The sequence below is a fragment of the Emys orbicularis genome, chromosome 1, assembly GCF_028017835.1.
Source record: "Emys orbicularis isolate rEmyOrb1 chromosome 1, rEmyOrb1.hap1, whole genome shotgun sequence".
Lineage (NCBI taxonomy): Eukaryota > Metazoa > Chordata > Testudines > Emydidae > Emys > Emys orbicularis.
Window position 1 is genome coordinate 109,936,887 of NC_088683.1, and position 72,089 is coordinate 110,008,975.

The 72,089-nt window shown below is 43.8% G+C and overlaps 1 protein-coding gene across 1 annotated transcript; it reads left to right on the forward strand.

Annotated features, from left to right (window-relative positions):
- Window positions 1-6,654: 6,654 nt before the first annotated feature.
- Window positions 6,655-33,045, forward strand: PTN (pleiotrophin). The gene is made up of 5 exons (XM_065406760.1): window positions 6,655-6,763; window positions 11,559-11,732; window positions 14,766-14,927; window positions 23,590-23,633; window positions 32,959-33,045. Exons 1-5 carry the CDS (start codon window positions 6,655-6,657, stop codon window positions 33,043-33,045), a joined length of 576 nt encoding a protein of 191 aa, XP_065262832.1.
- The last annotated feature ends 39,044 nt before the right edge of the window (window positions 33,046-72,089 follow it).

Consider the following 72,089-nt stretch of genomic DNA (forward strand, 5'->3'; position numbering starts at 1 on the left):
TCAACCCAAACTATGAATTATGCCCAAGGAACTGGAAGTGTTAATGTCTGCTGCATATCTACATGCTTTAGCTTGATTCTGAAGGCAAACATGCAATCAACTATGCAAATATCACAGGCAAGGAGAACTGTGATCCACAACTAAACTAATTACTCTGGTTTATTTACTTGAACAAAGCCAGATTGGGCATGTTAATTGGGTATTATTTAAGGAAATTTGATTCTTTTCTTTTTCTTTTCATATTAATCACTTTTTCCCTAGGTTCTCCTTGTCATGTAGTTCTCAGTTCCCTTGTTCATTTTATATCAGTGTTGTTCAGCCTGCTGGCCTCAGGTCTCTAAATTGTGGCCCTCCAAGGTGATTGCATTAAGAAGCAAATGTGTATTTGATTGCAAGTTGAAAATGTGTTCCCTAAACTGCAACCTTGGATTTTAAAATGGAAGTGTTTGAATCAGCATTGTCACCAGGGGGCACTGCCTCTCACCATTCCCCTGCAGACCCAGAAGCTGTTCTAGTCTGAGCTCTGGGCAGCTGCTGTCAGCTGCTCAGCAGCTCCCCTGGTGATTGCCTGCTGCATCATAGGAGAGTAGCTCTAGCTGCTCCATTGCCTCTTATCTGCAAGGCTGTGGGAGCCCAAGAAAGAGTAGGACAGGAGCTCAGCTGGCTCTGTCAGAGCCTAGGGGACTAGTGCCTAGCAAAGGATGGTTCACCTTCCCCGCACGCGTCCACCCAGAACAGCCCAGGAGAGGTGGGGGGGGAATAAGAGAAATTGAAAATAACCACTGTTTAAAGCTCCCTGAATCTCTACCTTAGTGCAGGTTAGAGCAACCTGAGGGAGCTCTGACTTGCACCAGCTGGCAGTGGTCCTTGAAGGACTATAGCCTGGGTGGGGAAAGCTGTAACATAGCACTCTCTAGCCATTCCCCTTCCCTGCTCTTGACATGTCCCTGCATCAAGGCTAGTGGGATGGAGGTGTAGGTGCTGACTATAATGACTTTATGCATGCTAGGGACCAGGACCAGCCCTAGACCAAATGGTGCCCCAGGTGAGGAGCGTCTTTGGTGCCCCCACTTCATTTGTTAAACTTTTGAATACCTTACAGCACCCCAAGCCTGGCACCCCCCAAGCATGGCACCCCAAGCGGTTGCTTGCCCCTAAATCCAGCCCTGGTAGGGTCTCCCTCACACCAGGTGCAGCCTCCCTCAGGGGAGGCATGTATGGTTTCCCCTCCCTTTATGCCACCTGAGAAGAACAAGACAGAGAATCTGCACCAAAGTATTGATTGTGACCCCTTGACCTCTGTTCAACTCTTGGACTGAAGAAGTTGGACACCACTGTGTCATAAATCAATGTTTCAGAATTGCAGGATTGTCTCACGAGATAGAACCGATACCACAGGAAGGGTGAGTACTGGGGGATGCATAAACAGATTTGTCCAATATCCTTCCTTTGCACATGCTATTCTTGCTGGGGTCACACTTGCGATGCTTGTTAAAGGGGTGCAGTATGGCACTTGTTCTCCTCTGTGGTGACACCATGTCACAGTTTACATCCCGAATTGTCTCCAAGCAATAAAGACCCGTGGACATGGAGTGAGAAAGTAAAGGGAGGACGGGTGGGGGGATGTGAGTGAGATGGTAAATGGGAGTTATTTTGGGGGCAAGGGGGAGTAAGGCTTCCATCTTGATATGGTGGCATTGAAGAGCAGCTCTTGCCCACCATCTCCAGGGAGTTCTGGCCCTGAAAATTAAGTGAGTGTCTGGTCCAAGCACTGAACCCCTTCAGTTCTTTTTGCCTTGACCACTTCTTTCTGTTCTTCTCAAGGTTCTTTCATCAGTCCTTTGGCTTCCCATTTGTCCCTTGGGTGCTTATACAGCCTTTCTACTTTTCTGTCTTTCCAGGCAGATTAAGCCACTTCTCCACAGGATACTGTTCCTGTGACCAACCCCAAGCTAACTCTTCCTGCTTAACTATATGCTCTGATGGGCCTGGGTGCAAACACTCCCTCTAACTGACAGGCCATGCACATTTGGGGTGAGCAGGCCGCTGCAGGCCCCTCCCCTGCTTGAACTAGTGTGGGCTGTGCCCATCACAGGCGGCAATGTGCCAAGATGGTGAAGAAAGTCAGGGGAGACAAGTGTGATGGTAAAAATGGGTTGGGGACTAACAGGAGTTGGTAAAGGAGGTGGCTGGGGTGCACCCAGAACCAGAAGGCCTTTAAGAAACTGCAGAATCTCTGGCTGGCTTTCTTATTTTCTGACCACCTGATATGGGGCTGAACTCATGAAATGGGATCCATCTTCTGATTGCCACCCTCTTTTCTGTTTTGCTTTTACTTTTCTCTTCCCACCAGAGTTGATCGTGAAATGAACCATTACATCACAGTAATTCATGTACCTCATCTTCCTCAGGAGAAGCCACTTGCTACAATGAACTTCAGCAAAGCTGCATCTCTCTTCTCATTATCCACTTCATGTTTTCACTGCACTCTCTCGCTCTTACTAACTCTAATTAGTTATTTGTTTCTCCTCTCAGTTTATTTTACTCCTTTCTTCGTCTTTTAGCTGTGTCTGTGATTTTTCTGTCTTATGCTTTCTATTCCTTTTATCAATCTCAGTCCAACTCACCATTTAAACTGTCCTAATTGCTTTCGCCTTTTATCTGTTTCTCTCATGCATTCACTGCTTCATCTCGTCCCTTCTTAAAACCACCTTTTTCCAAAGTCTTTTTCTTTCTCCCATTTTGTCTGCATCTTTCTACTGGTTGTGAATGTGGCTGCCAATCATTCAGGGGGTGCTGTTCCTGCTTTCACACAGGGTTCTACAAAAAGCTTTTCCTTCAGCACATTTAGCCCTATTTATGAGAGTTGGTTGAAATAAAAAAAACAATAAAAAATGTGTGAAAGATTTCATAACTATCAAAGTTCTTTCTATTTTACAAGGTTCAAAATGGTTAATTGCTACATTTTTTGGCAGTATCTTTAAATCAAAAATTTATTTGGAAACATTATCAAAAGTATCGAAGGGGGGAGAGATAGTTCAGTGGTTTGAGCATTGGCCTGCTAAACCCAGGGTTGTGAGCTCAATCCTCGAGGGAGCCATTTAGGGATCTGGGGCAAAAATCTGTCTGGGGATTGGTCCTGCTTTAAGCAGGGGGTTGGACTAGATGATCTCCTGAGGTCTCTTCCAACCCTGATATTCTATGAAAAAGTCAAAAAAAATTTGCAAAAAAACCCCAAAACCCTCCATTTTTTCAAGAAATTTTATTTTCAAAATAAGTCATTTTTACTACCAACCCCCTCCTTTTTTGTTTAGGAAACAACCCCCTGTCCCGAAGACAGATTTAATAGTTGCAAGAAAAATTGAAGGAGTTAGTATGAAAATACCCATGTATGCTTTTGACAACAGATGGTTGCAGCCTGGTTTGGGATTTCCCACCTTCCTGAGAAACTTTTACATCTGGTACCAGCTCCTCCAGACAGGGGATACTGTGATGCCTATAGCCTGTTTGTAGCACTATCCCTGCCAGCCTATAGAGTACAACAGAGCTTCTGTAACTTTGTAGTTGCAACCAGTGACATCAGATTACAGATATTTGTGTGATGCAATGAAAAGCATTGTGCATTATGGCACATTATTCCCGTCTGTTGCATATCATTGAGGAGGCACTGTCGGTATCAGGTTGCCAGCCTTTACTACAAGCAAATGTATGCCCTCAGGTTCAGACTTTGCTTCAGCAGCTTGGAAAAACTTCCAAGTTCGTCCTGTGCTGTCACGGACAGATTTGAGGTACCAGGCACGTCCTCTGCATCAAGCATCTGTGGGGTTTCAGTTTGTAGAGAAAGAATTTCAGACTCCAAACGTATGTAAAAATAAATCACCTGATGTGACTTTGGTTATTGAATAGATTTCCAATGCATTCCGGTTTGCCCATATTTTGTTTTACTATATTTACTGCCAGAAATAGTATAGTATTTCTGGCAGTAAATATTTAGAAGTATAAGCTTCTAAACTGAAGCTTACAGATACTACTTGGAGACCTAGACCCCTCTCTCAAGTGTAAACTTCTATTGTTTGTTAGTTATTGTTGTCTTTTGGAATGGGGAACATAAGAACTTACAGTAATATAAATGAACCCGTTAGGGTTCTTTAATAGGGTTGAGTTTATGGAGATTACTCTAACAACCTATATAACGGAATAGAGAATGATTGCCTTGCTATAGGGTTTTGACCTATCCTATAGAATTCTACAGTAGGAATATAGGATGGCTCCAGAAAATCAGGTCAGTATTTGTATTCTTCCATTTAAAAACGCTTTAAGGGCTGGATTCAGTGCTCGCTGAAGTCAGTGCGAGTCTTTACAGGTGAAAGGCCCCAAATGAAAGCAGTACCCGTGAATGCTGCCAGATTGTTAGCCCAGAGAGGGAAATGCTCTATATATCTGGACAACAGACTGCGCACAGGCAGCCACAGTGTGAGCGTTCCCCACATATAACATGTCCCGCTACTAATGTGCTTCAGTCTTGAACTGTAAGGACTATGTAGAGGTAATTCAGCCTCCATGCCCATTTATTCCTTGGCTACTCTGCTGAAAATGCCACAAGGTATCAAGGGCACCCATTAGTGCCACCTGTCTTGTTGGTGTTTGTGTTAGGGACACCACTCCATCAAGAACTGGACTGACACTAATAGATCACTGATTCATTGCTAGATCAAAATTTGTCTCCCTTGGAATATGTTGCTGTTTCATTTAAAAGAAAATAATCCCTCCAAACCCAAAAACTTTAAAAATGTTGCCTGATAACTTCTGAAACTAAAAAAAGTCAGTTTTCAGATGGAAAAATAAAAAATTTTCATGGAGGCAGACACTTTCCATGAAATTGTTCATGTAGTCAAAACCCCCGTTTTCTACTGAAATTTTTTTTATCCTTATCACAGAAATGATTTACCTGACTCATTTTTTTGGGAAACAGAAACAAATTTCATTTCATGTTGACTTAAAAGAATATTTTTTTTGTTTCTTCTTACTGAAACAAAATGAAAAAAAAAAAACCAGAACATTTTGGGTTGAAAGAAACATTTTGTTTGACCTGAAATGAAACAGTTAGTATTTTTTACTCCCTTAAAAAAAAAAACTGACTACATTTTGAAATGCAATGTCATTTTGAAACAAAAAGCCAAAATGTTTCATTGTGAAAATGTCAAAATGAAACATTTTGACTTTTTTGAATCCCCCCCCATTTTTTTCCAGGTGAAGCGTTTTGCTGAATTCAACCCAAATTCATGAATAGTTTCAGTCAACTTGAAACTGCATTTTTCAGCGAATAAATGGTTTATCCCCAAAATTTCATGCAACTCTATTTGTAATATAAATTTGATTGCATTTTAAGGCTATCTTGGTAGCTGGACCTTCTAGTCACTTCCTCCTAGGCAGCAAATGCCTAAACCGCAGCACAAAACGCAGCAAGGCAGGGTGAAAGAGGAAATGGCTCTTGCCTGAAAAGCTTTGCAGAAGCTTTGTTTGGAACATCAGACCTGCACAGTCAACCAGTCCTGGTCGTTGTGCAGTGATTCAGCTGGGTGGCTAGGAAGTGAGATTTCACCACTGAGCAAATACATTTTTATTCATATTTGTATTTTGCCCCTCAAGTCCAGAGCTGAGCATCACTTAGCATGGCTAGTTGTGTGGTCTAGTCCAGGGGAAAACACTTTCTGTTTGTGCTTTGCCCATTCTGGGCATGTTAGTTCAACCCATTTTATACATAGATATTAATTTGAGGAGAAGGAAAAGTGTAAGTATGACCTGGGAGCTCTAACGAGGTATGGTCAATGATGATTCATATATCACTTTTCATCTATATAATCTTCATCAAAGAAACCTAAAGCACTTTGACATAATTTATATGTTCAAACACCCTCTTGAACCTTGGCTAGACAGTTAAGTAGCATTGTCCTCCTTTTACAGATGGGTAAATTGAGGCACACGTTAAGTACTTTGCTCATCTGAGAATAGAATCCAGGAATCCTTACTCTGTGTCCTACTTTAATCATTAGTCTATAATTTCTCCCAAATTTCTGCCACTTGTGCAATTATAAAATAATTACTGTATTATCTATGAGAGACAAGGTGGGTGAGCTAATCTCTTTTATTGGACCAACTTCTGTTGGTGAGAGAGACAAGCTTTTGAGCCACACAGAGCTCTTCTTCAGGTCTCTTTCACCAACAGAAGTCGATCCAATAAAATATGTGACCTCACCCATCTTGTCTCTCTCATATCCTGGGAATGACACGGCTACAACTACACTTCATATACATCTACGCTACATGGTAAAACAGAAGTGCTGCATTGGGAATGCAGTGGATTTGGGATGAAAATGGTAAATAGGGTATTTCAGCTATAAAGAAGATTTGAAAGACTTTGTCTTCTGTGCAGGACGTGGAAAACTCTGTACACATTTGGCCAACGGTTAATCCTATGCTTTATCTGTTTGAGCTCCTCTTGTCCCTAAGTATAGCTGCACAGAAATGCATAGTCTCACCATTTGGTAGTACCCCTCTATTAGAATGTTTGATTGGAGTTTTTCTCCCAAGCAGTCTGACATACCTTTCCCTATGTACCCTTCCCGAATCTGACCATACTTCTTTTTTTTCAGAATGCAGCAACAACAACAACAGCGCCGAATGTTCACAGCCGCCCTCTTGGCGTTCATTTTCATTCTGGCAGCCATGGGTACTACTGAGGCTGGCAAAAAAGAAAAACCAGGTAAGGTACAATGTAATCAACTGTGCAGTAGATATGGGGGTGGGGGGTAGCAGAGAGGGCCTAGGACCAGATCTTGCACTACTTAAGTCAATGATAGTTTTGCTATTGACTTCGGTGGGGTTAGGATCAAGCTCCTAGTGTCTAAGGCCTAGATCCTCAAAGGTATTTAGGAATCAAATGCCCACTAAAATCTATTTTGGAATTCAATGGGAATTAGATGCCTAAATATATTTGAGGATTTAGGCCAAAATGTCTTCTTGTATTTATCAGTATGTTTCACATACTTTTTTTCCTCTGTATTTTACATTTGGGATGCATGGACTTGTTTCTCCCCATCAACTAATTAAAAGAAAATAATTTGTTACATGTGAGGGGGTTTCTTGAGTACCATTTGCTTCTTCTCCATTGGATAGGTATGACATTCCATTCCACCTCAGAGTCCAAACCTGGCTGGCACAAACCCGAGTTACAGATCCATCCATGACTGAAAAAAATATTTGCCAACAGAACAAGACCTTAGCGATAGTTAGGGAGAAGATTCCCTGAATTATTCATTTCCTTTTGATACAAAGATGGAAAAACAAAAAAGAGAATCTAACCTGGATTTGGTGCCCAGCTGGAATGGATTTTTGGATTTGCCTCTTATTTTATGTCGGCCTTTTCCTTGCTTCAGAATTTCTGTCACCTAGCCTGAGAACATATGTCCGTATTGTAAACCTGCGCACTGTTTGACAAAAGTGACAGACTGTGCTCATGAAAGAGCCAGTGTTAGGAGGGGATAACGCACATTGCTGTTAAGGTGCATTGGCAGAACTGTATAGATGGGTAGGTCTAGAATAGCAAGGAATTCTGCAGCTCAAGACTGAGGTGTATTGCCAGGAATGTCCATGAAGACACAAGATTTAGAAAGCAGGGATTATTACAGATTAAGTCTGAAATCCATTGGTGATTTGTGAGTGTGAGATTGAGTCTGGAATAACAGGGTGCTGCATATGAGGACTGAGATACATTTCCGTAATGTGGGGGACCCAGAACTAAAATGAATAGCAGGAGTCACTGCAAAGCTGGACTGAAGTACAGTTGGGGAACTGTGTGTGTGGTTGGACTGGGGCAGGGACCAGGACTGGAAAAGCAGGAATGCTGCAGGTCAGGAATATAGTAGGTTGGGAGAGCTGTGTGTGGTGCCCAGAAATGGAATAGCTGAACAGAGTGGCATTTGGATTAAGGTACATTAGGAAGTCTATGTATTACATACTATTTCCTAGTACAGAATGTCTGGGGTATTGCATGCCAAGACTTAATTCACTCTCTCTTTTCCCTGAGGTAGATTCCACCGATAGAAGAATGTCAAAGTCTTTCAGTTTTGTTATGAAATTCAGGATAATCATTAACTTTTTGACACACAGAGTAGGGATTTGCTGCAGTGACATGTTTTCATTTAAATGGGAGTACAGAAATTAGTTTCTGTGAAAGCTGCCAGTTTGACAGCTGTGAGGACTGAAGTTCTCTTTTTAATCAAGGGACAGGTATGGCATGGCAGCACCAGTACAGCCTTCCTCAGCACTGCCCTGGACTCAAGCTCTCTTGGGCTATTGGAGAGAGGTTCCCAGTAGGGTTGAGTGTGTGGTTCACTCACCTTGCTCTTTTGTTGGCCTCTCTGAATTAGAGTGGCCACTCTCACATTCCCAGAACATCAGACATTCTGGCACTTCTGGGAATGGTGTGGGCCCGCCCCTGCCGATGTGACCCTGCCCACGCTGGCATGACCTCACACACATGGTGCGTGTGTGTGGTCATTCTGGCAGGGGCAGAGTGGCACATTCTTCAAAATGGCGTCCTCTGTCCGATCCCGGATAAAATCATGTCTGGTTTTGTCTCAGTACTGGATGAGGGACAACTTGGACAAGCCACACATAAAGAGGACTGTCTGGTTTAAAACCGCATGAATGCCTTACCTACTCTGATTATACTAACAACAAAGATCCCGCTTATGTGAAATGGAAACCCATCCATTAGGAATTGGACTAAGACTTTGTTTCACGTAGAACCTTACAAACACACATCTGGTGTAACTGCTTTCCATCAGCAGTGACCCAGTCCTCATTTTAAATAGAGACAGTCCTGAGCTGGAAAACTCAGACCTAGATTTCAAATCTGGATGTTTCCAACTCTTATGCTTTTTATCATGAGAGTCATGATTTTTGGCAGTTTTCTTTAAGCCCTACGGCTGTGAGACCTGTGAATATTTCAGAATCTGAGCTTTCATTTCAAAACAGACAGTACATTTGTAGCCATTGTGGATATGGCGAAATAATGGAAAATATGAACCATAAAGGTGCAAAAACTGGAAGGCAAATAAAAGAGCTCAAATATATTATTTAAAACATCTTATGATATTTTGAGGCCTGACTCATGATTTTTGAATACTAGGAGTTGGCAGTTGGGCTAATCTCTCTCAGTGGACTAAGATCATGCAACATGAATTGAAGACCAGTTTCTTATCAGCACTCTTGTGCACTGGATCTTTATAACACCTATTTTTGGAGGTGTTTGGATATGTTTTGGGCCATTATAAAAGTAGGAGGATAGCCATCAGTAATGAAATTTGTATCCATGTTCAGATATACTGACACATCCTTCCGCTGCTAGCTTATGTCTCTGCCTCCAAAATTCAGAGTGTGTTCCGACATGAAGTATAGTATACAACAAAGATAAAAGGCCTGTACCCCATTACCTGTCCTTTGAGTTTGGGTGAACACTTTTAACAAATCGCTCAGTCCTTATCCACAAAGGAAACCTGCACAACACCTTCAAAAGTTGAGCCTGGGAGCTTACATTCATAGCTTTGTTAGACACTAAAAATCATGGACTAAATAGAGACACTGGATTTATGACCTTTTATAACAACTATAATCCACTAAGCCCCACTCTCCCCAGCTTGTTTTTATTTTTATTTTTATTTATTGCCCCTCATTTCCCACCTATGACTGGGGAGGTGTTAACTGGCCACTTCACCCTGAATGGTCCTTGGAAATACGTGTTTACTACTTATGCTAAACAATCTGCTCCACCTTGTATTTAGCTGTGCCACTGAGTACATTTCCCAGACCTGAAGAAGAGCGCTGTGTAAACTGGAAAGCTTGTATCTCTCACTAACAGAAGTTGGTCCAATAAAAGATATTACCTCACCCACGTTGTCACTCTAATATCCTGGAACCAGCATGGCTACAACAACACTGCATACACCAAATCCCCCTTGAAACACCATATTAATGCATAAACTCCTGGCCCATGTGGTACTTGGTATTTAATCTGAAAATGTTGATATGCCACCAGCAGGGGGCAGAACGTCCTCTTTTGTGAGTGTGTGTGTACGTAGATCAGTGATCCCTGATAGCTTCTAGAACAGGGGTTCTCAAACTGGGGGTTGGGACCCCTCAAGGGGTCGCGAGCAGTGGTGAGCTGGAGCCGGTTCGCAAGAACCGGTTGTTAAATTTAGAAGCCGGTGTAGAACCGGTTGTTAAAGGGGCTGGTGGGTGGGCAAACTCCGGTCCGCGGGCCACATCCGGACTGCGGGACCGTCCTGTCCGGCCCGCCTGAGCTCCCAGCTGGGGAGGCTCCCCCAGCCCCTCCCCCGCTTCCTCCCCCCTCGCAGAGCCCCAGCGCGCCGCGCCACCGGCGCCAGCACTCTGGGCAGCTCCTGCCGCTTGGAGCAGCATGGTAAGGGGGCCAGGGCTGGGAGGAGGGGTTGGATAAGGGGCAGGGAGCAGTTGGAGGGGGCGGAGGTTCTGGGGGGGCAGTCAGGGGATGGGGAACGGGGGGCGGGGGTTGGATAGGCGTGGGAGTTCCGGGGGTCTGTCGGGGTGGTGGTGGATGGGGTCGGGGCAGTCAGGGGACAGGGAGTGGGGAGAGTTGGGTAGGGGATGGAGTCCTGGGGGGCAGTTAGGGTGGGGGGTCTTGGGTGTTGGTGATCAGGGGACAAGGAGCGGGGGGGGGCGTTGATGGGTTGCGGGTTCTGAGGGGGGCAGTCGGGGGCAGGAAGTGGGTTGGGGTCGGATGGGGGGGGGAGACAAGCACGTGGGGCTTGTACTCACCGCGCGGTTCCCTACCGGGACTTCAGCGGCGGTGTGTGTGTGTGTGTGTCTTCACTCGCTCCGGGTAAAGGACCCGCTGCTGAAATGCAGCCGAAAACCCGGAGCGAGTGAAGGCCCCCCCCCCCGCCGCCAAAGTGCTGCCAAGGACCCCGTAGGGAACCGGTTATTAGGATTTTGGGAGCTCATCACTCGTCGTGAGGTTACTACATGGGGGGGTCATGAGCCGTCAGCCTCCACCCCAAACCCTGCTTTGCATCCGGTATTTTTAATGGTGTTAAATATATTAAAAAGTGTTTTTAATTTATAAGGGGGGGGTTGCACTAAAAGGCTTGCTATGTGAAAGGGGTCACCAATACAAAAGTTTGAGAACCATTGTTCTAGAAGACTCCCTTTTCTGGAGAGGCGAATCCTGCCTGCAATGACTCAGAGGCATCACACCCACTGGGAAATTGTCCTGGCCTCAGTGATCCACCCTGGTCTGGAGTCAGTTCGAAGTCAGCCTCTAGAAAGGCAGTCAACATACAACCTGCAGCACCTTGTGAGGAGAACTTCAGTTTTGATCGATTTAAGGCAGTTATGTTATGAGAGTCTCTTGTTTACTGGTTTACCCGGTGTGATTGTTTAGAGTGGCTTTTTTTTTTTTTTTGGCTGGGTACTGACCACTTTTCTTGGTTTGGTTCGGTTTCCTTGGCTCCATCCAGAGAAGAAAGTGAAGAAGTCCGACTGTGGCGAGTGGCAGTGGAGCGTGTGTGTACCCACCAGTGGAGATTGTGGCCTAGGGACCCGCGAGGGCACTCGCACTGGAGCCGAGTGCAAGCAAACTATGAAGACCCAAAGGTGTAAGATCCCCTGCAACTGGAAGAAGCAGTTTGGAGGTAAGAGTTGCCCTGTCTTGAGTGATTCACTTTATCTCCAACTTGAGTATTGGGAAGTGACCCTTTGTGTGTGCTCAGCCTGGGCCAAGGGCCAGTGTGCATGCTCTGCCTTTCTCTGCAGTGCTTCATGTTCAGTACAACTAGAGCTGGTTGGAAATTTTTCACTAACTTTTTTTTTTTTAATGAAAAATGGCTTTTAAAATGGAAATGTGTGTGATTTTTTTTTAAATTCTATTTTATTTTTGTTGAGTTTTGGGGATTGGACAAAGGAGGGAGGATCATTTCTTCACTAACTCTGATTACAGCCCATTCAGGAAGTGCTGCACTGATAGGGTTACCATACATCCGGATTTTCCCGGACATGTCCGGATTTTTGGTCCTCAAATCCCCGTCTGGGAGGAATTTCCAAAAAGCAGGACATGTCCGGGAAAATAGGGAGGCATGGTAAGGGGACCGCCTCCTCCCCGGGGTCCAACTTTCCGGGGCCAGGCGGTGGCTGTTCGTTCTCCCCACCTGGGCAGCCGGACTCAGGAGCAGCCGCTGCTGCAGCTCCCCCTGCCGCGGGGGGAAGCGGCCAAGCATGTGGCGCCCAGCGGCTGCGGCTCTGGCACCCGGGGCGTGAACCCCCTGAGCACAGGCCTGCTGCGGGGACCTAGCTGGTGCAATCCTGCGGGCGGCCCCGGAGTGAGGGCAGCAGGCCCCAGCCCCCCCCCGTCCCACACGGGTCCCGCAGAGGAATGAACAGGGCTGCCGATGCCTCCGCCCCGGGGCCGCCCGCGGGATTGCACCAGCTGGGCAGCCGGCCCAGATGTGACTGGACAGGGGCTGGGCACAGCGTGCGTGCTGCTGGTCCCCGCAGCAGGCCCGGGTTCGGGCCCGGGCGCCAGAGCCGCAGCCGCCGAGCGCCACGTGCTTGGCCGCTTCCTCCCACCGTGGCAGTGGGAGCTGCAGCAGCGGCTGCTCCCAAGTCCAGCCACCCAGGTGGGGAGAACGAACAGCCGCCGCCTGACCCGCGGGTCGCCCCCCTACTCTCCCTCCAGGTACCGCCCGAGTCCTGCCTGCGCTCGGGGCCAGGCCGGACTCACTCACCACGGCCCTGCGCTCCCCCTGCGTCTCCCGGGCCTCCCTCCAGCGCTTGCGGAGGGAGGAGGAATGGTGGTGGTGGGGGTTGTTGGTTTTTTTTTTGCTCTGCTGCCGTTTTTTTTTTTTGCTCTGCCGCCCCCCGCGTCCCGATATTTGACCTGGGTGATCTGGTCACCTTAGGGGGTGGAGTTGGGGCGGGAACGTTGGGAAATGGGGCGGAGTTGGGGCGGGACCGGGGCCCCGTGGAGTGTCCTTTTTTGCAGTATTGAAATATGGTAACCCTATGCACTGAGATATACTCTGTAGGAGAAGGCAGATTTTACAGGCCTTCAAGGACAGGGCTTGAGTCACCCTGGGTTTAGGCCAGCAGAAGGCAGGATATTCATGGTAGAGGGTAGAACTGAGCAAATAACTGATTTTTCGATGTGGTGGCCAAGCTGAAAAACGTGGAAAAAAAAATTGGTTAGTTTTGAACTGAAACTGATTTTTTTTTATTTTTGCCAAAATGAAAATGTTTATTAAAAAAAGTTGTTCAGGTCAATTCAAATAAACATTTCAAAACAAAATGGTTTGTTTCAAAAATGTCAAAACTACCATTTTTTGACTTTTTTTGAATTTTTTCCCCTCATTCTTTGAGTGTGACTGAAACTATTTGCCATATTTGTCCCTAATTCACAAATGGTTTTGGTCACTATGAAACTGTATTTTTCTGAGAATTTGCTATTTGAATAATAATTAATTAATAATATTCATCGAGCTCTACTAGAGGGATCCTATTGGCAGGATATCCACGCAGCCAATACAGCCCCCAGAGGCCCAGCAGCATGTTAAAGTTGCTCTCTATTGCCTTTCCACAGTTGTGAATACTGCCCCTCCCCCCCATGGCTACTGCAGCCTCCACACTGGAACATGATATAAAATTTGCAGCCTCTCGCACTAGTGGCTGAGACTTGTTGGGGGGTGGATAAAGGCCATAGCATTTAATCCATGAAAGACCATTTTCCTTCCATCCTGGACAAGCTATGTAACCAGGATTCAGGTATATGGTTGCCCTTGTAGACTCAGCTTTTCTCTACTAAACAGCTTGGATGACTTGAACTGATAATGGCACTACAATGAATGCTGCAGGCTGTCAGTGCAGAGGTTCTGGATTTGGCAGGTCCAGTGCTGCACCTGGGCACTTGCAGTTTTTCTGGCCCTATTTTGCAAATTCAAGATGTTTGGATAGTTCATTTTCAGAAAAATAACCATACAAATGTTTGGATACACATCTGAACTGGATAGTACCCTCTGAACTTTTTGCTCCAACTCTTCACTAGTGAGAACTATTTTGCGGAAAAAAATCTTGTTAGTTAACTTGTAATCAGCTGTCTGGCCACCTCTGCAGTGATAGAGCCATAACACTTTATACAGTGAGTCATGGATAAACAGTGGCATAATCTTTTGGTTTAATATATTTTAATTTCTTGATGAGAAAAAATAGATATTAAAGGGTCTGATTCTCCCCGGCCTCACACCTTGTGTAGTCATTTATACCTGCGCAAGAGTGCTTACTATTCTGGTTTGCTAGTTTTCATACCTCATTTGTAAATGATGCCGCAAGACAGTGGAGAATCATGCCTTTCGAATCTGGAGGATGTTTTCCACTAAATTGTCTCTCTTTTGTAGTTTCAGTATTAAAATGTAGTTTCCTTTTTATAACATTAATCCTGTACCCATGCAAGAGCAAGATAATTATGCTTTTACATTGGGTCATATTTGGGGGCAAAATTACCTCCCAAAATGCCCCTTGAATTTTTGCTGCCCCCCACATTCCATTTCTTTGGATGTGTGATCCACCTGCCTGAAATCACTGGCAGTATGTGCCCACCTGGTTAGACTTGGGTAATGTTTTATTCATGCTCCATGATTCTTTTTAAAAAATTCTTTGTGTTCCCACACTCTTTGCAGCGGAGTGTAAATACCAGTTCCAGGCCTGGGGAGAATGCGACCTGAATACCGCCTTGAAGACTCGAACTGGGAACCTGAAGAGAGCCCTTCACAATGCTGACTGCCAGAAAATTGTCACCATCTCAAAGCCCTGTGGGAAGCTTACCAAACCCAAACCTCAAGGTACAACCCATTTGCTGCCAGTAATGTGCTACCCCATTTAAATCCAGTCACTGCTGGAATCCCAAGTGCCTTAATGGGAAGTCAAGAGTAGAAGAAGGATTGTAATTTCTTGTTCTTTCCCAGCCACAACACTGCTTCTGCATCTGATCTCCCAGCCAGGAGTATGTATCCAAGCCATGCACCCATGGGGCCTTGACAGATAGAATCCCTAACTGAACCCCACTGAAAATGTACTGTTACCAGTTTGTTTTAACTATGGGTGTTTATGCTCTCATGGCTTCAGGGTACAGGTGCTCTTCCCACAACCCCTACTGATGGGAATACACCAATAGCAGGAAGAGAAAATGTTTCTAACAATACTAATAACTTTTTAATATCTCCTTTTTGTTAGACTTTTAACTGCCTGCTGACAAGCCAAGGCTTTCCCTTGGGATGGGAATAGCTTAAGGAATATTGTTTGCACAAGTCATGGAGAGAAGAGGTTATTCTCCCTGCTGCTCAGTGTGTCTAGAATAACATTGCAAAATCAATGAATGTTCTGTGCACTTTGGATCATGTGGTCTCAAGTCTAAGAGAAGTGTTTGGTAATGCAGGGGTGGCAGGAAGAAAGGGCTGTGTGTTGTCTCTTGCTGCAATTAACAATGCAATTCCCAGTTCGCGGACAGCCATATGTCCCATTAATTCATCCTGTTTCCATGTGTCACAGACTCGCTGGGTCAATATCAGGCAAACTTGTTTTCTTTCTAATCACTTGGGCTTTTTAATGAACTCTTCTGCAGCAGCAGCAGGTACAGGATAATTTATAGTGGGCGTTTAGACTGCATGAAGTACCACTTGGTTTCAGACAATATGCCTCGTGTAGACCACATAGGGCACATCACATGGCCATTTTTTTGCTGGAACAGATGCTGTTTTTACTTAAAAACCAGATGAGGTTAAGCAGATTCCAGAGTTTCTTATTGCTTTCTTTCTCTGAATAAATATAAAAAAAATACTGTGTATGATTAAAAGTGACAGGTGTCCCTTATATTAGCAATTCCTAAAGTGTCATCATTGGTTCACAAGTGGTCCATAGAGTACTTGCTAATGGTCTGCTCCTTATGTATCAGATTATACATACTTCCTTAACTAAATATTTTGTGTGTGTGTGTGTGTGTGTGTGTGTGTGTGTGTGTGTGTGTGTGAGAGAGAGAGAGAGAGCTTTACAATCAGTAGAGCTGTAGCTAATAGCTGTAGCCTTGTGCATCATACACAGAATTATCAAATGAGTTATGATTCTAGAATCTGTGTTGATGATTATGTTCGAAGGACCAAACTGGATTTTCAGAGACTAGCTGAGTTTGCTGCATTTGGGAGGTTATTGGATAAAGCTTCATCCTACACTACCAGAAGGCCTCTGCCATCCCTGTCCCCACTAGTCTGTTGCTCTGTTCTGCAACTTTGCTAAATCAGCATTTTCTGTCAATGACTTGACAGAAGGGGGCAGAGCAAGACAAGCAGAACCGTGGTGAGGAACACTTTGGGGGAGAGATGCAGTCAGATGGTGGAAAAGCAGCCTTTAAGCTTCATTTTTTTAAAAAAAGAAAGCTTGGTTGGGATTATTGTAGCAGCCCTTGTTAAACTGGAACTGGCTTTCCTGAATCAGGATACTGTGTCACTCTAACAATGAATGGAGCTACATGAACAGAGAGAGGTCATGTAAGTTTGGAGTACTCCAAACACAAAGGTTTTTGGGAGCTGAAATGCTGGTTACAGCAAGCCTGGCTGTGCTGCATAACTTAATCTGAAGACACAACTCCGTGTGTTTTGAAACAATGCAAATGAAAAATGGGTGTAAATGTAGGTCTTTGCAGTTAAAAATTATAGTAACTGAGGGGATAATTTATACTCTCAGATCTCCACTGGAGATCTTTAGGGCACATTCTTGCAGTCTACCCCCATGCCCAACTTCCATAGGCATAGGCAGGAGTTCTGTGTGGGAGTCAAGTGTAGAATACAATGGAGAAACTCAAGGTGGACAAGAAATCAACATAGTTGATCTAAGAGCAGAATTCTCGTGTGTGTGTGTGTGTGTGTGTGTGTGTGTGTGTGAGAGAGAGAGAGAGAGAGAGAGAGAATTACAGGAACTCCATGTTCATTGAATTGTAAATGGGTGGGTAGGGTGAGAAATTAGAATGTATTTCAGGAGGACATAAAAATCTAGGTGGAATTTTTTTAACTGACCCAAAAAATCTTGGCTGCTGAAATACCAAATGGGGCGAGACTATATTTTTGTTTCAGAAAGTGACTACATTCTTCATGAGAAAGGGAATTGTAAGATGGATTTCAGTGCCCACCTAGAATAGACTCTGGGACTAGATGGAGGAAAAACTAAACTGCACTTTGTCTCCAGTTAGACTAGGACCGTATTTAATTCATTAGGAGGAGAGAAACATGTTTTGGGGCAGAGTAGTGCATGAAATGCTCTGTACCTACATGCTGCAACTCCTGTTAAGTGCTAGTGAGCTGCAGTGTCGTAGATTGGCTATTACTCCCACAGTGATCACGAACAGCAGCAAGTATAGTCGCTGCTTGGTATCTGAGATGTTCTCCATCAGATTAATCTTTTTCACCTCTAACCATTATGCTTCAAAAGCAGCATCTCTGTTCTTTACCAGCAGGAAGGTAAGCTCTGATTATCTCTCCAGCAGTGCTAGGCTGAAAAGAAGGAAACAACGCAAGCAAACAACCGAATGTTGGAAATACAAAGTAGATTATCCTGTTTAAAGACAGACAGAGAATTATTTGAGCTCAATTTCAAACCAAGCCAATATGACCAAAAGTCATTCCATAGGAACAGAGATATTGCCATATTGGTCAGATAGTCCATCTAGTCCAGTATCCTTCAGAGGAAGGTGCAAGTGGGACTTTAGGAACGGCCTCCTAAGCCCCACTAGATAGAGAGAGGCTTATACCCTGAAGTTTGAGGATTTATATCCCTTCCAAAATTTCATTTAAAATATTTATTGCTAGACCTCTGATGCTCTCATTATCCATGTAAGCGTCCAGTCTTTTCCTGAACCCTGCCAAGCTCTTGGCTTCAGTGATATCTTGTTGCAATGAGTTCTGCAGGCTAATTGTGTGTTCTGTGAAAAAATATTTCCTTTTTTGATCCTTGAATTTGTTGCCTTTCAATTACATTGAATTTCCCTCTGTTCTGGTGTTATGAGAGAGGGTGAATAGAAACGTTAACCATCCATTATTTTATATACTCTTATCATGTTCCCTCTTGTTTGCCTTCTCTCTATGCTAAATAGTCACAGTCTTTTCAACCTCTCTTCATAAAAGTTTTTCCATGCTTCTAATATTTCTTGTTACTCTTCCTTGAAATCTCCAGTATTATTGCTAAATCCTTTTTGAGATGAGTTGACTGAACTGAACACCGCATTTCAGGTCAGGGCCTGGAATAAATTGATTTATATAAATAATGGCATTTAATATTCTCTTTATTATTCACCATCCCATTCACCATGCATCTTTTTTATGACCACTTCTACGCATTGAGCAGGGATCTTCATTGAGCCGTCCAGAATGATACCCAGGTCTTTTCTCTGGATTGATGTAGTTAATTTAGACTAAAGTAAGGTGTATTGGTAGTTCACATTATTTCTTCCAGTGTGCAGTACTTTGAATTTTTTAGCACAGACTTATCCAAGCTAAGGGAATGGAACAGATGAAATTCACTCTCAAATTTTTCATAGTTGTCTCCAGTCTTGACTGACAATTTCATATTATCTGCAAATGGTGCTACCTCACTGCTTATCCCCTTTTCCAGCTCATTAATAGTTACATTGAACAACACTGGTCCTAGGATGGAACCATGTGTCTTCCTATTGTTAACATGAATATTCTCTTGGCCACGTCGCAAGATGATTGTTTGATTTTCTGCAAGATTGCTCTTTGTATTGCAAGAAGGAAAAGTGCATATAAAGAGGGAGAAAAATAAATATTGAAGACTTGCCTTTAGGTGTCCCACTGGGAGGTATATATTTTGTTTTTTTCTGGGAACCTGTGTGAGCTCTAACAAAACTTCTGCTAAGCTAAATCAGTGCAGCTACTTATTAACCTCAGGCTTGGGAAACTGGTGACCTGGGCTTTCGTTCCCATTTTATACATTTTCTTCATTATTAATCAGTAGCCGTGGAAAGGCCTTAAAATGGTCTGCAAGCTGTGTCCAATCTGTCATTGTCTGCTGGTGGAATTTCATTAATTCAGACACAAATTTTAGAGCTTGGAAAGCTTGTTTCAAATGCACCTATATTTCTTCCTCACCAAAAATTGATCCACCTCAGCACTCTTTCTTTTTCCTTGGTACTGCATAGCTGCCAACTTTAAGTATTGATTGTGGTCTGGGACACCCTCCACTTCACTACTTGAAGATGTAGGGATCTCAAAGAAACTCTGCTGACCTTTACCAAAAGAACCAACTGAATAAAAACCCACTACATTTTCTAATGGGCACTTTCCTCTGGAGGTTTGTTGGGGAGCTCCGATATCTGATGATAATGCCTTGATCCTGGGTTGGTGTGTCAAAATATGATGACCCTACTATATCCTAGAATGAAAAAAATTGGACACCACCTTGAATGTGGTGCATTTTGATTGGGAAGTTGTTAGGACTCAAATTGTGATGATGATATCCCAGATGCCATAGCTTGTGTGTCTGTCACACGAATGAGGCCATGAGAAAACATGTCATAGGCTGGGAAAGTTAAAGGAATAATGTTTATCATGGAATCCCAGCAGAGGCAACTGAATCTCCTGAAGCATGTACAATCATACGTTCTAACCAGTGTCTGCCATGCCAGTGGTGTTCAAGGTCTTTCTAAACTATGCTGATAGTTATGAAGGAATAAGGCACTTCTGGTGAGCAGCTTCTCTAATGGCCAACTTGCGTTGATGAGCGGAAAGCACTGCCAATAAACTCCATCTGCCGTACTTCCTGGCCACCCAAACTTGATTGAGTGTTCAGGTTCCAGCTGACCAGAAAGTAAAAGAATGAGTTATTGTCAGGTTTCAGAAAATATTTTTCCTTTGTTTCTCAGAGGGGAAGAATTTATTTTCACTGAGCTTGGTTGTCTCAGTGGTGGTCTCTCTCTTTCCCTGCCTCTCACTTTCCCTGTCTTCCCATCTATCTTTCTCTCTGATATTTTTGACTGTTTGTTCTTCAGAATAAATAATATGAGATTAAATCATCAGAATATATACCTATTATCTGGTCATTCTTCAATGTAGCCCTCTTTCTTTCTAACTCCATTATGTTTTCTCTCTGATTTTTTTTACACATATTTTGATCTTCTTCTCCATCCCCTCCTCCTTCCCCTCTTTCTTCTTTATACATTTTTAAAGTATCTGCTCTGAATTACCATGCTGTTACTCCACTCAGTCCCATCAGCCGGGATGACCAGTTATTATCGCTCATGCTCCAAATACACTTCACCATTTTGTATTTGCAACCTCCAGCCACTCTCATCTTTAATGCCAGGGTATAGCCTGAGGAAGATTTCACGTCCCAGCATCCAATATTCCAGAAGGTTGCTTGGATCAACCCGCTATAAACACTGGATTCTGTTACCTTAAATCCCTGTGGGCTTCCATATTACAGGTAAAGGTGGCTGTAGTCTGCTCCAGTAACAAAGATAAGGTGCAGCCCTTGGGCTCCTGGCAAGTTGTCATTGCAATTCTCTCTTTTTCTCAAAGTGTGGGTGTCCATACCCCAGAGGGAATATAATCCTCTTTGTATTCTTGCTTATATCATGTCATCTGGGCACCTTGGGTAGAGTTTACAATTCTAATACTAATACTCTGCAATACATAGTGTGTTTTATCTAAGAATCTTTACAGACAACAATTAGCTAATCCTCACAACACTCCTGTGAGCGAGGGAAATACTATGATCCCCACTGTGGAGAGGCATGGTGACTGAGATATAGAAATGACTTGTCCAAGGTCACACACAGAATCAGTGGCAGATCCAGGAACAGAATCAAGAACACCTGACAAGTTCTATACTCTGAGCAGTGGGTGCTGCTTCCTTTTGTTTCCAGTCCCCATGTTTATTAAAACAGCATGATTTTTCAGGGTAAATATGGTGTATCTCTATCTCCATTGTAATCTTTGATTTGGAGTTAGCAATCTGAGCAGATTCAAGATACTAATGTGTCGTTTATACTCAGGCTGCTTGACAGGAAGTTATTTTACATCTTCCTTTAGAAGGTGCCAAAATATATAGCTGGACCTTGTTGAGCAGATATGCCAGCAATCAAATGAGCTGCCTGTTGGTGGAAGAGAGGTACGTTCGAGCTATACAGAGCTCTTCTTCGGGTCCTTCTTCAGATCCTTGCTATGCAGTCAGGCTGGATTGCGCTCTGGAAGCCAAATATACCAGGTGCCTGTTGCTATAATGCACCAGATGCCATAGTAGGAGACTGGATATCCAGCTGCAGACAGGATGTACTGCTAACCATTGTGTCACCAGAACAGAGCGCTATCTTGGCAGAATGACTTGGCTGCCAGTTAGTGGCAGGAGCTGCCTGTGGTGTTGTCTGAATGGATCACTGGCCTGATATACAACTACTTACTGCTCAAACAGACTGGCTGCCATATTGGGCTGCCACCTGACTGACCCTGTTGAGGGAGTGGATGATCTGCCATGTTGGTAGATTGGACTGTGCACTCTGTACTGTGCCCTCTCCTATTATAAAGGATGAAATATATATCCCCGCTTCTGAGTGGGAAAAGATTCATGAGCACTAGGAACTTTTTTTAAAAAAAATATAAAGATGCTGAAATCACAGGCATCACAGTCCTGGCTCCTTCTCCCTCTGTAAATTCCAGGACTCCCAGCCTTTAATGTAACTCATTAGTCATGAATACATGCAGCTAGCATAATAATTAGTACTATAGAAGGCAGAATAATAGGTTGCTGCTCAAACTAATGAGATATAAAAATGAGGGATTTTCTCACTTTAGGCAAACAGCTGTGACAGTGAAACAATAAAGGAAAAAGCTTAATTGTGGGGCTCTTCCAAACCTTGGAGTTGGTTTCCTAAAAAACGGCTCCCATCCTCTGAGGGAGAAACTTCTCTTTTCACTCCAGCTACATAGATGCTATACCAGGGTTGGCAAGCATAGCACTCGGAGCTCTACAATGTAGCCCAAACCAGTCTTCCTCTTTATCTGCAATGTATGCCGTATGGGACCTGCAGGGCCTGGTATTTATTATTTGTGTTTGCAGCAGTGTCAACAGACCCAAACTGTGGGTTTCATTGTGCTAGGCACTGAATAAACACCAAGAGTATGTCTACCCTGTAATTGGGAAGTGTGATTATAGCACATGTGGACATCCCCAAGCCAGATTTGATCTAGCTAGAGCAGTGGTTCCCAAACTGGGGTTCGTGAACCCCTGGGGGATCGCGAAATGTTACAGGGGGTTCTCGGGAAAAAATTCCCTAATGGCGGACAGAGCTGTCCGTAGGGACCCTGGGCAGCACGGGGCAAGCAGCCTGGAGCCCCTGGACTTCCAAGAGCTAAGCAGATCAAAGCAAACATATCTATCACACTGAGGAGATTTAAACTTCAAGACCCCTTATAAGAAGTGGAAAGGGAGGTAGATATTTTTTGCTGTTTTTAAAATTAAATAGGCAGCTTGTATTGTTTTTAAAATTATTATGAAGAACAAGTTTAAGCTTTGTTGTAACGTGAGTTTGCCTGGACTGCTCAAGACCTGAATGCTTGTGTAGGAGGAACTCTGAGTTGGCTTCTTAGATACCTTCATGCTGTTTCACATCTGATACTCCTTGATGAAACATAGGAGCCTTGTCTTATAACAGGCTTATTCAAAGTGATACAAGCTACGAAAGTGAGATCTTGGAAGAGTGTTGCCGCTTTCATAATGTAATAAAAATACTGTAATGATTAATAATAAATAGTGTGTAATAAGCATGTCACAAAAACAAATTTTATATTTCCAAGATCACTGCTTTTATAATTTATACTCAGGTAAAGGAGAAAATCTCCAGAAATATTCATTTTTAAGAGGGGGGTTCGCGAGACTTGACATTTTAGTGAAAAGGGTTCACAGGTTGTTGAAGTTTAGGAACCACTGAGCTAGATCAAAGCTAGCTCGAGTAACAATAGCAAGTGAAGCCACAGTGGCTTGGGCTATTCCAGTCCACCTAGGACCCTGGGTACGTCTCAAGTGGCTAGCCTGTGCCACAACCCTTGATGCCATTGCATCACTGCTATTGTTAGCAGGGCCGGCTCCAGGCACCAGCTTGCCAAGCAGGTGCTTGGGGCGGCCACTCCGGAGAGGGGCGGCAGGTCCAGCTATTCGGCGGCAATTCGGCGGACGGTCCCTCACTCTCGCTCGGAGTGAAGGACCTCCCGCCGAATTGCCGCCGCAGATCGTGATCGCGGCTTTTTTTTTTTTTTTTTTTTGGCTGCTTGGGGCGGCCAAAACCCTGGAGCCGGCCCTGATTGTTAGTGGAGCTAGCTTTGATCTAGCTAGATTCAAGTTAGCTCAGGTATCTCTGCACATGCTTCAGTCACACTTCCCAACTGCAGTGTATACATCCCAAAGTGAGAGACAGCTACTGCCCTGAAGAGTTTATGGTCTAAAGAGCTCAGACAGACAAAAGGCAGGAGGAGAAACAGCAGCCCAGAGAGGTAAGGTGACTATCCCAAGGCCGTGGCAGAGCCAGGATTACCCCAAGAGCTCCATCTTGACATAGGTGGAAGACTGCTCAGCTCTAGATGGAACACTGCTTGCTGGGAACTATAGTTTCTGTGAGACGTATTTCTGTGTATAGGCCACTGCTTCTGCAGCTGGTGTCAAAGGGATTTTTGCCATTGATTTTGATGGACGCAGGAGTAGATTGTAAAAGAGAAGATTGCCTACGGTCTGGGCTCGTCTTGATCTGCTGGCAAGGAGCCTGTGAAGCCCTCAGTTGGTAACGTTGGGGTGCCCTTGATTTGCCTTTGATGGTGACTTGTCAGCACTCCCTGCTCAGGTCTCTTTGGGACCTGCAGCTTTGTCCTCCTTATATGGGTACCTTTGAGAAATCTGAATGTTAGACAAATTACTAATATCTCCATAGAATCAAAAGGTAACATTTATCGGATTGACCCACGCAGAAGCTGCCTCTTATTCAGAAGAAAGAAAATGCGTTCAGGAGAGGGAGAAAGAAGAGGCAGATTTTTTTTAGCTTTGAAAGAACATTATTTTTCAAAACCTCATATTCTCAGATGTTTCACAATCCTGCAGAGGTTTTTTAAAATAATCAAAATTCTAAGAGCTTCCTGGATACCGAGTTTCAGCATTTTTTTCATCCTTTGGTTTGTATGTCTGATTCCTTTTTGTGTGCTGCCCCAAATGGTGAAAAAGACTAAATGTCGTATGACTGTCATTTACTCTTTGGGACCACAAAGGTCTCCGTTAGCATTAATGCAAAACTTTGTGCATGAAAAGTTTAACAGTCTGAGTATCCTGATGCTTTTACATGCTCGTTGCCTCACTCTCCTGGCTTTCAGCCGCACACTCGGCCTGCTTTGGCATTCATCAGCGCCTTTCAGCAGTGAAAGGGCCTGAAGCTGTGGGACTTATTGGGATAAAAGATATGCCATCAGCAAATGTTTACACTCATTACCATTCCAAGCAGTGAGAGAGCTCCCTTTCCTTCTTTCTCTCCTTTCTCTTTCTTTCTTCTTCACTTCCTTCCTTTCTATCCTTCCTTCTTCCCCTTTCTTTCTCTCTCCATCTCCTCCTCTCTGTCTTTTCTTCTTGTCACAGAAGCCTTGAAGCCAGCTCCTTGGAGTGTGGATCACTGATAAAAGCAGTGTCTGTGTCCTTAGTTCACAACACAGAGGTAATCTGTGGGCAGGTGCAGCAAGCATGACAGAGAAATGCACACAGCTCTCGAACAAATATTCGTTCCCCGGTTTCCGTAAATCACAAGCAAATTATTTTTTGTTAAATTGCAATTTACTAATCTTGGGTAATATATAGTGGCAGCCTACCTGTCAAGCCATCTGGTCATTTTTCTACATGCACATTTGTGTATAATACTCTAGAGCGATGCTTTTGGCTGTTGAGCAGTATCCCATTGGTGTGTGAACACAGAGAGTAAAACCTGAAACAACACGTTGCCCTGGGTCCACAGGTATACCCTCCCATTGGCATTAATGAGAGTTCCTGTGAGTCTCAAAGTCAGGGATTTTGTGGCTTAAATCCTGCTGGATGCTTGGAGGGGACTCAACACTGCTCTGGTCATTACTTTCTTTTCTTCCTACATCAATCACAGAATGTTTCTTGCAGGTACAGCTGGAAGGGCTCCAGCAGTGTTGCCAACACTAACAATTTTATCACAAGTCTTACTATATTTGGTATTTTCTAAAAGCCCCAGCTTCTGGAGTTAGGTGATTATATGAACATCTCAGCTTTCATTTTAAAAGAAAAGGAAGTTCTTAGCTTTTGGTTGCAGAAAAAAGCCTGAAAAGGTGACCGACTGTAACCCTAAAGGCTTAAGTACTAGAATGTGAAGAAATGGAATCCTAAATTATTATCGTCATTATTAAATCTCATAATTTCAAAGCCAATTTTGTGGTTTTTCAGGGCCTTACTCCTGATTTTTGAATGCTTGGGGTTGGTGATACTGCTCCTGTGACTGGCTTTCTGGTGTGATGAATATGCCCGAACAGGCAGAGCATTTTGGTTCAAATACTTGTTTGACTCCATGTGGCTTATGTTCCTGAGACAGGAAATCTCATGAAAACATTGCCTTTCTTACTGTATCATAGCACTGAACATTCAATCCAGGCTAACTGCAGGGAGTGCAGAGGTGCACAAAAACTAAAATGGAGTAAATGGACTTTTTAGTTCCTCCAAGTTTCAGTTCAGGCTTGAGTCCCACTTTAGATAGATGTTCAAAGTGCTCTTTTTTTTTTTATTTGAAACCTGTGCCATGATGGTCTCATACAGTTTCAATATGACCGAAAGGGCAATTTTCTGGGAAAAAATGCCTGTGACTGAAATTATTATTATTATTATGTATTTATTTAATCATGTTTATTATGGTAGTGCCTAAGGATCAACTGAGAATGGGGCCCCACTGTGCTAAGTGCTATACATACAAGAGTAGTAGAAAGTCCCTGCCCCAAACAGCATAAAATGTATGTAGATAAGACAGACACAGATTAGAGGGAAAGAGAGAGATTGATTGATTTTTGTCAGTTAGCCATGTTTGTTAAACTGTATTTAGGATTGAAAAGGGTTATTTTCACCAGTTCAAAAATATTTCCATGTTTTATTGCATCCTGCTGAGTAAAAAGTGGCTTATTCTTAAAGATTCTGACATGCATAGAGAGTGTGCTGCTATCAAATGATGGTGGTTTCTAAATAAGGGACTGAGCCTGCTGCCAATGAAACCAATGGAATGTTTGTCACTGGCCATTGTGGGAACAGGATCAGACCCATGGTGGCTCTGTTCTAATCAAAGACCGTTCCTGATCCTGCAACCCTTACTCAAGTGAATATTCCTTATTCATGGCACTACTCTGATGAGTAAGGAGTGCTGGTGTGATTAATGGTTGCAGGATTAAATCCATATACAGCCACACAATTCACTCTTTCTGAGGTGAGTTTGAATGCAGTGCAATGATAGGCTATTTCTTTATTTGGAGGAAATGCTTTGGGTTCCAGCAAGTGGCTATTTTGTTGTGAAGCACACTTGACTGCCATTCTGTGTCTGTATTACCAGTTATCCTGAACTCTGTCTCTGCATGTGTACTGCCTAATATTCTGGTTTCTACTTGGGTTGGGGCATTGAAATACTATTGTGGTTTCCAGCTGGACAGGGGCATTGGGAAGTATTTCAGAAGTGATTTGGGGGGAAGAGGGAAAACATAGTGTCAAGTTTTAGATACACACTTTTTGCTAAACATCCAGACAAAATGTTAATAACTAGAGGTGTGTGAATAACTGATTTGCTGCCTGTACTGAAAAAAAAATGGTTTGAGTTCAAGCAAAATAATTTTTTCTTTAATGTTTCAGTGAACTGAACAATTGAAAAAATAAATAATTTTGAATGGAACTAAATGTTTCATTTTCAAGCTTTTAAAAACTAATAATTTTTAAAAAATAAAATTGAAGTAAATTTCCAAATGAAAGTTGTTTCGATTAAAAAAATGGAAAGGTTTCATTTTGAAAATGTCAACACAAAATATGTCCATGGGAGCGGGGAAGGGGGGAATGTTTTAATACGTTTTTTCAACTGAAGCTGTTTTGGTTGACCTGAATTTACATTTTGCATTAAAAAAAAAATTAGTTTGAAAATTTTTGCTGAGGTCTGTTAATGACACTTTAGTTGGCTTTAGTTAAAATAGTTGGGGCCATACCTGGCCCATCCTTTGGTTTCTTTCTGCTACTCCAGTGATGCAAGGAGAGTGTAAAGGGCCCTAATAGGGCAGTTAAGGGTTCCTCTTATAAGAGAGAATCCCCATCTGGCATAGAGATGGTGTAAAAGTCTTCATACTCCCTCCCCTGGCTCCCCAGCATAGTGTATAGCATAAAGACAGAGGGAGAGGGCAGGTCTGGGCTACTGCTACATTCCAGCAAACCCCAGTCAGATTAATAGCCCCTAGGGGAAAGCATAAATGTGGCAAAGAGCCCCCTCTGCCATTCTGTGTGCTGAGTACAATTTGACTGAACTCAAGGATCAAGACCTTTAATTGTTAACTTTTACCTTACTGATGCCATTGATTTCTTTACTGGGGCCCCTCCTGCATTGCAGTGATTGGTGCCTGAGGTGCCTTTAAGTGAATGCTGCAATGGGTAAGTTCAAGTTAGAATTACAGGTGAGTGGGTAGGCACCTGCCCCTCATCTGTTCATAGCTCCTCATAACAGCTCCGGTGATTATAACTAACACATGTCAGGTGCAAACAAATTCCCCATGGCCAATGCACAGCTGATGTGCAGAGTCTGTGACTTCCTCTTTGCAAATATGGCATTCATTAAATGGAAAAGCGGCAGGAGCCTGCTGCTGACACAGAGCACTTGCAAAGCTGGCAGTGTTCGATGAGGGCAGGCAGCGCTGACAGTACTGCCTCCCCTGGCATCTCCCGATTCAGTGCTGTGCAGCAGAGAGAGAGAAAGAGATCAGGCTGCTGTGTGGGGACAGTTAGCATTGGCAACAGCAGTGCAGTGACTCTTCCATCCCAAAGGCTCATTATCACTGGAGACAGCTTGACAGATTACTGCAGAAGGCAGGCTGAGACCACATTAAAAAGCCTAATAGGAAATGTGGTCCCCACCTAATGTTCTGAAGTGAAGGTCTTGCATCCAATCTGTGCCAAGGTGAATCAGACCCAGATGGCTTCTCATGCCTGGGATAGGAACATGAAAAAGTGGCTTATCAGATACCGTGTATCCAATGGATCTTTCCCCCGCTTCCCTTTGTTCAGCAGATAGGGGGAATGAGACTGTAGAGGTTTCAGATAATTTGCCATTGCCTTGTGAGCTAGTCAGGGCTTCCAGACAAGGGGTCAGCTCTGGCACTGCTAGCATTATGATCCTGCAGTCAAATCAGACTGCCACAGGCAGGAAACTAGCTCAGGGCTGAGTGAGCGACGTGGCATGGGTTCCTGTGTGGCCCCAGAAGCTGACTTGCTATTGTACAATACAAGTTACTTTTCTAGTGTGGAATTAGGAGGAGGATGGAAATGAGAGCCACACAGCTGCAGAGCTGTGGGCTGAACAGTGGGCAAAAATGAACAAAATACAGTTCAAAGCAGCTTCCAAACTTATTAACTGTGGAGATGCTACAATCTATAATCTCTGCAATAAAGAGAGGAGCGTAGCAGTTGTTAACCGACACGAGTAGTGGTAACCAGCAGGGTCTGAATACACAAACCAATGTTTTCAAACCTGACTGCCTAAAATTAGGCTCCTAAATCCATGTTTAGGCAGCTGGGGTGGGATTTTCAAATGAGCCTAAGGCCTGGTCTATAGTTTATGTACCAGTATAACATTCAGTTAGGTTTGATTTTTTTTTCAACGGATACATATATACCAGTACAACTCCCAGTGTGGACAGTTGTATTGACATAAAGGTGCAATATATTGGTATAGTCTTTCCCAATCTCAGGTGAGGATAAGGGCTTGTCTACATTTAAAACACTGTAGTGCTTCAGAGAAGACACTACCTATGCCAACGGGAGCGATTCTCCTGTCAGGGTAGGTAATCCACTTCCCCAAGAGATAGTGTTAGGTCAACGGGAGAATCTGTGGACAGGTAACTCACCCTCTTCTATCTCCAATGCTTTTAGCAAATTTTACTTGCAGCCTGCAACATTTTCTTCTGCTTCCTCTGAGTCTGAGTGGATTTTACAAATTCCAAGGCTTGTCTGATTGAGGGGGAGGTGGGGAGGGGGAGTAGCTCTATTGGAAGGGGAGAGAGAGAGGCTGGTCTCTTCAGAGGGCCCTTTGTATCATTCAGGAGGATCAGTAACGCTATGCCCCATCTGTACCAATTATTGCTCAGGGCTGGTGTACACTGAACACATGCATCGGCATAGCTATGTTTCTCAGAGGTGTGAAAAACCCACCCTCCTACGAGATGTAGCTGTGCCGACCCAACCTGCGGTGTAGACAGCGCTAGGTTGATGGAAGAATTCTTTAGCTACCACCTCTCAGGGAGATGGATTAATTAGGCTGACGGGAGAATTCCTCCCATCACTGTAGGTAATATCTACACTGAAGCGCTACTGCAGCGCAGTTGCAGTGCTGCAGCTATGCTGCTGTAGTGGTTTAAGTGTAGACATACCCTTAGAGTTAGGCCTGGTCTACACTAGAAAATTAGGTTGGTTTAACTACATCGGTCGGGGTGTGAAAAATCCACCCCCCTGAGCAGCGTAGCTACATCAACCTAATCCCTCCTGTCATCCTAGTTAGTGTCTACACCAGTGGTCTCAAACTCAATTTACCTTAGGGCCAGGGCCAGTCCTCAAATCCTCCCAGCAGGCCAAGAATGTGACTGAAGATGGTGTTCAGAAAAGAAAATGTTTATATTGTATTTTTTATTTCGAATTTCTTAGAAATAATAAAACTGTCATAACAACTTTATACAATTCTTCACCTGCCAGAGAGATTTTAGTGTTTGCCAGACACCTGGCAACGCTTCAGTTCTGTCAGTTTGTTGATGTTTGGCCTCCGTGACTGAGCAGTTGAAACCTTCAGGATTGCAGCAAGGTGTGCATCAGATAATTGTGTTCGGTGTTTTGACTTGTTTATTTTCATTATGGAAAAAAGTGATGCTGCCTCCATGGCTGACTCTGCACGGCGACCAGTAATGGTATCTCTGTCCCTCTCCCCCAGCCAATGGGAGCTGCGGGGGGCGGTGCCTGCCGCAGACATTGCCGGCAGCGTGGCTGCATGCGTCTCTCCTCCGCGGGCCGGGACTTTGAGACCCCTGGTCTACACTGAAGCGCTGTGGCTGCACTGCACTGTAGTGTTTTTAGTGTAGACAAGTCCTTACTTAGCACGTTCTATGGGGTGGCAAGGAAAATGAAGTGAAAAATGGATGCTGGCTCTGGGGATTTCATGGTCTTCTATTTTTTCCTGAGGTTGGTTTCCTTTGGCTTCAGTAACCAAGAAATAGGAGATAGGTTCCCCCTGTAATCTTTCTGCTCAAGATACTCAGAGCCAGATCCTAAGCTGGTGTAAAACGGTGTAGCTTTATTTACTTCAGTGGAACTATGCAGATTTACCTCAGCGGATGAGTCCCAGATCATCAAGTTTAATGATCCAATCAGAGTAAAAAGTCATACCCAGCCATCCGACTCAGGACTCTCAAGTGCTAGTGAAGAACACTAACCAAATGGCCACCTGGCAAACTCCTGGCTTGGAGGCTGACATTTGGCCTGTGATTTCAACATGGATTTTTTTCCTATAAAGGGAAGAAGTGACGGTGTGATTTGATGGAGAGTGACGCCTAGTGGTTAAAGCAGGGTCGGACAGCTAGGACTCTTGAGTTGTGTTCCCAGTTCTGCCACTACTTGCTGTGAGGTCCTGGGAAAGAAGCTTAACTGTGCCATGCCTCAGTTTCTTCATATGTATATTGAGTATAATATAAACGGTACTGTATTTCACAGTGGCATTGTGAGGATTAAGTAATGTTTGCAGAGAGGTTTGTGATCCACCAATGAAAAATGACATACAAGAGTAGTCCAAGTGTCATGCTGTCCGGAGTGACTCATGACCGAGACTGCCAGCCTCAGGGCAGACACCCCACACTGGTTGTATGTTCTATAATTAGATTTCACCAACCCAGAAAGAAATGTGAACTCTCAAAGTAATACAGTAGTTTTATAACAGAGTCACAGACAGTCCCCTAAGACACTCCAGCCTATCTTGCCAGCCAGGCAAGCTGGACTCTGTGATAAATGGTCACTTACACCCAAACTCACAAAATATTCAGGTTGCTCCCAGTCCCAAAGAAGCAGTCACTTACCCTAGATCAATTTGTACCTTAGATCTCATACCATAGCCAATCCTGTAATAAACTAACTAAAGGTTTATTAACTAGGAAAAAGAAGTAAGAGAGTTCTTTACAAGACAGAGCAAGCAAGCCATGTATACACAAATGAGTTTCAGTGTGTGATTCAAAAGGTGACAGAGCTGTAGTAATCTGCCAATTCAAAATGTCTTTCAGGACTAACCCATGCCAAGCAGCATGGGAATCTCTTTGCTTATGTTTAGGAATCTTTGCCCCTCAGAATCCAGACAGCATAAGAGAGATTCAGTTTCTTCTTGTCAGGGATTTTTATCCCCTCCACTCCAGAATCCCAAACTGATGGAATGAGTTCATGCACAAGTCTCTCCTACCTGGAGGAAGGTAGGAAAGCAGTTAACAGGCCCTCTGTCCTTTGATGCTACATAATACCTCATTTACCATCAATGGGCCATCTTGTGTGCAGGGTGAGCACTTTGCCTTAATTAATGCTTCTTTTCCTGTTTAGTGAGTTACACAATTACAGAGGTTTACAAGGCAAACACTCATAACTTTATAACATGAGCTGCAGCCATTGATCTTACTTATAACCACCAAGGTTATAAATGAGATCAATACATGCTGCATCCTACAAGCATTTTATAAAGTCTAAACACATTCTTAGTGATTTAACATCTAACATCTATTTTGATAATGCTAACACACGGGTACACAAGACTGGTTTCCAGCTATCCATTTGTATGTGTTCAGTAAGGCCTGGGGCCTTGTCATGAGCTGGCACCTGGTCTGCCAGCGTCACACCATATACTTCCCCTAACCCCCAAACTCCTCTTGTTCATAATCTTTTGCTAGGCTACACTATGAACTTGATTTATCTATAAAAGACCATGACATAGGAACCTTAAATTAAATCTATACTATTGTTTCCTCACTCACTCAATGTTAGCCATGTACTACTCCATACCCCTTAGCGACAAAACCCTGGGTGACTACGGCCCGAGCCAACAGTGGGTGCATTTTGTGTCTGAGTTTGGATTGGATTTTAAATGTGCACAGGTGCTGTTCTGAACAAAAAGGGGAGACACTGGCAGAACGGGGCCCAGGGAAGCAAGAGAGCTTTCTCACCACCCTCTGGAGTCGCTCTCACGTTCGGAGAAAGCCAAATGAACAGAAAGGAAATGAGGGAGGTGTGTGTGTGTGTGCAAAGCTTTTCTCCAGCTCTCCACTGAGCCGTGACCTGGTTTCTCCAGGAGCTGCCTGCTGTTTTCTTATTTTCTAAGCAAGTGCCTAAGACAATGCCTTGCATGCCAAACAGAGTCAGCCAATCAGATAGGAAAGGTCCTGATCCTTCCCTCTTTTTTATTTTTCTTCCCTGGCTCTGAAATAACAGCTCTTGTGTCCATAGAGAAGATAGGGGGAAAAAGCTTCTCTTACCTGCCTGAGCACTGGGTTAAGTGTTGTTGTTTTTTTTTGGTACTCTATTTAGCTATTAATATTTTTCATTGTTGTCATCTTGGCAGAACCCAAGAAGAAGAAAAAGGAAGGCAAGAAACAGGAGAAGATGCTGGATTAATAGAAGCCATGCTGGGCAGAAGGAGAAAGGGACATCAGCAAACGTGATCAGTTAACAGTTTCATTTACATCTAGGCGATTTACCCTAAAATTATTTATAGCTTAATTGTACAATAGGAGGAAAAACACACACACACACACACACACACCTTTTTTAAAATGTTACTCTAGTATTTTTTAATGTATAACCCTAACAACATTTTAGAGGCCTGCAATAAAGAACTGTACTTTCATTCAGAAAATTATTTCTACGGTATATTGAACAATGTAGAGTATTTTAAGGTATTTTTTCCCTCAAGTCTTATTTTAGGTGTCGATCTGGACAAGTTACTCCATGCAGGCAGAGCCTTGAGCCTGTGGAAGTCAGTGGGGCAGTGTGTGGGAGCAGGAGTCTGCCCACATGCAGTAACGTGTAAGATTCAGGCCTTAGGTCTGAAACAAACAGGACTTTTTTGGGGGTGGGGTGGGGAGGGGAAGTCTTTTAAGATTCTTGTCACAACTAGAGAACTCTGTGGAAACTGTCTGTTTGGGGTGGGTGGGAAGGTTTAGTATTTGCTGGCAAAAAGTAAGAGGGGGTGGGACAGTAAGTATTCAGTTCAAAATACTACTGTTTAAAATCTCATTGTTTCTACCACTGGCACTTTATTGGCAGCAAGAATGGTGAAATCCTCTCTCTAGAAAGCTGGGGTAGGCAAAGTCCTCAATTTTCACAGTGTGGCACTTGGCTGAAAAAGTGCTTGTCATAGTGAAACAACACCAAAACTCTCCTTTTGTTTTCATGAAAAATTCAAAGTAACAGAGAAAAATGTTTCCCTCTCTTTACCTGAAATCCTGCAAATATACCTTCACCCCTCCCTTCCCCAGCAGGGGAATATCCTTTTCATGCAGTCTTGTTGTTTTTTCATTCACCCACTTCCTCTCCCCTTTTCTTTTATCCCATTAGAAAAAAGGGAAAGTGAAAACCAAGAAAGGTTTTGTTTTTTGTTAAAACTTGGAAAATTTCAGTCAAAATAAAATTTTTCTGTGAAAAATTTCATTTAAAAAGTATTTTGTGGAGGGAAAATGTTGATTGAAAAAAAAATTGACCAGCCCTAATTTTAATAGAGATTGGATCTGTCCTTTTCTTGAGGGTACAGGAGGGCTGATCATTTCTTATTTTAGCCCACTATTTCAATTGACTGTGAGGCCCAGGGAAAAGGCATCTGTTATATGAGTGAAAGTACTACCCAGCTGGCTCCTGGAAAGTCCCATAAAAGGGCTACACTGGGGAGAAGACTGGTTTTTCACTCAAGACAACATTTAGATTAGGAGTTTAAGGAATTTCAGTGCCCAAATGCCACTGAATTTGCATTTGAAAATCCCAACCTTCTAGTACAAGGGATAGAATTTGGCTGCATAGGAAAGCAGGAATTTTTGCAGGGAAGTCCCATGGCCTGTGTTATGCAGGTCAGACTAGATTATCACAATGGTCCCCTTTCAACTTAAAATATATGAATCAATGAGAACCTGCCGACATCAGTGGTTTTGCACTGGGTGTAGGGGGAGTCCATCTGAACAGATCACGCTACAGGATTGGGTCATGGCTTGTAGAAATGGTGGAGCTTCCTTTCCTCACACTAACACACTAAAATCCCACCACCACCGTATCAAATAAACTCCAGGCACATCCTCTTTGTGCTCCCCCTGGTTCTGGAATGGAAAGGATGCTTTAGGCTACGTCTTGCAAGGCAGAAGTTCTCAAACTGCTCTCTGGAGCCCTCCTTCATCCCCTGCATCCTGTAACAGTGTGAGACACAAGCAGTTGCTGGAAAGGAAGGTGGTTCCAGGAGGGAAGAGTTTCTTTCACTCAAAGGCTTGCCAACGCACAGACGTGCACAGCTTACTAAGGCTTGGTTTACACTTAACACTTATGCAAGCATAAGTATGTTGGCCAGGAGTGTGAAAAACACATACCCCTGGTTGGACGTAGCTATGCCTACCACACCCCCAGTATAGATGCAGCTATGCCAATACAAGAGTGCTTCTGTGAGCATAGCTACTGTTATATGGGGAGGTGGGGTTCTTATGTCGATGGGGTTCTCTTGGTCTACACTGGGGGGCTATGCCCATGTAGCTATGTTGGCGTAGGCTTTGTAGTGGAGACATAGCCGAAAGATGTGATGTTGCCCCAATGTAGTGAAACTGGTGCAGCTTTGCATATGGACGCTCTTAAATCATTTTAAACCTGGCTTACCTTGGTGTAGCTTGCCTCTATTAAATGAGGAGCTGTCAGGAGTTGAGAATGCTGCAGATAGATGGCCTCATTCTCCTCTGATATACACTGGGCTAAAAGTTTTATAAAGAGGACTGCTCTCCCCTTCCACCTGTAAGGGGTTAGAAGTGGATGTAAGTGGCCCGCTTCAGGAATGGTTTCCGTCTTCATTTGCTACAGCTATAATATGGCCCTGAGGGAATGATAAGTATCCCTAAAATAACATGACCTCCTAGGGACACTCAAAACCAGTAGAGAGAGATGAAATGCCATGCTTTGGCTTGAGATGCATCTGAGTGCGAACCCTGGATTCAAACACCTGCAAATTTGGGGACGTTGGGATCTAGATTCAGATCCAGATTCTGTGGCTTGGGATGCTGCCTAGTTTTAACATTGCTCCTGACAGAAACACCCCATGCTGAAAGGGAGGCCCCTGTTTGTAACACTAACACTGTGTCACCCACCAATCAGGATCATCTAATGATGTAGTGCCATTCCTTCCAGATCTACTCTTCAGGGAAGAGGGATGTTGCAATTTTGAGAACCATAAAAATCAGCAATCGGAAGCAGCAGCTTGCTTGGGCTCCTGGTTCAGAATAGCTAGGTGCCAACTCAGAAATCATTCTATTAACACCACTTGTGTCCACTTCTCATGTCTCTTTCTCTCTGTGGAGCAGGATTGACGTGGGAATTGGGTGGAAGTTTTGCTTCTGTGCTTTCTTTGAATTGTGCATTAACTGCAACTAAATGAATATGGAGCATGACTAAAAGCACAAGTGACATGCCTGGGAAATGAAGTCCCTCTGAGCTGACCATTAGCAGGGAATATAAAAAGAAAGGAGTAATATGATCATCTTCATAGCTACAAGAATTCAAGTGGTGTTGATGCTGATAAGAGAAATCGTAACATATTTCCCTCACCTTGGTGCATAGCTATTCCTTCATAGTTTGGCCTCCAGTGATAGGCAATTCAAATAAAGCATGGTGCATTAATTGATAATGATCCAGGGGAGAATGAAAACAGCCACCTAACATGCAATACCCCAGCACTTACCAGGCTCTTAGCCCGAGTGAGGGCATGATAGATACTTCCAGTTTGTGTAGGGGAATTCCTTCAAGTACTATCAGATTACTTTGTGATTGTTATTAGGATTAAAAGCTTTGGGGTGAAAGCAGCTGTTCCCTTGTTCTGCATTCTGGCTATCTCTGTGTGTCAGTATATCACATGATTTGTGTCTTCTGAACTGAAGTGTTGCTGAAATTGCTCTGCATCGACATCAACTTATGTAAACCTGCCAAGTCTTTTTTAGTGAAATATTTGATCAGATCTGGCTTTTCAACACAAACCTCCCAGAGCCGTCCAGAGTGGAGAAAAAGGTGGGGAAGGGGAATCTCCCTTTCTATTCTTTAAGCCCTGCGAGGGGGCATCTCCTGTGAACCTGCAATAGTTTTCCAGGGGTTATTCTCTCAAAAGGAGCGTTCCCCCACTAAATTTTGACAAAGTTGGAGGGTTTCCCTTTGAGCTCCTCTCAGACTTCTGAAGGCATTGCTGGGGCTCCTCTCCAAACCTGAGCAAATGGTGGTTGGAGGTTTGAAACTGCAATAGCATTTTTGGCCAGGGGTGGGGAGGGGGAGAGGAAGAGCTCTTGTTGAGAGCAATCCAAAGGTCACCTCTGAATGCAGCCACAAGCCTACCACTTCCTGCCCCAGAAATCTCTAGTTCTCCCTACTCGGCCCCTTCATCCTACAGCAGCACCAGCAGGTCACTGCACTCAAAAATCTCTCTTTGTTTATTCCTGGCACACAGAACTGTAGGCTATGGTGGATCATTGGATGCTTTTTTGCCCATTTTGTGAGTCCTGCACAAAATTAAGTTGAGAATTAATGGGACCCTGGAATTAGGAAGAGGCTGTCCAAATTACATGGGAAGATGGGCTTTTTGGTGAAGCCCTTTCCTCACAAGTCTTCTCTAGCTGGGGGTTTTCTGGTAGAGTGGAACACATCATATGCAATGAAAACTAGGGACTCCAATGTAAAGGAGAACCGCTTCAAACCCACAAGGCCCCCTTTTCAAGTTAAACTGGGAAAAAAGTGGCGATCACCCTGACAGCTTCAGTGGGGTTAAGGATGAGGGGATAGAACTTAAAGGGTGGTCAGAAACTGTGTGAAGAAGTTATGGCTTGCAGAAATAAACCCTTACTCATTCATTACTCTTTAGCACTAAGCCTTCCTGGTGTTTTCCTTTGTCTATAGAACTCCTCAAAGTCAAAAGAGGTCCTGAGTCCAGTTGGTTTCTTCCAGCCTTTGACTTGAATGCTGAATGAGCTGCCTATGATGCAACTGTACCCACAGTTCTCTTATTAAATGTCTGACAAAGAGCTTCCTATTTTCAAAAGCAATTGCCCATATTTAGGCTTTGGTGAAGACCGAAGAGGTGTTCCCCAATCAAAGCCAGTTCAAAAGGCCATTTACGGTTCTAAATAGGATAAGAGAAGTTTGCAGAGAGAAGGCTGCAGCTTTGAATTCCATGAGGTAAAGGTAAGAAAATTTACAGCCTATGCTTCCTATCCATACTTACCTTCCTGTAATTAATTATACAGCCTGAATCCCCTCATCCTAATCTGTCTGGCAACAAGGAACTATCTAGTTTCCCCCATTGAATCGTTACACTTTCAGTGTGGTAATTATGTGATTCATTCAGACTTTTCCCGTTGGAGGGGAATGGCTTTGACTCTTCAGAGATTTTTTTTTTTTTTTTTTGGTCATCGATGGATCTTAACAGAAAAGCAGGATACTACTAATGCTTAGAGCTAGAAATTGGCAAATGAGGATGTCACTAAGCAGGCACAACACCTTTCTAGAACAACAGTTTATAGAAACTACAAAGAGTGACTCCATGATTCAAAATGTATCTTAAAAAAATTGTGGCACCAATCTAAAATAATAAAAATAGAAAGGGCCCTTTCCCTTGTGTAATGAATTACACCTGGGCAAAGTGAGCACAATGACTTCACCAGATACAAGCCAGCAGAGAATCATGGCCAGCAACTCTATTGTTTTAGAGCCAAGAATAGTCAAGCAGAGTGCAAAACGTTCTTCAAAACAAAGGCTAAGATCTTTGTCTCAGAGTAATGTTCTCTTCTACCACCACCAAGTAAAGGGAAAACCATAGTGCCCTCCCCTGTCCTTGCTGCAACTTCCTAGGAGAGGGATCCATTCAGAAGTGTTTGAACATAGGAACCGGGGGTGGGGAGGAAAGGAGGATGGTTTATGTTGCTGCAAATAAAATAAAACCCTCCCAATCCCTGTAGTTGTGGTGTTAAAAATGTAAACGGGAATGAACATTAAAATAACAAATTACAGGCTGAATATTGCACTCAATGAATTTCTAATTATGTACATAAAACCTTACCTTATCTGATGTCTTCTCATGGGTTCTTTCCTTTTCCTTTTCTCTCTTTTGTTTTTTTAAAATTTGTATATTGATTTTGTAAGCTAGCTGTGTGTTATCTTTTTGATATTTTTCAAACTTGTATGAAAGCCATATATACACATTAGAGGCTGAAAGCATTAATCCTGTAACATTCCTTAATGGTTCCCTTAGCTTGGCAGGATCGTGGGAGGTCCTAGAGAATGTATATGTTTACTGATTGTATCAACATAATTTACTTGCTCTTAGTGGAGATGAAGATGTTAAATAAACTAATACACAGAGGTTTGGCGGTGTCATCATCTGCTTGTTGAAACAATAAGGGACTTTGAAAGTCTCCTGCAAGAATTCCAAAGATTTTTGGAGGGGGTGTATATCTTCCAGTGTGGTGTCAGTTTGATGTCAGCCTTGGGATGCTGCATTTTTAATAACCCCTTTCTGTATAAACTCTTAGAAAGAGTCTTTATTTGCAGGAAGAAGCCTGGCCAAGTAACAGAGATGGGCAGCTCCTCTGTAGTCATGGGCATCTAGACTGAAGTCTGTCTTCTCAAAATTCCCTCCATTTCCCAGTCCTGTAAAAGGGAAACACTTTATTAATAAACTCCAGAACATAGACACAACACTGAGAGGTGGGAGAGGAGTTTGGAACCAACTTTCTCATGGTCTCAAATAAGAATATCGTGCACTTCCTCAAGCATGGAATCTTCTCCTCAGTCCTTTTCTGCCATGTCTAATCCTTTTGGGGAAGAGGGGTGGCAATGGTGGGGGAAGTAACTGGGCATCAGACAGGAGATCAGATATTTTCATTTTCATTAAGGAACAAAGAAGAGGGGTAATAAAGTGATGATGGCCTATCTATTCTTTCCATCTCCCTTCCCCTTTTCCCTTCTTGAGTCTTTCTCCTTTGTCTGCCTCCTCTTGTCGTTCCTATTCCCTTTTACTTTTCTTTTTGTTTCCCTTCCCTACTGTTTTCTTAAATAATCAAATACATTGAATACTCCCCCATCCGCTCTTCTCCTGCTGAAGTGGCAGTTCTATTCCCCACTGATAGGACAAGAGGTGTTATGCCTGGAAGTGCGAGCCCAAGCTGGTTGTTGGCTGGATTTGTGATAGAGCTAGGAAAAGTAAATGGGCTTCTAGAATTGTTAGGAAGACAATGAACTACTATTGTAAGCTGTGAAAACTGCCATTGTATTCTTCAAATCGCTAAAGGGCTTGGCAAAGCCCACAAGGAAACCAGCTACCTACTCTTATTTATTTATGCAATAATAATCTGCCATAATCTGCCTGGCAAGCATTTACACTATAAAACTGGGATCAGAGAGGGAGAAATGGCAGCTTTAAGCTTCTTTTATGCTGCCTGTATTCTGGGGCTGTTCGGGGGTCTACCCAGGTGTAAGTTATCAAGGTGCTTTAACTTATACTTTGCTTCCTATGTCCCCCTATGCAGGGCACTCTTGTCCCACACCTTCCCTTCACCAAACATACCCACTATGCCATGTACATGGCTGGCAGAGAGCCCTTATGGCACTTATACACCAGTGAGGTGCCCCCCTGGACAGAAGAAATTCTCAGAGGGCTTTTATAAGACTCATTTATTCTGACAGAGTGGCATAAAGGGATCCTAGTGTACAGTGAGAATCAGGCGCCGTGCTTCTAACACCTCTTATGACACTTTTCTACATACCTCTAGAGGTTGCTATACACACCGTGTTAACTACATAGATCAATGAACATAATAATACCTGGTAGTGAGTGGGAATAGAAGTCAAGTGGTACTTCTAGTCACAGGCTGTAGATGGTTTATGTGGTGCCTAATAACATCAGTTCTTATGTAGGGTAAAGTAAAGGTAATCAGAGCTCCTGCTTCATGGCAACAGCTGATTGCCACAGAGATGAGGAATGAATTCTCTCCCTTCCCTTCCAATGTACAACATTTCTCAACTGACTAGTTACCAATGGACGGGAAGAATGGTCGCTTTCTGAAGCCACAGCCAGAGGCAAGATATTTGACTAGATGGACCATAGGTTGGATCTAGCATGGCAAGTTCTAAATTCCATTTACAAACCATGGTCACAGCATTCCTGGCTAAAAGTACAACCTTACTCAAGGATGGATATTAGGAAAAACTTTTTCACTAGGAGGGTGGTGAAGCACTGGAATGGGTTGCCTAGGGAGGTGGTGGAATCTCCTTCCTTAGAGGTTTTTAAGGCCTGGCTTGACAAAGCTCTGGCTGGGATGATTTAGTTGGGAATTGGTCCTGCTTTGAGCAGGGGGTTGGACTAGATGACCTCCTGAGGTCCCTTCCAAACCTGATATTCTATGATTCTATGATCCTCGTCAAGTTACACTACACATAAAACTACCACTGGCCTTGTAAACTGTAGAACAGTCCCAATGCTGAATGACTGGCCTGCACCAAACAAAACATAAGATCTAAGGGGAAAGAGATTTGTTAAAAATCATAACACTGAAGTAGTGTATAAGTTTAGAATTAATGAATAGAAACCAGCTTGTGCATTGTGAAGAAAATACACATGCATGCCCACCCCAAGTCTCGACAGATTCTCTGAAAGCCACCACTTGGTGTCACTCTCTAATGAAGCTCTGTGGCCAATCAATGTGTCCTTGCCTTGAGGGATGAGCATGCTGCTCCTGGAGCCCTTGTTCTCTGTGATCTGGGATCAACAGAACAATATTTATTACTAAACATATTTCATGGGGTTTGGTGGGGCAAGAAGTGTTCAGGGTTAAGACCTATTAACACAGGAATATAGGAATTGCCGGACTGGCTCAGACCCATAGTCCATCTAGTCCAATATCCCATCTGACAATGGCCACCACCAGATGCTTAAGAGAAAGGTGCAAAAAAACCCAACAGTCTATTTACCAGAGCAGTGAAAGAGCAAAGAAATAATCCCAGCTGCTCATCTGAGTATCTATATCCCTAAATGTTTTGGGTATTTCAGTCACCTCCAAGACATTCCTTTAACTCTTTTTGGTTGGCTGGCCATCCTGCAGTATATATTCATAAAAGTTCGCTGCCTTTTTCAAGTGCTTAAGCCAAGTGTCAGGCTCTTAGGGCACTGTGATTAGGGTGGACGTTGGGTGGGATTGATCAAATGCTTAAGGGTTTACAGAATTAGGTTCCAAGTTTGTAAATTGTTCTGGATGAAACTGGCAGTGCCTGAGCTGTCAGATGAGAAGGAGCTTCATTCGAATAAAGGTGGGCAGATGTGTGATAAGTCTTATCTCCGTTGCTAAGATGAGGAACATATTTTCAGCAAAGTTCTTGACAGATTCCTGAGGCAGCTGGTTTAAGGCCGTCAGTGTCTGGCATTATAATCTTCATTTAGAGTTCTCTTACCCACAAAGCTGGAACATAAGGCATTTGTTTTCTTTGTTTTGCTGCTCCAGTTCCAGTTAACAAAATGCATGTTAGACTAGTTTGGCTGCAAAGAAGAATTCTATGTACACTGGGGACAGCACCTGATTCCCATAAGGCTGCAGAACTGGGCTGACATCAGAATCCAAACATCCTCTGGTCAGTGCAAGCAGAGACATTCCTCTAATGATTTGGACTTGATGTGATGCAGTATGAATGTCATGGATAATTCAGACCAATGGGGAGAAACAGAATCAAAAACACTGTTTAAACACCTTCTGTCCTCCCCACGCCTCCCCTCTTGAGGACTCCTGACCAACCTAACAGCACAATACATATGCTAACAAACTTAAACAAAGCCTCTGTTTGTTTGTTAGCACATGTATTGTGCTGGTAAAGCCATTTAAAGAATGAATGCCCTCCCTAGCTGTGTTCTGCTCCTTTAAGGCTAGCCCCGAGTCTTTCCGGTACCTCGTACCAGCTAAAAATCTCTTGCCAGTACTGCATACAGGAGGGCACCTACTTACTTGCACTCCTGGGTGGACTGAACTACAAACAGCTAAGTCTGAAGAGAAGGCTTGGACTGACCCAAATGTTGTTTGGTTATCCATCTGTTTGATAATAAAATCAAACTCTAGGAAGGGGGAAGAGGGTTTTTTTTTACTTTATGCAGGTCATGTAGGCTGTGTCTCATGGCAGGTGGGAAAGTCACTTGCTCACAGGCACTATCCTGAAGGTACATTTGCTCAGCCTCTAGTGTTCGTCTACCCCCAAAGTAAAGAAAATCCCATAATCTTTAAATCGGGCACAATCCTGTCATTTAAATCGCAGCAGTCTTCTGAGCACATAGCATAATGGACAACTTGTGGGAAAAGAAGATAAAGCGTCACAGATTAATCAGTATGAGAATATCTCTAATCCCTGTTGGGTCCTCTGAAATATGCCAGAGGTTACAGGAACAGCTCCTTAGGCATTTACCATCAACACAATTTATTTGCTTTTTGTGATCAGACTAGCTTCCAGTGGCCCAAAGATCAGAGACCTACAAAGAAGGCTTACAGAAACCTTTGTCGCTCCCCCATCCGCCTAACCTGCACTAGGTGGCAAATGCCCAGTCCAGCGGATCTGGCCCAGAATCCTTGCTCTGAGAGATATTGCAGTCAGTAAATTAAGATGAGAACACAGGAGGAAATGGGAAACAAAGGGAGGGGATTGATAGGGAAGAATTAAGGTATATATAGTGGAAGTTGATAGTAATGAATGTAAACCAAAACTATGATTTGTAGAAAATTGATAAGGGAAGCAAAGAGACACAAGGAGAAATCTATGACCAGAACAGTTAAGGACAATAAGAAGGAGTTTTTACAGTATATTTGGAACAAAATAAAAATCCAGATGGAAATGGCAGAATTGTCAAAATAATTCAGACAAGGCAAAAGTGTTCAATAAATACTTTTATTCTGTATTTGAGGGAAAAAACCCAACTCTTTAGTCATATCATATGATAACACTCTTTCCACTCCACTAGCACATCAGGAGAATTAAACAGTAGTACTAAAGTTAGATATTTTTAAATCAGAAGGTCAGGTTAAGCTGCATCCAAGAGTTTTAAAAGAGATGACTGAGAAGCTCACTGGGCCATTAATAGTGATTTCCAATCAGTTTTGGAATACTGGGAATGTTCCAGAAGACTGGAAGAAAGCAAATGTGCCAATATTTTAAAAGGATAAATGGGATGACCCCAGTGATTATAGGCCTGTCAGTCTGACACCAATCGTGGACAAGATAGCTATTTGTCTGATATAGAACTTGATTAATAATGAATTAAAGGAGAGTAGAGTACAATTACTGCCAATTAACATGGGTTTATGGCAAATAGATCCTGTCAAACTAATGATAACTTTTTTTGATGAGATTACACATTTCGTTGATAAAGATAATGTTATTGATGTAATATACTTAGACTTTTGTAAGGCATTTGACTTGGAACCACATGTCATTTTGACTAAAAAAACTAGAATGATATAAAATTAACATGGCAGACATGAAATGAATTAAAGGCTAGCTGACTGTTAGGTCTGCTAATGTAATTGTAAGTGGTGTGTGTGTGTTTTTAGTAGAGTCCCTCAGGGATGTGTTCTTGTTTCTAAACTCTTTATTTTGATTAATGACCTGGAAGAAAACATAAAATCATCACCGATAAAGTTTGCAGATGACACAAAAATTGGGGAAGTGGTAAATAATGAAGAGGACAGTTCACTGATACAGAGAGATCTGGATTGCTTGGTAAGCTAGGTGCAAACAAACAATATGCATTTTAACACAACTAAATGTAAGTTTATACACCTAGGAACAAAGAATGCAAGCCATACTTACAGGATGGGGGACTCAATCCTGGGAAGCAGTGACTGTGAAAAAGATTTGGGTCTGGATAATCAGCTGAACATGAGCTCCCAGTACATCATTGTGACCAAAAGAGATAATGAATGCATAAGCAGGAATCTTGAGTAGGAGTAGATATTTTACTTCTGCATTTGGCACTGGTGTGACTGCTTCTGGACTATTGTATCCAGTTCTGGTGTCCACAATTCAAGAAGGATGTTGACACATTGGAAAGGGTGCAAAGAGCCACAAGAATGATTAAAGGATTAGAAAACATGTCTTAGAGTGATAGACTCAAGGAGCTCAATCTATTTAGCTTAATAAAGAGAAGATTAAGGGGTGACTTGATTACAGTCTATAAGTATCTACCTTGGGAACAAATATTTGATAATAGGCTTTTCAGTGTACTAGAGACAGGTATACCATGATCCAATGACTAGAAGTTGAAGATAGAAAAATTCAGATTGGAAATAAAATGTACATTTTTAACAGTGAGGGTAATTAACCACTGCAACAATTGACCAAAGGTTATGGCAGATTTTCCATCAGTGGCAATTTTAAAATCAAGATTGGTTGTTTTTCTAATAGAACTGCTCTAGGAATTATTTTGGGAACGTTTTAGGCCTATGTTGTATAGGAGGTCAGACTAGATGATCATAATGGTCCTTTCTGGTCTGGGAATCTATGAATCTGTAACACAGAGTGGCTCTTTGTCTCCCTCTAGTGGTTGTATCACAAGAGAGAGGTTTGAGACTGCTACTGCCTTTGGGCTAATGAACCTGGAGTTTAAATGCAAGCCCATGTGTTTAGACCGAAAGGTCCGCGATTCAGTCACCACAGGTGCACCCATCAAGGATATCATTACACAAACAAGAAAGAGATGTGAGTAAGGAGGCCTGAGATTCTTTCTCATGTTCTCTGAGGCCAGATATTCTTAAATGGATTTGTGTTCCACTACAGAGTGGATTTTGACAATGTTTTGTATGTTGCATTCCTGATAGAATGCAAAGGACGTACCCTCTGATCCCGCAAACATTTACACGTGCTTAACTTTACACACTACACGTAGTCTCATTGACTTCAACAGGCCAACTCACAGTGTGTATAGTTAAGGATATGTGCAACTCTTGGCAGCCTCGGGGCTTCATTTACCATTACATTGACATTAAATACAAAGGTTCTGTTTTGTTCTTACCAACACCTCCTGTTGATAGGTCTGACATTGCAGCCTGCAGAGCTGGAGTGTGGCAAAGAGAAAACATACAGACTCTATGATAAAGACTGTTTTGTAAGTGGTTGGATTTAGAGCTGGGTCTGTGTCTCATCAGTGCTACTCACTCTCTTATCAGCAAAGCTTCCTAAAGTGTTCTGATTTATCACTATGAGAATAAAAATTATTTTAGTGCAGTGCATGACAGCACCTCAGGGTCAGTATAAAGGTTGCTATAGGACAGAGTGAACAATGGGCAGTAACATAAAAAACCCAGAAGGTTCCACCCATTCTACACTATAATATTAAATGGTACGTCTCATTGAACAAGTGGATTCCATTACATAAGGATGTGGAAAACCCTCATTTTAAAAAGAGGAAAAATATTTGTTATGATTAGGATCGTTATGTATTTGCTTAGCACCTTTGATCCGAGGAGCTCAAAGCCCTTTACATATATTAATTAGGCTTCCAACATCCCTGTGAGGTAAGTATTTTTTAGCCTCATTTTCCAGAAAGCCAGAGCACTGAGAGGTTAATGTGAATGAGCCAAGAGCACAGAGAGTATTTATTGCAGAGCAGAAAATTGAACTCTGACACCCCCAGTTCTAACCAGTAATGGCAGTTCTAATGTAATGGCAAAAGAGTGGAGAATCCATTCATAACTTCCTCCAAAAGGGGCCAGAAAGAGTGTGGGGGGTTAAACAGAGGGCCTAACCTTCCCCCACCCCATCCCCCAGCTCCCGATTAGAGTAGTGAACTGGTATGGAAAGAGCTCCCTGCCAGAATAGAGCACAGCAGGCTAAAAATTAAAACAGGAGCATGTCCCATCACAGAAGCTCAGGAGGGAGAGAAAGGAAGCAGGGAAGGATTCTGCTGTTCAATGCCTTGGGGCTCAGAAAGTACTGTTCTTTCTGGTGTTCTGCTTCCTTTGTGTGACATGGCAGGTGTGACAGGACACTCCTCCCAGGAGTGACTCCAGAGAATTGACTCTGATGCCCTTTCCTGCTTCACTGCTGCTCTGTGAGATCCACAAAGCTACTGTGAAGAAGAGTGAAGCGGCATGTCTCAGCAGGTGAAGGACTCCTGGAAACAAGCAAGCCAAACAGGATGCCATTGAGAGGGAATGAAGATGATTTGGAAACAGCTCTGTGGGACCCATTCCATAGCTAGAAATTCATCCCCGCCCTTCCATTGACACACTTGATCCCGCAAGGTTTCTGTGTCTCTCCTGCGAGATCTGAAACTGGAGGCTTCACTGCTTTTGTTCATGAGAGGTTCCGAGGAGGATTTGGCCAAGAGTTTGTATAGAGCTTTTGAATCCTTTGGGCCGAAAGGGGCTTTATAAATATATTATCATCACAGTCCCTAGCAGGCCCTCAAATTCCCATCCCTGTCTCTCGCTTGCTTACAGATTGGCATGGGCTAGTTCTTGTCAGACTGATGTTCTTTCCCCCCCCACATCCATATCTTCTATTGAAACGACAGGAACTCTAAGCCAAATTCCTGGCATGTGAGAGCCTTTGTCAGAACAACATTTTATATTTAGATTCATCCTCTGTGATTTCGATGCCACACAGCAGGTGTGAATGCTAAAGCAAGGAAGCCTGGGGCGGCTGGTGGCAGATTTCATGGCTGTTCCAAAGGGGCTACCCACCTCCAGGAAGGAATGGGAAAAGCTAGGTAGGCATGTAAATGGGGAGCTCCCTGCCTTTCAGTGCTTTGCATTAACTTTTTCTTGTCTCTCCTCACTCTGGTGCTATTTATGCCTTTAGAAAACATCAAACCCAAATGATGTCACCTCTGAAAGCAAAGGCTGAACTTTCATTTAACTTTTCTTTTAAGTGAGTTTTGTGCGAAGGTGAAAAGAGCTGGCTTGACAATCTTGGTAGATAAAATCCTATATTCATGTACGTAATGAACGCAGATTGGGTAGCTGCTGTGCAATCATCACCATTGGTCACTAGGGGTTGAATCCTGGACCTCCAGAGCTAAATCATGAGCGTTGACAGCCTGATCTAAAGGATAAAAGGCCCAGAGCCTTGAGGAAGGTATTGAGGCCCCTAACTCCTGTTGATTTCAATGGGAGTTAGGCACCTAAATACCTTTGAGGATCGGAACCTAAGTTCCTGAGCTGGCAGCTGGAGTAGATTCAAACCCTCAGTGAATCAGGCACAGCAGAAAATGTATAATAAATACTGAACAGTGGGTTAAACAAGCTTACTTCTCCAGTAAGTGTACCTCTGCCTCAGCCTGGAGAGACCACCTCCGCCAAGAAGCTGGCCTATCGGTTGAGGCTGCCAACAAAGTTGCCAGTTAGTGCCAGTTGTGCTAGCAGTATCTGAGATGTGGCTGTCAGGGAATAGGACCGAGATCACCTTTTCAATGTTTTATATTAAAAGGCTGCACAGAAAATCAATCCAGTGTAATGGGGGATGTGATTAGGGGTCTCTGGTGCTGTGTAGGCATGGGGGAGACAGGAGTTGAAGGAACAGCTAGACGACACAGCTGTGACTTGTAAAAGGTTGAACAGTTGGAAAGGCTGGGGAATTCATGAGTTTCGCTTGTTCAGGAAACCATCCGATAGCAGTTACTTTTTTCCTGCCTTTGTTCATAGAAAGGAAACTATTTTGAATTGACAGCTGTAAAGGGGTGGGAATTGCCACGTCTGCTATCGCTAAGTCTCATATACTCCACCAATCTCTGAGGGCGTAGATCTCAATTGCCTGATAATACACTTCCAACCAGAGAAAGGCTTCCTAAGCAGTCAGTGAAAGTGAAAGAGGGCTTTGCAGGTGCTGTGAATGGAGCTCCTGCAAGAGAAAGTGGCATAGGAAGGTAAAGCAGGAAAGGGTGAAGAGCGAAGGTTAAATGGGAATTAACAATGCAACTTCCTCCCATTACAACAAGGTAACCCTGTGCTTGAGGTAAGGAGCCAGATCCTCAGCTGGTGCAAAATTGGCATCGTTCCACTGGCTTTGGTAGAGCTGTGCTGGTTTATACCAGCTGATGATCTGGCCCGAGATTGTGGAGATCAAATGAATGATTATTTTCTTATGCTTGATACAGCATTATAGAGTCTTATCCTTATTATACTGAAATTATTCTATTTCTACTTTTCCTGAAGGAGATGGGACGGGTACGTTCTATAAGAGGGAGGGAATAAGCAGCATCAGGGCTGGATTAACACACAGGCAAACTAGGCATGTGCCTCCAAACTGGTAGTGGTGGGGCAGGGCCCAACAACCAGTCATACAGTACACTCACCGCAGCTGGGCTGACCATGTTGTATGTCTACCAGGACAGGCGGCTCATCCTACTGCTGCTTGGAGCACTGCTCACCATGATGGAAGAGTGGCTGGGGCTAACTGAAGTGGCATGGCAACCCCATGCACCAGGTCACAATGCCACTGACTCAGATTTGGCCCAGCCACCCTCTGTCACACTAAGCAGAATCCTGAACAGCAGCAGGATGAGGAGCTTTCCCAGCAGAGCCGCAGCATGACCAGCCCAGCCGCAGAGAGCGTACTGTCTGGCTGTTGTTATTCATGAGCAGGTAGGGGCCCAGAAGTGTGTGTTTGCCTCGGGCCCAGTGATGGGCTAATGCGGTTCACTGTACACAACATCTATAGACCAAACTTACTCCCTTCCTGGGGTTTGGGTTTCCTGGTGACTCAAATGTTAACAAAACATAAACCTCAGCCGAACTTTTGTTCCCAGGCTTGGCTTTTCCTTGGGCTTCCCTGCAGGATCTTCCATCTCCACCTCTAACTCTCTTGCCCCGCCGAAACATTCCAACCCCTCTTATCTCCTGGTTGGAACTCTCAAGATTCACCAGCCATAATAAGTCAGCATGTCATGGCTCTGCATCTTGGTTCAAACACCTGAATTTAGAGTGGTTCAACAACAAAGCCCTGCCTTCCTATGCAAGGTTCCAGTATGACAACTTATATGGTGGTAGCCCCAGTCATGGAATGTACAAACACAGAACAAAAACATGGTCCTTGTTCCAAAGAGTTTACAATCAAAGTCTAACAACTGCCATTCTGTTACAGCAGGAGATGCAGTGCCAGCCTTAAGTCATTAGCACAACGGGGTAAAGTAAGGTAGCTAGAACTACCATCTTAAGGACATTGTCCTATAGGGTTTCCGAGATGGCAGGATGCCTTTTCTTCATACCCACTTTACATCATCTGGTCACAGTGCCACATCCTGGACTCCTGACATACAGGAAGAGGCGTCTCAGTGCCAGAAGTTGATGATGGTTTCTTTTAAAACATTCTGCCAGGTGGCCTTGCTAAACAGATCCCATAAAATTAGACCTGTCCCTGCTCAAAATAAGCAACAGCTCTGAATAACAGAGAGTTTAATAGAGAGGAGAATGGATTACAGATGCCTTTAGTATGGAATAGAGAGCTGACATAAACCGTACATTCACAGAATCAGTCTGCTGTATAAACATACAGTAAGAGGCAAGCAAGTCAGGCTGTCACATCAAAGGGAATGTGGAATGCAACTCTACATTCCTTGGTGAGATTCCATCTCCAGAAAACCCTAGTCTGTCTCTGCTTACCACGGAAATATATGTTTTTAAATGGTGCTTCCCTTCTAGCCTTCAGCTCCTCTGAGCAGGTTGCTGCATAAAGCAGCTTTGGCAGTCGTTTTATGCTACTAAGAGCTTTTTCAATTTACCCGCATTTTGTGTGTGACACCTTTAAATTCAGTCTTTTCACTGCTCAGCCTCCAAAACACTTTACTCGTCTACATTTTAAAGATTTTTGGAGGATGAGTTGGATTTCTTTTAGTAGGGCTGAAGGCAATTCTGATCCAGAGCCTATACTGGGCATGGGCACAGGGATGAGTAGATGAGGCTGGCTACTTTTCCAATAAACTCCCGATTCCTACGCGATCCCTCTGCCATCCTAACTGCTCTCGCCACATTTGGAATGTCTGGATTTGCTCTAGTCCTGTTCGCTTCTTCACTTGAAATTTGCACTGTCTTCAGGACAGAAGAAAGTACTACTGTACATTGAATCCGGCTGCTGCAATTCTTCCTCCTGCCCCACAGGAGACACCGTGGTTAGACCATTCAGCACTGCTTTGATCTTCTTGCACCTCCATCTTAAAGAGCATTCGGGTAGACAGAAGCATAGAAATGGGAGGAGAGAAGGGCAGAGAGGCGAAATGGAGGGGACACCCCATTTCCAAGCCCACAGTTTTGGATGCTATATATCACCCTTATTTTTTTCTGAATAGTTGTCAGGTTTGCTCCTTGTTTTTCAATATTATTTATAAAAAAATAGGCAAATAATTCTCAGTGGATTTTTTTGGACAAATTTTGCATTTTTCTGTTTAGTTACTGTCCTTAAACAACTCACGACCATTTCAAATGTATCTGCCATTCAGAATTATATATCAAAACTTTTGGTGGTGATCAATATACTCTGTAGTTAGTTAATTGGTCTGTAGATTGAGCATGAGCACCACACTGCAAGAATTTGATCATTGAAATCTGAGCTATGTTGGTTAGTTTTCATTGGATACACACGGTAGATCATGTAATACATTTCTGCCCCTTGCCTGGTTCAAATTAGTTTGCTGGTGAGAATATCAACCGCAGATTAAAATATTGCTTAAAATTTGCTGTGTCCACTAACATTTTTGCAAGCAAACTCATTTGCTACAGTGTATGGAAAACAAACACAAAAAGGGCATGAGCAGCGTCAAAGTGAACTCCGCAAAAATCTGACTGAATATTAGTGAGCAATATTTTGCATTAGATTAATCAAATGTTTTAATTTATTCAGGACTCAGTTCTGGAACTCCTGATTCCAGCTGAATTTCCACTGAGCTCAATAGGAGTGCTGCTCGAGTCAGAAGGACTGAAGGATTTAGCCCACAAGTATTTGGCTCTGTTCTGAAAGATTTTGTTTTATGTCTAGTGGTCTGGAAAGCCTCAGTGGAGCATGAACAGATATGCACAGTTAATAATTCTGATGAGTCCTGAATATAAACAGCAAGGTTGCCTTTCTTCCTTTGGAATGTACTTTTATTTTTTGGTAGTGTGTTTAGACTTTAAGTATGTGCCACTTTACTAAGTGGCAGAGTACACTGTGAAAACTAACCAGCCATTGCTGACAAGATGTACAAATGTACTGTGATTCTGTGAGCTGACAGGAAAATTTTACTGCTCCTGCTGTATCTTGCTGAGGAGAACATGAACTGCCAGGGAAAGAGAGTGGAGATAGCTGGTTGGCTCAACAGGGCCAATGCTGGGATGCAGTCTTTCTTTTCTGTCAGTACTGAAACATAAAATCCAGTGTAGACTGGCAGCGAGTTTAACCAAAAGCACATTGACAGCAGATGGTGAAATAAGCTGACCTCAGTCTAATTCCTATGGATTAGACCTGGTGTAAATAAGTTAACAAACTTGTTACTGAATGGATGATTAGCAGATCATTTTTTCATTATTTAGGAAGCTGTACAGATGGTCAAATAATATTAAAGAAACAATGTATTCATTTACCCCATATTTGTGAATGCACATTGTCATTAATCAGCCAAATTCTGCTATGATGTGTCCACAGCACAAAGCCCACTTTCACCACTGATGTGAAACAGGTACCACAATTTGCCAGCCTTTTAGCAGTGACGCCAAGGACTGAATGGGCATGGTAACCAAATGCTCCTCTCCTACCCACAGTGTTATACCAATAGAATAAAAACCAGCAGGATCTTATTAAGAGGGATAAGGCAAAGATGCCACATTTATTGTAAATATAATGATAAAGCAAAAGATAAAAGTAAACAACATTGTTTGACTACTTATTTCTTATACACACACACACACATATATATATATATAGAGAGAGAGAGGTTCATTCACACAATCATTCATTCAAGTTCTGTATAGATGTTATAGTTACCAGCCTAGAAGTTGCTCATGCCAAGTTACTGGCCAGGTATCTTGGTCATGAGGATGGAGCCGAGTCTGTGTCAGGTGCACCTGATGCTCCTGGAGGTTGGCAGCAGAACCAGAGACTCAAAGTCATCAGTCTTTAGAGTCCATTCTTATAGGAATTAATTCCTATGTTAGTCTATGGGAGCTGTTTCATCCTGCTGTTGCTGACTCAATCAGCAGATGACACATTCCTGTCCAAAGTGGCACATTCCTGGTGGCTCCACACTGTCCAAAGTTTGTGTTTCTCATCCTTCCAGGTGATGGGGTGGATCCCAATTTACCCTCCGGGGTTTTTCTGGTCATCCACTTGACACATTCTTTGGCCGATGGATACTTCCTTTCTAGGCTGGCACCTCCCTAACCATTCATGTATATCAAGCATTCATCAGCATACATTCCATATTTTAACCATATTTTAATTTACTGTTTCCACCACTTTCAGGGTGTGTGCTAATTCATTTGAGACTCCCGGCCCTTTAATCACAGAGGGTGGGGGTCTGTCCTAGGAGCCCTTGAATGAAGTGAATGTCACTTAATGGCTTATAGTGTTTGTTTGCATTGTATCAATTACTTCAAGAACAAAGTCAGTTAACTTGTTTGTAAGTTTCACATAGTAGTAAAGTATCTTTCACAGGATAGATACAATCAATGGTTTCTACAGACAGTAGCTTACAAGTTTTAACAGAAGACCCAAGAGATTTTTGTACTTGGTGAAACTGTTGGATTTTAAAGTGTGGGGGACAAATTATGAGGGGGTCACTGTCACTTGGGGGAATCACTGTTAGTACCTTCTTTAATATCCCTACAACAGGTCCTTCTGAAACAGGAGCCAGACACATCATCTGTGCGGTGACGTAGGAGAGCTTGCATCGTGGCATCCTGTGCTGTACCTGCTGTGTGGATAATAAAGGGGCGTCAGTTTCCAGGCATCTTGGCACCATCCACTAGCACAAAACTTATTTTTAAAAGGGCTCTTACTCATTTTGGAGTCTGAACTGCTTTACATGAGCACCTTTTGAGCCATGTCTAGCTGTACCATCCTTACTCTCAGCATCTTCCTCTATTCTGTCACTACACAAGACCATTGCCACCATTCCCTGCCTAGTCAAGTATAGGCCTTCTATATGATACAAACCTTGGTGAAAGGGTACATGTCCTGTTTTTAAAGGGACAGTCCCGTTTTTTGGGAGTTTTTCTTATATAGGTGCCTATTACTACCCCCCCACCTCCTCCCCCTGTCCCCTTTTTTCAAAGTTGCTATCTGGTAACCCTATGACAGGGTATCTTCCAGAACCAATTTTTGCCTCTGGCATGGTCTCCTCATTTGCATTCTTTCCTGAAAATCAAACAAGACCCTAAGCTGTGTTTGGGAAAAAATGACCCAACCTATTTGATCATAATTATGAAATGTAAACAGTGAGGACAGCTTTTCCTTACTATCAGCTGCAGTAAGCAGATTTCTTTCACAAACACTGTGACAAATCGAGAATCCCATCCCTTGATTTTGGCCCTCATCCCAATGAACTCTGCAGTTTACATTGCATCTAAAATTAATGGGGGAGGGGTGGGAAATCCCCCAAACAGGCCAATGTCATGTGTGGGCAGACAGGTGGGAGAGAGACCTTATGGAATACTATTTAATTTAGAGCTTTTAGTGAAATTACATCACTATATATATATATATATATATATATATATATATATATATATATATATATATATATATATATATATATATATATATATATATATATATATATATATATATATATATATATTTCCATTACCCTAGCTCCCTTCTCTCCTTCCTGCTATGTGCCTGTTCTGTTGACTCTAGTCCATATTTCATTTGGAAATGGATTAGTTAATGAGGATGTAGAATCAATTACGGGGCTGGCTTCGAGGTAGTGAAAGGTTTCCAGCAAACATTTTCTGATCTGAGAGGCTTTCAATGGAGGGAGGGGCTGGAGCTGGCCCCTCACCCAGCTTTTATTAGAACACACTGCCCACAGTAGCGTCTTGCTCCACTCTTCCTCCTCTTCTATTGTGAAAGGGCTGTGATGGGGTGTACACCCCCAGGCTGACTCTGGAGGAGTTACCTGGAGCTGGACAGCTCAGTTGTGACACCTGGTGGCAACTATAGGGCATGTCAGGGTCAATTAAGGGGGCTACACAGCTGGGTGGCAAATATGAAGGATGTCGGGGCAGAAAGGAGAAGGAAGTTCAGGGGGAGAGTAGGTGTTGGGATTCTCTCCTGCTAAGGGAATGCTGACAGCAGGTCAGGAGAGATACTGAGAAACTACAGGGGGGTGGGGGTGCAAACCTTGCTGTGAGTCTTGATAAAAGGGCAGGAACTGGATCTTCAGGTGGAAAGCTCTGGGAGGTGTTGCTTGCTATCAGAGCTGGAAAGGACTCTATGGAGCTTGGAAAAAGGCTTGGGAAAAGGTCCAGCTACAGTCCAGGTAGGAAGTAGCTCAGGGAAGCAGCAAGAGGTCAGATGGAGCTGATCTTGGCTACTCACTACAGGGTGCCTGAACTGGAAACCAGAGAAGAAGGAGGGCCTGGGTTCCCTTACTGGTCACCAGGGAATGTGAAGTGAAACTTCCTGGCACAAGTGGTAAGGGCTATTGGAAGCCCTGAGACAAGAGGGTGTAAGGACCACAGGGCTCAAAGTCAGGCACTGAAAGACTGGTCACACGTTGTTGGTGGGACTTTCTGTTACCTTAATGGGCGATGGAGGGAGGGAGAGTATGTGACCTGCCTGGAGGGCTGAGACACAAGAAGAGGCTGACCATCCTGGAGCAGCCCTCAGAAGTTGGCACCAAAGGGGGAGAGCCTGCTATATCATGTCCAGCCATGAGGGGGCATGCTGGCTAGTGGGACATTTTTCTACTGGGCTTGTCTACATGAGGACAATGGAATAGTGATTATGGATTCCACAGTAGCTGTTCCAGAATAGCTCCCCATATGACACTCAATTCCAGAATAAAAGTCACTTTATTCTGGAAAAAAATTGCTTGGAAGTGCACTAATTATTCTGGAATAAAAGTGACTTTTATTCTGAAATGGTGTCTACCTGGGGAGCTGTTTTGGAATGATTATTTCCCTAGTTAAATGAGCCCTAATTCTGCTTGTGTGTGGTTTTTAGTTTCTTCCCCCTTTCTGCTTCTATGAGCTTGGGCTTTGGACAGGGTTTCCAATATAAGCAATTTGGCAAGTCTGGAAGAGAAGTGAGGGTGGGAGGTTTTTAACTATGGGGAAAGAAATCTAGGAATGAGTAAGGTCATTTCTCTGTTATGTTACTCTGGGCTGTTCTTCCCCCCACACCCAAAAGATGCCTCCTCATGTTCCCACCCATTGTCTATGCATCCCCCTCCAAAGATCAAGGGCTTCTGCAACACTCCTAGCCTTTGCTCCCCAAGAGATGAGAAATCCCCAAGTAGCTCCTAAACAGGACTTGCTTTTGACAGGCTCTTTATGCCAGCCAAGGCACCAAGCCACCTATGATTCTATGTGTCTATGACAATCTTATGTAGTTATAGATACCAAGCACCTGTCAATAGGCAGTTTTCAACATTATTGCAGGGCTGAAGCACAGCTCTTGTTTGATGCTCCTTGAAAAGTGCATGTGGACCAGGCCGATAAGCATTAGAAAATGGTTTACACACTTTGTAACATGGTTATGCTCCAGCCAAATAAAGTTTTCAAAATGTGTCAGCAGCATCTTCCCAGTGAGAACCGTGTGTAACACGGTTCTCTAAGGTGCTACCACAGTTTGAAAACTGTGCATAGACAGAAGCTAAAAATGCCTTGGGGGAGGGCTGTCAAGGCTCCTGAGGCTCTCTGACTCTTTTGTTTTATCTGTGTTCAGTGCCAGTGTCAGAAAACTCTCTGCTCTCTACAAACCAGCTACCAGGTGTTCCATTTATGATCAATGTCTCTTCCCAATAATAACAAAAAGAGAATCCCATCCTGTTGGTCAGTAATAAGTTGAAGATGGTGATGTTAGAAAAAGGGGATTGGGAAAAGACTAAATCTGTTTTTTCATTTTTTCATTTGTCAGTTTTTCTGTTTTTCCCCCCAGAAATCTCTTTTGGTTAGTGCACATTATATATGTGTAGTTGATGGGTTTTCTTTTGCACTTTCCTTATTGGGGCCCTGGAAGTTTATTTTTTTAACAGCTTGGGTAAGAGCCTTGTTGTGTTTCTGATGGACCGTTACTTATCTTCCAGAGGGGACAGAGGGTTGCTTGGAGGATGGGTGTGATGGGGTGTATAAACAACACACTGGTTAACAATTGGTTAGCAGGAGTGTGAAGCTGTTTAGGACACTGGATGTCATCTGGCTGGGTTTTAGGCATAGCTGGTGATCAAACTTAGCTGGGGAGGAGCTAGATCTTCATAAAGGAAAGAGCATAGGGTAGTAGGGAAAAACAGACCAGGGAAGAGACCAAAGAAAGAGGTAGACAGGAGTTTCCTCTCTTGGGTTAAAGGCTGAGAGAAACTTGGGAGACCTAAAGCCAGAACCACAGGTCCTGAGCCAGGAGGAAGCCTGGGTGACTGGGAGCCAGAGGCAGGTTGTTGTGAGCCAGGAGGAAGATGGAGGCAGTGATGGTACAGCCTAATGGACACTTGGATTGAAGTTTGAGGAGCAGGGCCGCCCAGAGGATTCAGGGGGCCTGGGGCAAAGCAATTTTGGGGGCTCCTTCCATAAAAAAAAGTTGCAATACTATAGAATACTATATTCTCGTGGGGGCCCCTGCGGGGCCTGGGGCAAATTGCCCCACTTGCCCCCCCCTTTGGCCGGCCCTGTTGAGGAGCTGCAAAACAAGAATGAAGAACTCTGCAGTCACACTCCTGGGGGTAGAGAATGGAGAGCTGTGGTGAATAGGAACAGGGTGAGAAGGAAGTCCTGTGGGGGTAGGGGAAGATACCTGGAAAACACAGGATTGGAGCAATATCCTGTGGCTGATCCTGACACAAGGGCAGGAATCAGACCTCTGCGAAGAAGCCCTGGGCAGTGTTGCTAGTTACAAAGAGCTCAGGAAGGGTCGGGGGAAAAGGCCTAAATAAAGGCTAATAATAGGAAGGACTCCTTGGAGGCAGTGGCAAGGTATCTGACAGAGCAGACCTTGGCTGCTCATCCTAGGGTTTCTGGACTGGAGCCCAGGATAGATGGAGGGGGAGAGGTGATCCTGAGTTCCCCTACCAGCCACTGGGAAGGTGGCATGAAGCCCTCTGATGTGAGAGGACGTGGATGATTTAGAACCCTGAGAGAGTGGCATAGGGCCACTGGGCCCAGAGTCAGGGGCTGGAGATCCAACACAAGGTCTTGGAATTACTTGTTGGACTTTCTCTTACCCCGAAAGCATAGAACTAAAATGTTACCTGGCTGGAGGGTTGGGGCAACACATGAGACCATCACAGGACCAGAGCCACCATTGGCAGGAGGCGCTGGAGATGAGCTGCTATGCCACACCCCGCCACGAGGGTGTGCACCTGCAGTAAGTGCCCTATTTCTCAGTGGGTCATGAGGAGAATGTGAGGAGTGGCAGCAGAGTCCCTCCAGACCCAGCAGGGGGCAGGAGGCCATTGCAAGCCCATGTTGAGAAAAAGCAGCCCGTATGTGCAGGAAAAGGCAGCTGGGCAGTGCTGTGGCACAGGCCTGGGAGGACAGTGGGCACATTGGAAAGAAGCAGGGAGATACCCAGAACGGAGGAAGATGATGCTCAAGTCAGGACTGTTTTTATAGGATCATATCTGTTTGTTTTAGGGTATTGATTGGAAAACACCCAGCAAAAGCAACTTCCTAAATGCCAGGGAGCAAGAGAGAGCCAGGGATCAGGATTAAAGCTGGGAGGTGCAACAGAGAGATTCCAGTTTAGCAAGTCCAGGAATTAAAGCCCCCTAAGGCTTGAAAGTGCTGGACGTGAAAGCCTCTGAATTGAAACAGACAGGCATATCATTTTAACAGCATAGGCAGCCCAAGTGTAAAGCCGTGAGGAAAGCCTTTGTAAGTCTACATTGGGGGCAGGGGGCAGAATCACATGAGGTTGGTGATCAGGGCTTTGAACAAGATACCAAGCGTGTTTGTGTCCCATTTGTCAGAAAGAGCAAATATCCAAATAGTGAGGATTGACTGAGATGACAGAGCTCCCACCTGTGGGAGAGAGCTGGAGTCTGAGTCACAAGATATAAACTGCTGTTAAAGAGAGTACAGAAATTGGGAAGGATCTAGCCTAGACAGTGAGGAGGAAGACTAGTGGCATCCACTAGACTATATTAGCCCTAAAAGCCATGTATGCCATTGGGGTTTCAATGTAACTGAGTTTGGTATCACTGAGAGAGGTGTATGTGTGTGGACAGAGTGCAGTGTACGGACCTTAGATTTTTTTAGAACTGCACTGTTTTGGACAGACTTCATCATAAGTAGGTTGCCCTTCTGGGGGGCACATAAGCTCAGTGTTTAAACAAGTCTAGACTGAAATGATTCTAGGGAGAAATATAAAAGTGTTGTAAAAAGTGTGAATCTGCTTCACTGGGCCACATTCCCAGCTGGTCTAAACTGGCATTGCTCCATGGAAGTCAATGGAGCGAAGCTGATTTACACTGGCCAAGATTCTAGTTTTGTGTCTCTTTAATGCTGCTTAGTGCAGCTCTTATGTGGGGGGTTTTATGGTAGTGGGGGGCTGGGAGTTGGTGTGTGGGTCTCTTTAACAGCAATCGCCATTGAGCATATAACATTTTTCTTCTTTCGCTCTTTTTTAAATGAAGGTTGATGTTGATAAGAAAAAGTTTCCACTAATCAGTTTATAAAATCACCCAATCATATCTCTCTCCTCCCTTTCAAGATACAAAAGCAAACCAAACTGGTCAAATAAAGAGAATGAAAGACCTTCTCCTTCAAACTCCACACTCCCACCATCCACCCCCTATTTTCCATAAGAAAAAGAATGGATTGAATTGTGAAAGCTGGGCACTCCAGCATCTCAGATTACAAGGAAATTCAACACACTTGCTTCCTTTATCAGGAGACAGAACTGCCCTGTAGTCATCATTTTAAATAGCCCCTTTCAAAGAACTGATAACAGCAGACTGGCTAAACATGGCAGTTTGACAGAGCTGGACTGGTTTTTATTGTTTTGCTATCTCTTTCCATTAAGGTTTCTGTCATTCTGACTGTTTTGCTACTGTGCAGGGGCAGCAAATACTTCATTTCGTACCTTAGTGCCTATCTGCCTATGGTAAATCTAGTATATTAAATCATGCAACAAACAAGTCATGAAACAAAAGTGAATGTTCCCACAGCAATGTGATGTAAACGTCAAATCGCACATATGGAGTCATTTCAGTGCAGTTACCCAGCAGACAATTTGGCTCATGATGTAGTATTTAGTTTACACCATAATATGTATACCTTAATACATACACATACTGTAACCAAATTGATGTTGCTGTGGGAAGACTATTTCCTGACTTTAATACATTTTGTTCTCAACTTCAGTGTTTCATTAACTTTTTTTAGCTTTTGATATTTCATAGCAAGGTATGCAAGAAATACTCTGCAGTAGTCTAAACTGTAGATGATTGTATATAGGTGTATATAGGTGGACCATCAACAAAGAGATTAATTAAAAATGGTTTTGACAATAGGAATGGAGAGGACAGGATGGATTATGCAGATATATTGTAGAGACTTTTTAAGAAGCTGTGAAAGCAGCAGCAACAACATTTAACAGTGACCTGGATGTGAGGCATGAAGGAATCAAGGGTGACATGGAGATTGTGTGCCTGGAATTTGAGGAAGATGGTGGAATTATTAGCCATGGTGGAGAAGGGAATGGGAGGAGAGAACATGGGGGAAGATGAGGAGTTCTGGATTTGCCATGTGGTGTTGAGCTGACAATGGGGCATCCAGGGGGTGTTAGAGTTGCAGAAGTGAAATGAATCAGATGTGGAGAGGGCAGAGGTGAATAGGCATCAGGTCAGAGATCGTAGGTGAAGCTGTGAATCAGTGAGGTCACCCAGGGATGGAGTAGAGAGGGAGAAGAGAAAGGAGGCCAAGGAAGAATGGCAAGTGGCAGAGGAGAGGATGTAGAACCACCAATGGAGCCACTGAAGGAGTAGTCTGAGAGACAGGACGAGAATCAGTCAAGCACAGAGTTACGAAACTTGGGGAGAGGAGATCATGTTTAGGTGGAAGGTATGAACAAATATAACTATATAACATGTTCAAAAAAGAATTAGAAAATTCATGGAGGATAGGTCCATCAGTGGCATTAGCCAAGAGGGTCAGGGACACAACACCATGCTCTGGGTGTCCCTAAACCTCTGACTGCTAGAAGCTGGGACTGGATGACAGGGGATGGATCACCTGATAAATTGCCCTGTTCTGTCCATTCCCTCTGACGCATCTGGCACTGACACTGGCCCCTGTCAGAGACAGGATACTGGACTAGATGTTAAACACAGCAGAGGAGGTTGAGGAAGGACAAGAGGCCTTTGGACATGGCTCAGAGGTGGTCAGTGACCTTTGCGATTGCTGTCTTAACAAAATAGAGTGGACAGAAACCCAGCTGCAGAGAATTAAGAAGAGAGTTAGCAGAGAGAAGCAGGCATAGGTCTGGTCAGAAAACAGGATGCTCCTTCTTTTTAATCAAATGTTCTAAATTCAAAAGTTTTCAACCATCTGTCAGAAGACAGCATGTTCAAAGAGCTAGGGAGTGAGCAGCCCTGTAGAGAGCAGAGGTGAGGCATCAGGGAACTGCAGATAAATCTCAGGAGAGGTAGGAGAAGTGAGAGCAGCCCCTAGATGGCTGTAGATGTGTCTGAGCTAGTCCAGAGTGGGGCTGATAAAAGGGAAGGCGCTTAGCAAGGAAGCAACTGTGCATCAATAGGTGGACCCAATAGAACCTCTGGGGAGCTGCTGAGGAACATCTCTGACTAAGAGCTGGTGCCAAGGAAGGTGCCGCAGTGGCTGCAAGGGCAAACATGGGAGCCATCAACATCCTTAGATGCTGCATGGGTCCCAGGCATCAGAAGATTGAGCATACTGATCAGAAGCCTAGCTCAGAGTCTCAAGGTTGTCCTAGAACATGCCATTTGGTTTGCCCCCTGAATCATATTTAGGACTTTATTGCTGAATGTGTCTTCTCATTGGGAAAACCAGGAGCCAAGCATTTGAGGCACCTACAACACTTGCCTCAGAGTGTAAGGCATGCCTGGCAAGCCACCAAGGAGATTTTTGATGCCAGGCTCTCTAGTGCAGTCCAAAGATACCCTGAGACATCCCAATAGCAACTCACCAGTGATGGTGCCATTAAAATATCTTGCCACAATCTCTCTCTTGTTTTGTGTAATTAGTTGGGTTTTTTTTAAATGATCAAGGTCTCATTTTTCCCCCTATAAAACCATCAGCCTGACAAAAGAGAGAAGGAGCTGGAAAGAATTCCTCTTCCTTTCACCCTCTCTGGCTTCTTTCAAACCGAGCTATGTGAAGCTCTGTTGCAATCTGACAGGTCTTAACTGCGGAGATTTAACAGACACTTCAGGAAGAGTCAGCAGAGGTGATTGGCTATGTCTCTGCCTCAAACTAGTTTATCTAGGAGTCTCCCTGAGGTCCTTCAGGAGAGGGAGGGATACTGGAAGCAAGTGCTGGGTGACAATCAGGTTCAAAATGATATGAATCAGGTTACAGACTTAGAAACCTATATATAAAATGAATGTGTGCCCATTTAATGCTAGAGAAAGGTGCTGTCTTAGCAGCTGGGGAAATGGAAGCCCTTGTTTTTATGATGGGACTTGACATGGCAGAGGTGGTGGCTGGACCTTAGTCACTACCTGGTGCATTTTGATGTTGGAGTTCACTTTCCTGCTCGGGCAAAGGACCTGGGTTATGGGTCTGCCTTTGAACCTGGATTGAAAGCTTACTGTGCAATGAGCAGCCCACTCTGTCAATGGCCATGTTAGACATAATACTCTCTTCTTCACAGCTATCGATACAGTGGCTCCTGTTGGTTTGTTCCTGAGCTTTGTCCCCATAGATGTTCTTGGTGTAAAGACAGTGGGGAAGAAGATTCATAGAATGCTAGTGGCAAAACTCCTGGTTTGAATCTGACCAGTTAACCACAGAGTTTGTGAAGTCATCTGTGTTATGATTGTATGGGAAGCAATGAGAGAATTTCTTGCTTTCATCAAAAATCTTGAAAGTTCTGGTAAGTGGACCTGGTGGTAGGCAACTGAATAGGTCTTTAGCCTTCGTTCAGTAACCTCATTGCAGTGGTTCATGCCTGTGTCACCATTCACCTTGAGAGCGGACTGTGGCAATGCATTCTACTTGGGGCTACACCTTACAATCAGTCAAACTTCAGCTGATGCAGAGTGTGATAGTTGGTTTGTTAAGAAATAGTTTTTTCTCAGGGAAGACATTATACCTGTTACACCCAGTTTGCACTGGTTTCCAGTTTGTTGCAGGGTTCAATTTAAAATGCTAGTTTACAAAGATATATATATATATATAGAGAGAGAGACTTTTACTAGTCTATCCAATAGAGTGGACAGCAGATGCCTGACGGAAAGCAAGCTATTTAGAGAACAATCTTCTTTTATGCCATCACATTTTGTATTATTTCCCCCAGGAATTCAAACCCTTCTTTAGTTTATATAGGGCAGTCTGTTCTAAGCAACATGTAGCCATAATTAAATGTGAAGAGACACAAAATCATACTGCAGGTATATTATGTCTTCCTTTTGCCACCATCATGAGCAGCCATTGGTTTTGCATCTGGAAAAATGTCTCGTTGGTTGTCTTTAATTCAGAGGTACCACTCTTCCAGCTCAGGTGCATGAGATGAGACTCTGAGTCCAATTCCAATTCTTAATTGGATGCTATGGTGGGTTGTTCCAAACTTTTACTATCTTTTGAGAAGAAGGAATTTACCCAATGCACAGATCGAGCCCAATGCCTTTACTAGCATGTACAAAACCCCAGTGTCACTGCAAAGAGCAGTCAATGGGATTATGACATAAATATAAGATGCCTAAAAGGAACCGTACTTCCATCGATTACAGTCTCCACTGCCCCTTCAGTCTTGGCTCCTAAATCCCAGATTAATGTACCTCCTGCCCATTAGGCAGTGGCTGATTCTTATGTCTAGTGCAGGTTCCTAGCGACCATATAACTTGAGCCTCTCCCTGAGCTCTGAGGTCAGGCTCTGTTTGGCTGGCTACATCCCTGCAGTGGCAGCACATGCCTTCTTCTGCAGCCTGAACAGTGTGTCTCAGATCATGCCCCCCTACTCCGATGGGAAAAGAGTTGGCAGCAGGAACTAGGGATGGGTGGGGGTGGTGAAGTCATCTTCTCCAGGCTGCCCCTCCCCTAGCCAATCAGAGTGCTGAAGGCAAGGCCAATCTTCACAGCAGTGCTGTCGATCGGTGGCATAGGGCCCAAACAGATGTAGAGCAATATGAGGTGCTTTCTGCAACACCCTTTCTCCTGTCTCTTCCTGGCAGCTGAGCATGCGGCAGCTACAGCATTTCTAGGCACACTGTTTGCTTTTCAATTTTTTTATCTCTTTCCAATAGAACTACTCAACTTTGATTCACAGGAGGCAGAGCTAGGCCCATGCCCCTGCCAGTGCAGGGCTGGTCCCTATAGTATATTCTTTAGTGCTATCATTATAGGTAAATACTCAAAGCTCTGTGGTTAAAACCCACCTGGACAAACAGGCATCTCTTATTTAGGAACTTAAATATGGCATTTTTTGTCTTACTCCTCTTGAATTGTCTTGACTCCTTACCCTTAGGTGTCTGGGGCCGGATCCAAAGCTCATTAATGTCAATTGGAATGCAGCTATTGATTTCACTGAGCTTTGGATCAGGCCCCTGGTGAATGGGAGACTTTGCTGTATTGTACAATATATGTAATTCATAGGAAGGCAGGCTATGGAGTTATAATAATGGCAGTTAGAGTGCTGGACTTTTCGTCCGAGCATTCCTGGACACAATGGCAGCAGTTTGCTGATCATCTGTAAGTCAATAAACAAGCAGCAGTGCGCTGATTCATGGCAAGAGAATAAGGGATAATGACTCTGACTATTAACACTTCAATCCATTCCAACTCTGACAATATCTGATGGCGATCATTTTTAAAATGACCTCTGCTGAGTGCATACCTGCAAGGAAATAAATGTGAGCTAATGCACCACATAGATTTGTATGGGGGTGAGCTCAAAAATACCTAGTACAAATTGCTGACAACAAAAAATAAATAAAATAAAGCCAGTTCTGATAGCATTGCTTAGAGGCAGACTATGGTAAGTAAATGCTTTGCCAGTGCACTTCAAGCATGATATACAAGATGCCCTGCTATTCCAGTGCTGAAACTACAAATAAAGGACTAAGATTGTGCAACCCTTACTCTTAGTAGCGAAGACTTACTCACACAGGCATTCCCTGCCACCCCACAGAAACAAAAAAAACTACATGAGCTCACCAGTGTGATTAAGGGTTGCATATTATAGCCTGAATTAATAAAGGAGAAGAAGAGTGGAAAATAGAGTATGGCGGAAGGTGGTTTTCAGTGTGTTCTTTTGGGGCGGGGGGGGGGAGGGGGAGGAGCAGAGCCTTCAAAGGTAAGCTACCTGAGTCAGCTCAGCATTGCAGCCATTCACAGGATAACAGATGCTTCTGGACATTGCAGCTGAAACTCAGGCTTCTGATTACAGCTGGGAGTGTCTGAGGCCTGGCAGCAAAACTGTTCATGTTTTATATTTAAGCAATATCTTTAATTTGAAGATATTACAAGTTGTCCCTGTTCCTCATTCTGTGTCCAATGCAGAATAGAAGCCAGTTTATGGTATTTCCTGCTCATACCTCCTCCAGATTCCACAGCAGGACTTTGCAACAACCTGAGCAGAGTTCCCCCTAACCTGAGAATACACGCCAGGTGTTAGGCTATCCCCAGTGCATGCTGAAGAAGCCCTTGGGGGGTTAGTGGCTAGCACTGCCTGCCTCCCTTAAACTCAGCGGTGTGGGTCCAGCTACCACCCAGGGGAAAGAAGTGGGTGGACAGGGAAAGGAGTGATGGGGTAGAGTTGTGGCCACAGGAGTGAACACTGTTTCCTCACTATCACCATGGAGATGAGGGTGCAAGGGTAATGTTGCCTCAGGCAGGATTAATTTTCCACAGTAGGATCTGTAAGGGGGATCCATAGGCAGCCCTGGGCTGGGAAAACCCTGGTAGCAAGTCTCCAGTGGAGCCCATCTGTCAGGGAGTGAGGGTGGTTGCCTGCAGGAGCCAAACAGACACCTTGGAGGCCAGGGCCTACACATAAATTAGCCTGGCCTGCTGCACATCTCTCTAGATTAGCAAGTTTTGTGGACCAGACCTGTAGTCTTTTCTGCTTTCCTGGTGGAATAAACACAGAGGAATTCCATGGGTTTGGTTTCTGGGTTTGTCCCTCAGTCCCAGGATCACCCTTAATGGAAGAAGTGTCTCTTGTGGTTCTTGAACACTCTCTCTTCCTGCCCTCTTCACTCCCCAGGTACATCGTGGAGTGGTGTTGAACACTGAATCCTCTTTGCCTTGAGAAGGGCTACACTGATATGAGGAAGTAAAGTGGAGGAAAAGTAACCCTTCTCACAACCTCCCTCAAGCCAAAAACTCCTTCTGTCATAAACACAATTTACATTTGTGAGTTCTCTCACCTATTGAATTTTCAGAACACTACACTAAATAAAATGATGGTAGCTCTCCCCGCCTCCCACAGCTAAAGGGTCAAACAGAAAAACATCAAAGGCCCTTCCTGTCCCTCAAATCAATGAAGCAATGATCAGTGCAGAAACTCCTTATGAGAGATTTTGCATTCTCCTCCCCCGGCATGCATACTGAGGATTGTTATGCAATGACATACTATATCATCTGACTTCTTCACCACCCAATCATCATCCAATGGAAATACTCTCCAGGTGGAAAACTGAGTCCAAAGAAGGATGGCCTTGTGGTTCTGGCTGAGATTCAGGAATCCTGTTGTCTATTTCTAGCTCTGCCACAGATTTCCTTTGTGATTTTGGACAAGTTGTTTGATCACCCAGTTTTCCATCTGCAAATAGGGGTGATCCTGCCCTACCTCAAAGCAGTGTTGGGGGATAAGTTCACTGTTTGAGACACTCAATGCTATGGTGATGAGGGCGGTATAAGGACATAGGTAGATAGATCGAATATAGTTGATACAAAAATGGCAGATAACATCCTGTGTTCTACATGCATTTCTCTTTGTTCTGTTTTCATTATTTCTGAATATTTCTTTTTCTTTCTTTATCTTGTGTTGGTCTGAATACTCCACACTGCAGTGACCAAAACTATTCAGTGGGTAGGTTTGCTTGACAGACTGTGGCATCTTATGATTGGTTGTTAAACTCCTTGGGATCTTGGCTGGATTGTTTTCATTTTTTTTCCTCACAGGAGTTTCAGGAGCACTGTAGAATAACAGTCTAGTCAATACTAATTCCTTCTGCACTTATTAATATTAATTACACAAAGTTAGTGTTAGTGTGTGGGATGCAGTGAGTAATGCCTAAAGAATCCTGTTGTTTAATCAATGCTGAGCTACAGTCTATTTTAGTGTTATTGAAATTTGAGTTGTGAACCTTTGCAGACATCAGCATTTTGTTTCATCTGGTGTAAAGCTCTATGACGGTAAGTGACTCCTAGCTGAGGCAAAGCCTTCTGCCTGGGGCCCCAACTCTGCAAAGCAATTAAACACATGCCAAATTGTAAACACATGGTTAACTTTAAACAATCGCTTAAGTCTGTCCCTATTTTTGTAAAGCACTTGAACATGTACTGAAGGTTAAGCACATGCTTATCTGCTTCGCTGGATCAAGGCCTTTGTCAGGGATAGGCTGGCTCCCGGGGTGGTTCTACCTTTGGGACACAGCAGCCACTGCCTCACTCAGAAAAATGAAATCACGTACATTAAATGTACTTCTATCCCACATCCGTGTATCATTCCCAGCTGTTACATTAACAGACTAGAATTTCCATTTTCTGGATGAAAGATCTGTGAATGAGCAAGCTGCTCCTCTGACCCAGAGGGTGTCATGCACATTCCAGAAGAACCCCCCAAATAGCTGCAGAAGTAACAGATATTTTGCGGGAGGGCAACTGTGTTCCCTTGCGCAACCCAGCAAACACATGGAAGACTAACAGACACTTTCAAAGGTAGTGCAGTGTTTTCAGACTCTAGGAAACTCTCTAGCGCTTCATCACGATGTTGGCTTGTTGTGCCAAAGACAAGAGTCATCTCTGTGGTCAGCACATTATTCACAGGACTGATTATTTTTGTCAGGCAACCACAGATATTCCATATGACACTCTTTCACTGGTCCTGATGCTAATGATTGGGAACTGTGGTGAGGTGTCTGAATTCAAGGTCTGGCTCAAGCTGATGGTAACCCTTGTTGAGATCCTGTTTTGAGAATCCCTGTATGCTTCTCCACTGAGGCATTAGGTTCCATGGCATTCTCATTTAATTGCTGCATTTGGACGATACATGTTCACAGCAGTACAAGTGGTTTTGTCCTCTGAAGACTACTACAACTGAAAATATTAGCAAGGTAGCTCCATGGACTTTCTCAGAAGTGTCTTGCATTCCTACTCCTGGTGCTGTAACTCTTTCTCAATCATTTTTTGGACACCTCTGCTCTTGGGCTAAAGGTATGATAGTTTAATCTATTTGTAGAAAAGCCCTTTGCTTTACCCAAGCTTTAAATATGACATTGTCATGGATTCTGCGCTGCCTGGATCGATTCTTGAATACTGTCTCTTGATCAGGTTATTGTGACGATTACTATATTCAGCTAACTGATTACCAGGTTACTTGGGAAATGCACCCATGAAGGGGGAGGTGGATTCTAACATATCCTTCTCAAGTAAACATTTGAGACAATGCAAGAGCCATTCGCTTTGATGCTGTGGCTTGCCCTCTAGCAGAGCTCACCAAATTGGACTTACTGACCAAAACCAAGCCCAGAAAATGGAGAACAAAGGGAGATGAAGGGGGTTTTTTGAGACTGACACTCAGATTTCTAAAATGTAGGGCTCTGAAGAAAGATAGGCCTGCCTAGGACTCCAGGTAAGTTAGACATGCGTTGTGGATCTTTTTGTTTTAAAATCCCTTTTCACTTATGCTGAGCTTTGTTCCTACTGTTTAGATTAAACAATACCTTGTTTTAAGAGGGTGATATTGAATCACTGTATTCATTCACCACTGGTCACTAACTGCTAAAGAGATGAACAGCAGGGACAGAGTCGAGTAGGGCCTGTTGGGGGGTAAGGATCGGTACACACGGTACTGAAACCTAATACCTGGACTCAGAGTGGGAGAATGTTGGGATTCTACTCCGGGAAGGTAGTTGCATGAGGTCTTTCTGGGGTGCACCCAGACCAGAAAGGCTTCAGAGATGCAGCTAACCCTGTAACTGTGACAATGTATCTGTTTTCAACATCTGACAGGCTTTGACTTAAAAGGACTACACCATGACGTTAACTAGCCAGATACATCTGAGGAAGACTCTCTCCAATCAATAGCACTTCACTCATTGTTTCATAAACTTTACATTCCTGTGCTGCTAAGAGCATTTGCAGTGCTCCCCTGGTGGCTTGTTTTTATTTTATTTTTTTGAAGTGTGTGCGTGGAGGTGTGAGGCTCATCTGAAAGAACTGCAGTCTGCTGGCAAGGTGGGTCACAATTTGAACCCTAACTTCACTAATGTGCACATTTATATACATGTTGGGAGACCCCCCCAATTCCTTAAGAGTGCTATAGTATCTGGTCATCAAGCAGGTTAACTTGAGGAACCCGAGACTTTTGTCTTTGCCTTTAGACTCAAGTTGTATTTGCTTAGTGTAACCAACTTTGCTTTACTGTAACATTAATGACTTGGTCGAGGCAAGGAAGAATAATTCAGTTCAAGTACTTTGACCTTTTTTTTTTTTTTTTTTTTACTCTCCACTCATATTTTAATCTCCATATCAATTATGTATTACAGGAAGCCAGAAGCAGAAGTCGAACTAAGCAGAAGTCGGGAAAAACAGAAAAGAAATTGCTTGAACATGCAGGATTCTCCTGAGCCAACTCATTCCACCATTATGTTAAATACATTTGTACAAGGTTCTTCTTGTCTCATCATTTTATCCTTTAACTGTGGTTTAGTAAAAGAAAAGAGTAGAAAAATACCACATGCTGCAATGGACCTGTGTCTTTCCTGAGGCTATTACATTGTTCCATTCTCAGCCTACTGGACAAGCTAGTGAGCTTTGAGACCATTTTGTACTTCTGTGTAGTCAGATCTGCTGCCATCTCTCCTCCTCTTCTCCTCCTCCATAATAACACAGGTGGCTCATCTGTGACAAAAGGAATATAAAAAGCAGTAACACCTGCAGCATTGTGCAGCTCAGCAGTCACTTTTCATAAAACTCATGGCCGCTCCCTAAGGCCTGGTCTACACTAGGAGTTTATGTCGAATTTAGCACCGTTACATCGAATTAACTCTGCACCCGTCCACACCACAAAGCTATTTAGTTCGACATAGAGGTCTCTTAAATTCGACTTCTGTACTCCTCCCCAACGAGGGGAGTACCGCTAAATTCGACATGGCCATGTCGAATTAGGCTAGGTGTGGATGGAAATCGACGCTAATAGCTCCGGGAGCTATCCCACAGTGCACCACTCTGTTGACGCTCTGGACAGCAGTCCGAGCTCGGATGCTCTGACCAGCCACACAGAAAAAGCCCCGGGAAAATTTGAGTTCCTTTTCCTGTCTGGGCAGTTTGAATCTCATTTCCTGTTTGGACATCATGGCGAGCTCAGCAGCACTGGCAACGATGCAGAGCTCTCCAGCAGAGATGGCCATGCAATCTCAGAATAGAAAGAGGGCCCCAGCATGGACTGATCGTGAAAATCAAGGAGCTGAGACAAGGCTACCAGAAGACCAAAGAGGCAAACGGACGCTCCGGATCCCAGCCCCAGACATCCCGTTTCTACGAGGCACTGCATTCCATCCTAGGTGCGGCCGCCACCACTACCCCACCACTGACCGTGGACTCTGAGGATGGGATATTGTCGACGGCCGGTTCCTCGGACATGTTAGCGGATGGGGAAGATGAGGAAGGAGATGAGGAGGACGAGGAAGTTGACAGCGCTTACAACGCTGATTTCCCCGACAGCCAGATCTCTTCATCACCCTTACAGAGATCCCCTACCAACCATCCCCAGGCGTTAACCCGGACACAGAATCAGGGGAAGGATCAGTCAGTAAGTGTTTTAAACATGTAAACATTTATTTTTAACAGAACAGGAATATTAACAATATTAACAATGGCTTTTTCATGATTACTTTGCCCTAGGCGCTTAACGTTTCAGTCCTTGGCAGTGCAACTACTGGAAAAAAATCTAACAATGTCCGGTTTAGCATGATTGTTTTGCCCTAGGCGCTCTACTGTTTAGTCCCTGCCAGTGCAGCTACAGTAAAATCCGGTCTATATGTCTGGGGATAGAGCAGAAATCTTCCTGGGACATCTCCACGAAGCTCTCCTGGAGGTAATTGGAAAGCCTTTGCATCAGGTTCCTGGAGAGAGCGGCCTTATTGGGTCCTCCGTGGTAGGAAACGTTTCCGCGCCAGGAGACAATCAAGTACTCGGGTATCATTGCCTTGCAGAGCATGGCGGCATACGGCCCTGGTCTTTGCAGGCTTTCCCGAAGCATCCGTTCTTTCTCCGTCTCTGAAATCCTCATCAGAGTGATGTCGCTCATGGTGACCTGCTTTGAATTAGGTAGGGGAATGTTAGTATTGGGACTGCTTGCCTGTTCCTTTACAGAACTGTAACCAGCAGTTTAGAGCCACGCGGTGGAGGCGGGAGAGGAGCACTATACAGGGATCTTTCCCTGGGACAGCCGCGAGGGGGTGGGACGGGGCAGAGTTCATGCTTGCCGGATTGCTGGCAGCAGGGACTGGCATTGCTTTGAACGTGAAAGGAGGCCAGTGCTATTATTAAAGTTTTAAGCAGCCACAAGTCTACGGCTTACCATGTCAGCCTGTTACCCAAATTCCGCTGTCCTGTCCCGCTTGTCTGATCTGCACTGCAAGACCCCAGGCACTGAATGCGAAGGCCGAAAATTCGACCTTGTCCTGAGTGCGCATGTGATAGGTGCTGTGCATGTTCACAGAGAAAGACTATGTTCTTTGTTCAACAAAAAATTTATCTTTCTGAGGAATTCACTCCCTTTTTCCCATCCCACAGCTGTGACTGTCTCCTGAACTACGCTGGCATCACACTCCCAGAGGCTAGCGCAGATTAGGCGTAGGAAGAAGAGGACACGGGAGGACATGTTCTCGGAATTTATGGGATGCTCCCGAGCCCAGG

What these genes read in the sequence shown, in the direction of transcription:
- PTN (XM_065406760.1), top strand. Translation starts at nt 6,655, where the DNA reads ATGCAGCAACAACAACAACAGCGCCGAATGTTCACAGCCGCCCTCTTG. An exon ending in TGGCAAAAAAGAAAAACCAG is followed by an intron (nt 6,764 to 11,558) that starts GTAAGGTACAAT and finishes GGCTCCATCCAG; the next exon opens with AGAAGAAAGTGAAGAAGTCC. An exon ending in AGAAACAGCAGCCCAGAGAG is followed by an intron (nt 23,634 to 32,958) that starts GTAAGGTGACTA and finishes TACTCTATTTAG; the next exon opens with CTATTAATATTTTTCATTGT.